General features: G+C 43.6%; 2 protein-coding genes and 1 long non-coding RNA gene across 14 annotated transcripts; 1 reads left to right on the forward strand and 2 right to left on the reverse strand.

Moving 5' to 3' along the window:
* Positions 1-15,155: 15,155 nt before the first annotated feature.
* Positions 15,156-29,996, reverse strand: LOC125286398 (histone-lysine N-methyltransferase KMT5B-like). 11 transcript variants are annotated; one of them, XR_007192168.1, is made up of 11 exons: positions 27,350-27,744; positions 26,497-26,779; positions 25,255-25,402; positions 24,131-24,296; positions 23,543-23,652; positions 22,544-22,710; positions 22,084-22,103; positions 21,836-21,972; positions 21,030-21,229; positions 18,176-19,791; positions 15,156-17,879 (listed from the first exon to the last, which is right to left on the reverse strand). XR_007192168.1 is itself a non-coding variant. In XM_048231460.1 (10 exons), the coding sequence occupies exons 2-10, from the start codon at positions 26,654-26,656 to the stop codon at positions 18,251-18,253; spliced, it is 2,649 nt and encodes an 882-aa protein (XP_048087417.1). In that variant the 5' UTR covers positions 26,657-26,776; positions 29,369-29,996; the 3' UTR covers positions 15,156-18,250. The 11 variants fall into 11 exon arrangements, 8 of the variants coding, with proteins under 8 accessions (XP_048087417.1, XP_048087414.1, XP_048087413.1 ...); XR_007192170.1 differs by having other exon boundaries at positions 15,156-15,210; positions 17,778-19,791; XR_007192169.1 differs by having other exon boundaries at positions 15,156-16,857; positions 17,778-19,791.
* Positions 27,220-31,694, forward strand: LOC125286399. The gene is made up of 5 exons (XR_007192171.1): positions 27,220-27,303; positions 30,592-30,700; positions 30,844-30,931; positions 31,174-31,231; positions 31,340-31,694. It is a non-coding gene; the product is annotated as an uncharacterized LOC125286399 (long non-coding RNA).
* A 2,194-nt stretch (positions 31,695-33,888) lies between these two features.
* LOC125286560 lies at positions 33,889-40,065 on the reverse strand. Of its 2 annotated transcripts, XM_048231741.1 has the most exons (5): positions 39,995-40,065; positions 39,428-39,742; positions 39,016-39,330; positions 35,306-35,413; positions 33,889-34,636 (listed from the first exon to the last, which is right to left on the reverse strand). In XM_048231741.1, exons 1-5 carry the CDS (start codon positions 40,047-40,049, stop codon positions 34,623-34,625), a joined length of 807 nt encoding a protein of 268 aa, XP_048087698.1. In that variant the 5' UTR covers positions 40,050-40,065; the 3' UTR covers positions 33,889-34,622. The 2 variants fall into 2 exon arrangements, with proteins under 2 accessions (XP_048087698.1, XP_048087699.1); XM_048231742.1 differs by lacking the exon at positions 35,306-35,413.
* Positions 40,066-72,089: the final 32,024 nt, after the last annotated feature.

A 72,089-nucleotide genomic window follows, 5' to 3' on the forward strand; every position in this document is an offset into this window, starting at 1 on the left:
TAACCAGAATCACACCATTATTGACTTGACTTGCCTTGCCTTGTTATGGTTTAACCAGACTCACGCCATTGTTGACTTGCCTTGTTATGTTCAGTGAGAGGCAACATTTGGGTTGTATTTCTCATTCTTTGTGTGTGGGTTTGGGTCTTGAATGATGGGCCATGACTTGTCATGGGAAAATGTGTGCACTAGAAGACATGCAGATATGGTTACACCCTATGGGGACCCAGCGGCCGCGAGAGACTCAGAGATGGCTTGGGTGACAGACAGTACCATGCAATGGGAAACCAACTGAAATTTGTTGTTTTGGTTTTGATGTTTGTTTTTGATTATGGGAGGCTGCATCACATGCTCTTTCCTCTTACAGTAAAAATTCACTGGAATACAAGTTTATTGAAAAATAACAGCAGATGCTCTTCAAACCCCATAACACACTCACAATTTGTCACACACACATACTCACACACACTTACACCTACTCACTTGGCCACACACACACACACACACACACACACACACACACACATTCCTGGTCACATCTGAGCACTGATGATACTGGTTAATCAGTGTCTAGTATAATAGCAGTATAGCCAATCATCCACTTGCTATAGATTGAGTCGCGCAGTTACATCTGTGTTGCTTATTTCCCTCAGGAGATGTATTGATCCACTTTAATTAAGTGACTTCTGCTTTTCAACACACACAACAGACACACACAACAACACAGCCACACACATACCATACCACACCACAGTCACACACCATACCACACCCCGGCCACACACACAACAAAGCCACACACACACACACCACACCACGGCCACACATACACAACAACAACACAGCCACACACACACACCACACCACGGCCACACATACACAACAACAACACAGCCACACACACACACACACACACACCATAACACGGCCACACAGGCAACAGGCTCAACAATAAGAAATTGAGGGCCAAATGGCGCATCATGTGAGACTCAAAATGGTGCTAAAACTAGGAGCACAAAATCACCATCTCTCTGCCAAAACTACAGAGTCCACAATTCTGCACGCCTTCAGTCAGGCTCTGTTCACTCAAAGCAGTCTCTTACACTCACACACAGTTTACTTGTTTATTTGTGTCCACAATTCTGCACGCCTTGAGTCAGGCTCTGTTCACTCAAAGCAGTCTCTTACACTCACACACAGTTTACTTGTTTATTTGTGTCCACAATTCAAGTAAATATTACATAACATAAGGGCACACATGTGACAGGTGCAATAATAGCCCAGACTCTGTTGACAATAACAAAGCAGCAGCACAGCAGATGTTAAGGACACACACAACACCTCCTTCTCCAAATGTGGCGACTTCTAATAACACACACACGCACGCATGCACACACACACACACACACACCTGTGATAGTACAATTTACATTAGCTTGATTGGTGTGAAATTACCAGGGTTGCATTTAATCCATACCTCAGATCTGGACATGCAGTTCAGTGTCACATTGAAGAGAAAAGACAGGGTGGTGTTGGCTGATAATAACCCTCAGCTATATCAATGACTCTAAGTGACTCCTGATGATGGTCAAGGTTAATGAGAGGTTGGCCAGGGCAGTGGAAATAGTGTATGAGAGATGAGAAGACATCCATTGTAAACACAAACTTCAGATTTATGGAGAGAGGTGAGGAGAGAATGAGGGAGAGAGGAGAGAGTAACATGGATACTAGGCATCGCCTGGAGCAGCGACCTTGAGTGTCTAGCACAGCGACCTTAAAACTAAAGCCATGTGGAAGAAACACCTGCCCCAGCCCATCCCCACATCCAACCCAACAACACCGCCATCAGAGCCTCTGGCCAGATGTCACCTCAGACATAGAAGCCTGTTGATAATGTGTGTGTGTGTGTGTGTGTGTGTGTGTGTGTGTGTGTGTGTGTGTGTGCGCGTGTGTGTGCGTCCACAGTCACCACAGACATAGAAGCCTGATGATGCAGTCACCTGGCTCGACCTCACACACACCTGAGACTGGGAATGAGAGAATGGAGAATTAAAGCATGAGTGAGTTTCTCACATAAATATGACAAGAAACCATCGAGGGATGGAGAAAGACAAACAGCATTAGTCCATACCCTGTGTATAAGTCATTTTCTGGGCAGACACGCAGACACACACACACACACACACACACACACACACCCTGACCCCCCAACCCCAACATGACGGCCCCTCAAACAAACCCCGCAGCTACATCAAAGCCTCCAGTGGTGTTCTGTGATGTGCTCACCATGACAACCTGGCACTATGATGTCATGGAGTTGGAAGCCCATTACTGGATTGTGCGTGCATACATTAGCATACATTAACTTCAGGGCACCCTCGTGATTACAGACACAGGCAATTAGCATTTAGGCCTACTCTATAATCATCAGGAAATGTTAATACCCAGCCATCGACCATTGACCAAAGCAGTTTGCCATTAATGTATAGCTACAATAAACCACAGCTGGGCATCGATGTTATTGAAGCAAGTCATTAGTTCTGAACCTATTAAACCTAATATGTTGCCCACAGCAACATTCAATAGTCAAGGGAACCGTTAGTATAACATAGCATAGCACAGTATAGTATCAGTCATGGTTAAACAACAAATACAGAGGCATCATCATCTTTGAGATGTTTGGACTGGAACAGCACATCTGGCAGCAGCTGCGATGTGTGCGTCTGTGTGCATGCGCGCGTGTGTGTGTGTGTGTGTGTGTGTGTGTGTGTGATATCACACTGCATACCACATTACTGACATCAGACATCTGTGCTTCTTCTCAGAGCATCACTCATCTCACTGGCCTGATAACACTCCCCGGCTCACTCTGGAAACATACCAGACTACAGAGCACCGTCAGGTGTGTGTGTGTGTGTGTGTGTGTGTGTGTGTGTGTGTGTGTGTGTGTGTGCGTGCACGCGCACCTCTTTGATGTTGAGGACAGACAAATTTTGTCCATGAAACAGCTGATTTTAGGAAGGATCTCACAGTCTGCCCGTGAATGCAAACGCATTATACTGCATATAACAACATGTGATAAAGGATCACAACTACCACATTAACACCCCTTTCCTTGCTGATTTGCAGATAGATAGATAGATAGATAGATAGATAGATAGATAGATAGAGATTCTTTATTGATCCCCAGGGGAAATTCAAGATAGATAGATAGATAGATAGATAGATAGATAGATAGATAGAGATTCTTTATCTGGGAATTAGATAGTTGCCAGTTGTCAGGTAGTTGTTCTGCATGTTCTCACACTAATGACCAATGACACTAATGATATGTGATGTGTGTGTGTTGTAATTAGTACTATAATAACCTGGGAAGGTTTCTAGAGGGCGCTGTTGTGTGTGGCTAACCTCATGATCATCATCAGGCGTGAGGTGGAGACCCATGGCATGGCATGGCTACAGCAATCCCATGATAACCCCATACAGCACGTCAGCTACATACAGTTCTGCAGGAAGACAAATATATGAATAGAAATAAGCCTGAAATGAAATTCTGATCTCGCTAATCTCAAGAGACAAGCGATCAGACACATTTTCCAGAAAGTGTGATGGGATGCTGAGGAAAACTTCACGTTACCTTGGAGACAGAAACTCCCAGGGTGTCACAGATAGCAAGTGGCAGGAGGAGGGCCTGCCTGGCCGAGTGGGGAGTGGAGAGAATGCAAACACATATGCAAACACACACACACACACACACACACACACACACCAAACAACAAAGAAACCAACAGACTAGGAGGAGCAGGACAAGGCCCAGGCGATGCTGTAGCATAAGATAACATTGCAATAACATGTGATGTGGATGAAATCTTCTGGTCAACCTTTTTTTCTTTCAATGACTTTGTTTTCTACTGTGCTATTGTTGTTTGAACCCCCTCAAAGATTCTATAGTTAACTAAGATGAATAATAAGACGATTCACCAATGGAACGATATGGCACTAGTTAGGCGTTAGACTCCTAAATAGGCGTGTCAAAACATAAACTTTTCTCTGAATAAGCAATAATAACATATACATATAATTTTGTATACTATTTTACAGACATTGTTTGTGTCTGATGCAGACATCCCAAGTCTCCCGGAAGTTCCGGGAGTCTCCCGCATATTGATAGCGGCATCCTGACGCCCGCAAATTAGATAAAATCTCCCGGAATCTAGAGTGAGCATCAAGAGCGCGCATGCGAGACCGCGTGTGCATCTGAGTGTAGCGCGTACACGACGGGAGAGAGAGAGGGGTGGTGCGTGTGTGTCTGAGCGCATCCAAGACAGAGAGCATCCTGATTGGCCTGTTTCGCTAAATCAACCAATCAGTTTTCAGTGTAGGCGGGCTTTTATCTCTTTTCTCACGAACTTAATTAATCAGTTCAGGAGCGTCATGGCAGAGCCTCAAAAAAAGGAAAATGTAAGACCCATTTCAAAGTGTAGGCTACCCTTGTCTCATAAGAGTAAAACATAATGATAGGCCTAGTCTTGCACACTGCACTGTTTGTAACAGTGACTTTAGCATTGCCCATGGCGGGTTAAATGATTGCAAAAAAAATGTTGAGGTGAGTTTAACAAGTGTCAATTCATGTGCATATTATTCAGGCCTATAGCCTACTAGTTGCCAAGGCTACATGAAAAGACCAAACTATCTACATATTTTATTTTCACAATTTCTATCTATAGGCCTTCCTTTATATGTTGTACTGAACATATGAATCTGTATTTAAGTAGGCTAAAGTTTTTTTTTTTTTTTTTTGGGGGCTTCGTGATACCTCCCTGAAATGACTTTTGGCAGGTTGGGATGTCTGCTGATGCCAATGAAACACTCTTTCGGACACGGAATGAATAATTTCATTTTGCCCAATTAACCCAGCTAGCTACAGTAAACGGAAAATGAATGGGAATGTTCGCTAGCTAGCTAGCAGCTAAGAACTTTGGTTAAACTTATATATTGTTGCAAACAAACCTGAAGTAACATATGTTCAGCAACTTTGTGGTAGTCTACTAGTTCTAGCAAAAAATATGTTAGGTTAGTTTATCAACCATCTCTGAGTTTAGAGCCTCTGAGAACAAGTGGCTGTGCACCAGAGCTTTGAGGAGACAGTGACAGATCACGAACAAAGCTATTTTTGTCTTTATTTGTTTCGTTGGAAAATACAATTTCAATGTCGGAATGTTAGGGAGACGTGGCTTCTAGAAAATGGGTTCAAAACTTACATAGCTGAATGTAGGGCTAAGGGATTGGTCATATTCCGAGATGATGTTCATTTCTCCCATAGGAATACATAGACACTGGACCTCCCGCTGGACTCCTAAATGGGCGTGACAACTTCGAACCCCACGTCACAACGTGCCAGAATTTACCCTCTTATGAATCGTCTCGCTTTATCAACCGTCTCTGACCCCCTATTGCAATAAGTATCCATAAATGGCATATTTGACCATATGTATACATCTTTGCAAAAGCCATACATGGTTTTCATTTATAGGCCTACTAACAGTGTGTTTGTTCTTTGTGTGCTTATTCAGATTATGGTTGTGTGAACTGTTTTGACACACACAAACACACACACACACACACACACACACACACAACATTTGTAAAAGAGTTTGAACATTTTTGCAATAGTTTTGTGGTTTTGCAAGACATTTATTGTTTTGCCAGTATGGTAGAAGGCTTTTAGCCTGGCGGGCCATCCTATATCATTTAAATGTATAGTCTGGAATCGAACCATTCACCTTGCTTAATCCAAGGGGCGGGCAGAGAATTGTCTTTCAAACTGCCTAGGCATGCAATAGGCCAGCGCCGACCATATCCGTATCCGGGTCGGCAAAACGGCAAATACATCCTTCTTCTAAAAGGAATGACTTAAGTGCATTGTGTTGCTCAACTTTCAAAGAAAAGCACAAGTCCAACTCCTCCAAAGTTGACGCCAACGCTGATTCAAACAACCGCTCTTAGCTCGCCATAGCCACCTTCCTTGTTGTTCACCGTCGCCCAGGACTGTCGTTATCCTGTTAAGCCCGCCTTAAGACTCTCTAACAAAATAGCGCTGTGATTGGATGACGTCCACGGCGTCAGCCAATAGAAAACCCTATGGTTTGATACTAGACGTACAGGCTGAGCAAATTAATTTGCTGCCACTAGGGTGCGTCTAGATTTCTAGGCTAGAAGGCTTTGTGATTAGTGTAGAGTTTTGCAAAACTAGCCAATAGTTCCAAATATAGCACCTAAGCAACCAGGATAAAAACTGCACTTCAACAGGTGATGGAAGTTTAGTTGAGGCTATTTTCTGGTATTGGAACTCCACAGTTAGAGATTGTAGTACTCTGCAGAGAGTTGTGCGCTCAGCTGAACGTACTATAAGAACTCAACTCCCTGCTCTACAAGATATCTATTCCAGAAGAGTACTCCTAAGGGCCCAAAAGATTCTGAAGGACTCTTCTCAACCTAACAATGGATTATTCCTACCGCTGAAATCAAGAAGACGCCTATATGTAGTCACAAAGCCAGAACTGAGAGACTCAGGAGAAGTTTTTTTATCCCCACACTATACTTTCTTTGCACTTATTCACTCCTCAGCACTCATGACCACCCCCCCCCCCACACACACACACACACACACACACACCTACATGACTTTTAGCACTTTTACATCCCTCTTCCTATGCAACAGACCTTTTATTTATTTTCTTATTTCATCACACATCAAAACACACACACACGCACACACACACACACACACACACACACACACATCTGACTTTCTCCAACTTTTGCACATCTCCATAGAACTTTTTATTTATTATTTTTTTATTTCTCCTCCATCTATCTACCCATGTCCTTGATTGCCTAGCCTTTCTCCTTTTTTTTTCCTTGCCCCTGTTGCTCTTGGGTGCTCCTTGTTGGTGCCCCCAATCCAAATCCTCCCCCACCTTTCTTCTACTGCCACTTTTTAGCCCCCCCCCCCCCATAAATGCACAAATAGGCTGACACCAGACATAATTTCACTGCATTTCTTACATCTAGTAACTATATGCATGTGACAATAAACTTTCTTGTATCCTTTCTATGAAAAACGAATTGAAATATATACTTAGCATTGCATAACATGCATACATATTCAGATTAGTAGATTCAGGAGACAGACTTGTATTCACTTCTCTAATGAATAATGTCACTTTTGTCCTGTGGGAAAAGATGCCAAGTAGTATTTGGTCTCCATGACAAGAAATGCTTGTCATGGTACATACAACATGACATCATTCACACAAGCATCCATCATTCTTGGGGCAGTATTTTCTTCTCTCTGCGTCATGGCGGTTTTGATGAGTCATGTTAAGAATGACGCAGCTCGTGTGAACACACCTCTTGAAATAAACTTGTGCGATGGTGTGAATGCAAACCACACAGAGAAATATATTTTTAATTAGGTAAAAGGCGGTGTGAGAGGAACAGATTTTCATCATTTTCATCATCAAAAATATCAATTATGTACTGCATGTATGCAAATGGAAAACTCCTGGATATCCCCAGCGGCATCCTCAGGTAAGATGTGAGACTCGCCTTTCATATTATCTCATGATGTTAATATGACCGACTCTCTACAGGAGGACTGGGATGGTTCAAACTATTGGCAAGGCCATGAGACCAATTCATAACAAGCTCACAGACTATTCACATATTTATTGTAAACTTTGAGGGAGTTTTTAACCTACCTGTGAGTAAGGCAAGACATGTCTCTAATGATGTAATTTCTGAAGAGGATGTGGCAATAAGGGTGTTTGTGATGAGTTTTATATTGAGGATGTGGTGCTGATGGTGTTCGTGATGTTGAGACTGATGACAGTAAGGATGCAGCAAGGGACGAAGGAGCAGAAATGCCACTGCCACATGCCCCTCTGGCCTGATGGAGACGGGTTTAAGGAGTAGACACACACACACACACACACACACACACACACACACACACACACACACACACACTGAGGGACCTGGGCATGTTCAGACTATATCCAGGGAAATGAATCTAATCCCAGTGACACAGACCAACAAGGCTCCCAGCACAGACAGGTGGCATCACCTCGAAATGAGCACATACACATTCACACATTACTTTCACACGCACACAGAGAAAGAGAGAGAGAAAGAGGCTCTGTCACTAAGTTCTTCAGATGAGCCCCACTACAAACCTGGATTAGCCTGAAAGTATATTTAGCTGAATTAGTTGTACCTGTCCTTCTCATTTCAGGTAATTTTGGGCAAATAGAAATGTAATGAGACAAGAGAAACACATAATAAAAGCTTGATCTATAGGCACAGAACATAGCCTATTTATTATCACCATCTGTTATTATTATTGATGTGGATGTAGAAATAATTGAAGGTCTTTTGATTGGTTAAGACATATTTACAATATGTATACACAACCCCAAAACAGAAAAAGTTGGGATGTTGTGTAAAATGTGAATAAAATAAGAATGTAATAATCTGCAATTCTCTTCAACGCATATGTAGTTGCAAAAAGGACAAAGGATTTTGAATTTGATACCAGCAACATATTTTCAAAGAAAGTTGGGACGGCGGTAACACAATGCTGGAAAAGTTGTGTAACGATAAAGAAAACAAAAGGAGGAATATTTCACAACTAATTAGGGTAACTGGCAACACAACTGGGTATGGAAAAAGAGCATCCCAGAGAGGCAGGGGGCAGGGTCTCTTAGAAGTAAAAATGTAGGGGTATTCATCACTCTGTGTAAACCTGTGTGCATAAAAGTTGAAACAATGGGATTTTAATGTGTCTTAAGATGAAATTGTGAAGTATTTGGCGAGTTTATCATCTACAGGACATATTATTATTAAAACATTCAGAGAATCCAGAGAAATCTTTGCAAACAAGGGAAAGAGCTGAAAAACACATTGGATGGTCGTGGTCTTTTGGACCTCAGATGGCACTGCATCAACACCAGACCTGTCATTGTATGGGCTCAGGAAAACCTCTTATAACCATTGTCTATGTGCACAGTTTGATACTCAATTCAAAAACTGCAGCCAAAATTGGAACAGTCAAAACAGCCAACATTGTTTTGAAACATGATAGACATGATGAAAATACCACCGTATGGGCCTAAGCTTGTTTAAAATGGACTGAGGAAAAGGTCCTGTGCTTAGACCAATCAAAATGTGCCATTCTTTTTGGAAATCATAGACTCATCTGGGCTAAAGAGGAGAGGGCCTATCCACGTATCCAACCTATCCAACTTGTTTTAGTGCTCAGTTCAAATCATCCAGGCAATGAAGACCTTGAATATTTCAGGAAAACAATGCCAAATGCTGCACATATTTAAACAGTATTTCTCCATAGATGAAGAGTCCAAGTGCTAATGGCCTGTTTGCAGTCCAGATTTGTCAAATTAGGAGCATAACTGAATGAAAAGCATGACTAAGAATACCCCATACTGTTGAGCAACTGAAATCCTATATCGGGGAGTAATGGGACAATTCTCAACACTAAATGAAGTGTGTTAAATTAAGAGGTGAAGCAGCACAGTGGTAAATATGCTTCCGTCCCAACATTTTTTCAAACATGTTGCTGGCATCAAATTCAAAATTAACATATACTTTCCATGAAATAGTCCAAATTTGATATGTTGTCATTTTTGCTGCTAAATATGGGTTTACGAGCCATTCTATTTATCTAACACACTATTATCACATTCTATTTTTATTTGCATTTTACAACGTCCCAACTTTTTCTGTTTTGAGGTTATATATATATATGTGTGTGTGTGTGTGTGTGTTTCAGTACCATTCAGTGAGTTGTGTGTTTGTGTTCCCTTGACCATCAAAGCTTTTTATACAAAATAATTATGGTGAACACACAATAGCAAAAGCCAATTAAAGAAAAATATGTTTGCCCTCCATGAGCTTCTGAAGGCTTAAAGGAACACACCAAAACCACACAGCAAGAAGGGAGCAAAACAAACTCCGAAAGGACCTCATAAACCTGTGCTGAGGGCAGCAAATGCACTATTTGGTTTTCCTCTCTGGAAACAAGGTCAGGTTGACCCGCTCCTCAGCCATGCAAATGGCCCCTCCTGCTGCTCTAGCGGCCATCTTAGCACCCCTACAAACTCCCCATCTTAGCACCCCTACACACTCCCCATCTCAGCACCCCTACAAACTCCCCATCTTAGCACCCCCTACAAACTCCCCCATCTCAGCCCCTACACACTCCCCATCTCAGCACCCCTACAAACTCCCCATCTTAGCACCCCTACAAACTCCCCATCTTAGCACCCCTACACACTCCCCATCTTTGCACCCCTACAAACTCCCCATCTTAGCACTCCCCATCTTAGCAACCCTACACACTCCCCATCTCAGCACTCCCCATCTTAGCACCCCTACACACTCCCCATCTTAGCACTCCCTATCTTAGCACCCCTACACACTCCCCATCTTAGCATCCCTACAAACTCCCCTACACACTCCCCATCTTAGCACCCCTACAAACTCCCCTACACACTCCCCATCTTAGCACCCCTACACACTCCCCATCTTAGCACCCCTACAAACTCCCCTACACACTCCCCATCTTAGCACTCCTATCTTAGCACCCCTACACACTCCCCATCTTAGCACCCCTACAAACTCCCCTACACACTCCCCATCTTAGCACTCCTATCTTAGCACCCCTACACACTCCCCATCTTAGCACCCCTACACACTCCCCATCTTAGCACCCCTACACACTCCCCATCTAAGCACTCCTACACACTCCCCATCTTAGCACCCCTACACACTCCCCATCTTCAGTCAGCTCTGAAATGGGGGGCTTTTTCTAGTCTCTGGCTCTCTTGTCTCTCTGGCTCTGCTGACAGGTTCTGTAGCAGTAGTCTGCTAAATGTGAAACACACTAGCCACTGGCCCAAAAAATACAAAGTGTTGCAAAGTGTGGAAACGTCTTTTTTTCACCTTTCTATACACCCTTATAAGCTCTGGTGTGCACTCATCTGTGAGTGAAATGTCAGTCTGAGCTCTTTAGGTTTCTATCTTCATATCTCCATAAAGGTCACCTAGGGATCTTTACAGATAATCAAACGCTGCTAAGTGGTGTAAGATCATTGGCCACCATGGCAACATGTCGCTAATGTCACTGACCTAAAACAGCATTTAATGTTTGATTTGAAAAATAGGGTGTGCGGATAGCTGTTCATCCATCCATCTATCTATCCACTCTTTCATTCAGTCATACCTCTGTCAATTGATTCATTCATCCATCCATCCAACCTGAGAGTATTGGACCCTATAGATATCCAATCCTGGTCCAGGTCTTGCGATAGATCCAGTCATTCTGGGCCACAGGGACTGCATGCTCTGCGGTCTCTCCCTGACCGAGAAGGGTCCTCCAACCTCACCCACAATCCCTGTCCTATTTTCCCTCTCTCTCTCTCTCTCACACACACACACACACAAATACATCCACAGGCACACACACACACTGCGGGGGTGGCCAGAGGATGGATGATAGTTGTCAGAGAGAACAGCCACACATCACACTTTTTAAATTTCTTCTTTTTCTGTTTTTTTTCTTTCTCTTTTGTGAAGCACTGTGAAGCTCATTTCTGAACCAATGTGTTTCGTGCAACATACATAAACTTGCCTTGCATTGACAACCACTGCAGTTCTAAAAGCTTGTTGCACAGTAATCACTACCCAACAGTGTGGGTGTATGTCAGTGTGGATTTATCATTATCATCAGGCTGCTAATACATTTCCGCAAGCTCGAATGTGTGTAAAGATACTTTAGGGGATAGGGTGTCTGCCATGAGAAATCCTGAGATTTAAAAAAGCACCTCATTGCTTATGGCAGTAAGATCTCTCTGTTTATGCCATTAAAAGGAATGAGATTTGGCAGAGACAGAGAGAAACAGCTCCCCCTGCTGCAAACCACACCTGTTGTTGGGTAGACCATAGAATCAGCATATATCACAGAAACAAATGGCTGAAATAAACAAGCAGACGTGGTAAAAAAAAAAAAAAACAGCACAACACAGGCACAGCATTGGCTCTGAAGGAACAACTCAATCTAACCCCTTTGCTCCCCTTCCAGACAGAAATCACTAAACACAATTAGTATGCGGTATGTCAGTTCCTATGCTCACTAATCCCTAAAGAGAGTCAACTATTTACCTTTCATTACATAAGGCCTATATTGTTATGACTGACTCCTCAGAGAACCTATGCAGCTACTTTCTGCTCCCTTTCATCTTTAGCAATCACCTCCCAGTCAGGACTGGGAACATTCAGGAGAATTCAACGGAACTTTTCACTGAATACCAAAACGTTTGGTGCTGAAATATTAATCGACTGAGAATCAGAAACGGGGCGAACTAACCGAAATGACGTTCTGACAGAAGACGTCAGCTCGCCTCAGCGTCAGGTAGGGGTGGTTAATTTGTTTTTTACACAGGAGAGAGGGGGATGTGAGGCCAGGTGTGTGCTGATGACAGTTTCCCCATCGGTTTCCCCATCACTGTGACAGCGTGTACTCTGAGTCAGAGACCCCTGCTGCGGATGCTGCTGTTGGGTTTGGGTACCGCAGTGACTCACCGCCACTCATAACACAGCTGCTCATGTAGTGCATCAAGAGAGTAGACCTGCAAAACATACATCCACGGCATATGCCAGACTAGCCTGGTCCTCTCCACACAGAACCTATGGGCATCATGAAAAATCTCAACCTCTATGGGCTAGTACATACATACTGTATGTGTCTGGGTACTTCAGAGACTCTCCATGCTGCTCCAAGTGTATCAGGAGAGTGGGCCTGCAATGTTCAGCATACACAAGGCTAGGCTAGCCTGGTCATCTTCATACCATATCAGAGGTATAGCAAGCACCTGTGGGCTCCATGAAAACTCTCAGCCTTTATACAGGCTATGCCTACAGCATGTAGTGTGAGGTTGGGCACCGCAGACTCACCACATCTGAGGGCACACATCCACCCACAGAGGGCGTGTATTATGGAGTACACAGTGCAGGCACACATGCCTACGGCTTTATCTGGACTTCCCAGATGCCCCAGACACATAGCAAGCAGGTGAGGTCTCCCAGAGAAACCTCAACCCCTATAATCTTTCTGCCAGGGGCCTCATCCGAAGCCGGCCGAACGGCTCACTGGCAATGCATTCACTCTGGACTAGAACTAAATCTGTCTGGATTAAAAAATGGGCTAGGAGCAGGCTTGGAATTTCACCATTCTGGGGGCAAGGCCACTTGGCCTTCAGTTGGGCATATTTGGTGGGGGGCCCCAAGGCCAAAGTTAACTATACAGTAGTAGGCTATAAAAATGATCAAAGTTGTATTTAGCCTATTCACTGCAGAAGACCTGCATCACTGTATGAAACATTACAAAAACATGAAACATGACATAGAACTGTAAATCATCTGATCATCTAATATTTACAGATATGTAGGCTATATATAACATTTATTTTATATTTGGCCTGTTACGAAATCATGTATTGAACAATTTACGCACAGCTCAGCTTTAAGAAACTCAAATAGCCTAGATGCATGCTTAGCATTTTGTGATCATTAAGGCTACTTTCACAAACTCTTAGTCAGCTGTCCTCTGATTTACCAATATCTAGGCGATATTTGTAACATTTATTTTGTATTTGGCCCGTTATGAAATCATGTGGAACAGTGTAAAAGCCAAAATTTGGAGACATCCATGTATGTCGAACTTTACTGCAAATTCAAAACTGGATTACTCTGGAACGGCTAACTGTACAGGGGACTGCTTTACACCTTTGTGTTCGGTAAGGTCTCCTGTTTATTCTGATATATGGTTTGTCATGTGTTAAAAGAAGGGTTCGTAAAGTATTCCACCGAGATGAATGGGTAGGGAGATCATGGGACGCAAAACCTTCAGTAGAATGTATGATTAAATTGAATTATATTATTTACTTTTCTCGCGAACCGTTCAACACAGCAATTATCGGCTAACATCGTTTAAAAGGTGAGAAAAAGCTCTTTCATGTGATACTTGTGATGTCTGTGTGATGAATAGGCTACTTCGCGAGTAGTTCAACTGAAAAAGGGTGAATTTGGACGCACTTTCTTTCTTGCTTGTCACTTTCTCCACTGCGTAAAAGACTAAATTAATTTGCGCTGTGAATGCTAAGATTATTTTGACAGGCCACAGGCTAAATAAAAATCGCTATTAGTAGGACGCAAAGCAGAATATTGAAAGAAGGGGGCACCAAGGCCACCGTGGCCTGTAAACCTCTGATTTTCAAAGGGGCCTCACGGCCAATGCAAGGGGCTACGACGGCCATGGCCGTCGTGGCCGCCGTGAAATTCCTACCCTGGCTAGGAGCGTAGTTAATGAGCATTAATCTGCATTACATTGACAGTGATTGAATTAGGCCTTGTACTTCAGGTGAAGAACATCACTGAGATTACATCAAAGCAAGATGCGTGACAGTAACTGGGGAGGGATGGCCCAATATGTCAAAGAAATATAGTAAACAAGAAACAGAACAGCACTCACTGACTTTTTTACTGACTCGGTGAACACTGGCAATTCCCACGTTGATGATATTCTAATAGCCCCGAAATAATTCCTGGCTGATTGCTCAAGTCATTGTTCTCCTATTAAGGATCCAAAACACTGCATCTAGGATTCTAAGTGCTAATGTCTGTTTTGTGATGTACATCATTACAAGGGCCACAGCCTTACAAAGCAGCAGACGTGAGCTTTGTAGATATCAAACTGCTTTGGCAGTTTCTTCAGCTCTCATGTTGGCAAACTCAACCCTTTCCTCTCTTGTAGTCAGGCTGCTATTGGGGTTTGGTCATTACTTCCTGACCTGCAGAGATCCATGCTGCCTGCCTGCTTGATGTAAACTAGATTGCTGTTCACTTCAAAACTCCCCTGAGATTTAGTGTGTTTAGGGTTCTTTCATGGCAAAAAAAAGGGAAGATTTGTGTTGACACAGCAAATAGGCTAGGCCTACTCTTTAAGTTGTGGTACCTTGTACACAAGAGCAATTTCAAATAGATTTGAAAAAGAAAAAAAAAACACTTTTCAGACAGCCGTGGGTGACCAATTTATGTTTCAATTTCCCTTCCCAATCTTGCTCTTGAAAGAACCTGCTGGACATCAACAGGAGAAAAATGAGGCATGGAAAAGGTCACAAATACACAGTATTTTTTCTCTACACACAGTAATACAGGAGACTGCTTTTTTTTTTTCTCGCAAAGAAACTTTTATCTTGCTTTCAAGTATTCAAAACTGTTAAATAAGTACAATATGTCCGCATGTTGTACACAATAAGACAGTTTTGTCTCTTCAAAACTCTGGGTCAGTGTCACCTGTGTCCTTGTAACACTTGTTTGTCAGCAAACTATTCACACAGTCTTTAAAAGGGATCTTTCCCACAGACGTCTGTACAGGGGTGATGGAGAAGACAGCTGGAGGATCAAGTAAAGCCGGGGGGGGCGGGGCGACCTGGCTGAGATCCGGCTCTGACCTGGCCAAGAGTCAGCGGTAGGTCTGGACACACACACACACTCGCTCGCACACACACACACACACAGACGCACGCACAGGGCCTACTGCTGGTGGCGTGAGCAAAAAAGCAGAGGTCCCAGATAACAGCAGACTCAGAACAGCACAGGGCCAGACCAGCACGGTACCAGGGTCGGCACCAGGCCCACACCATATGAGGACTGGAACTGAGACTAATTGGACCAATAGCGGGTCAGTGCCAGACCCACATCAGATCAGCACCGGGTCAGCAGCAGATCGGACCTGAGCCACAGGCAGCTGCTATGTGGGGAAAGGGGTCCAAACATTCAGCATATACACAAACACACACACACACACACATATACATAAAAATATGCGTGCGCACGCACACATACATAAACAGATAGACACACACACACACACACACACACACACAACATCATGGGGGAGAGGGTTTTGGGTGGCCAGACAGTGAATGAGGATTTCCCCATGCTGGGGGCTTGAGTCCTGTCAGATGGAGATGATGTTCGCATCCTGGAGTCGGAGTCGCTTAAGGCACCAAGTGCTGTGTGGAAATGGCTGTGTGATGCTGTTAAAAACCATATAGATCCAGTTCAGTGGGTTCCGAGCGGAACCGGAACCGTCCGCACTGGACTCAGATGCATATTAAAACCAGTAGTGTTCCAGTCCAACAGGTCTATGATTAGGAACTTGTACACTTTCCAACTGGACTCATGATGAGATATGGTCAGACTGCAGAGAAACAATATAAGCCCATGAATACACCACATCTACAGCAGTGGGTTCCTTTATGTCCAAGCTCACACACATACTGTACTAACTGTGCAGAACCCAACCTTCAGCATTTTGGTGTTCTATGTGCTAGATTCTTCCATTAGAACTGGGTTATTGTACCCTCTAAAGACCTCCATCAAAATGACTCATGGCTGAATTATACACGTTGTGCTATACATGATAGTAAAAGCAGGTGCTACCAGACCCAACAACCACCACCACCACAACTTCCTGTGTGGTGGTTATAGTGTCAACCCTGGGGGATTCACATTTCATCACTTCCTGTGTGGTTATTACTGTAGCTGTACTGGGGGTTCACATTACATCACTTCCTGTGTGGTGATTACTGTAGCTGTACTTGGGGTTCACATTACATCACTTCCTGTGTGGTTGATTACTGTAGCTGTACTGGGGGGTTCACATTGCTGTGGATGCTGACTGACTGGGGGCCGTGAGGTGAGCTGCCAGGACCTCTGTAAAACAGACGAAGGGAGATGCACCAGTCTAAGTTACTTCAGCAGGTAAAACAAACACTTTTCCTGGAATTGGTGGCATAAAAAAAAAAACATCCAAAATGATATACCATATACAGAACAACAACAACAACTCCCAGTACTGTTTGTCTTTCTACATAGGTTTGGGTTCCTTTCAGCTTTCAGACCAGAATGCAGCGTGACAGTTTTCATTTACCAATTCACTCTCGCGCACACACACAGTCTGAGGGGTTCAGTCAGCTGTCACACCCTGAGTGTGTGTGTGTGAGGTGTACATGTCTAACAGCACCACTATGACTCCCGTGTGTGCATGTTCATTATCATATATCCAACAGCACCATTGGAGTCCTGTGTGTGTAGTGTGTTTGGGTGTGCCAGTGGGCTTTGCATTCCCTCAGACATATCCAAGAGCATTACCATTCCAAACGTGTGTGTGTACCAATTTTCTCCTTGATACGAGTCCTTTGAGGGTGAGTTTTTCAACATATCTGACGCATGCGATCAAAAAGGCATGGCTATTATAAATGCATGATGTGATAAGAGGGCTGATCCGGTCATCTGGACCACAGAGAAGACACACAGTGCCCATCAGAAAGTTCTAAATCAATCTGTGATGCTAGCTAAGACTTGTCTGGGCACTGCTACACCGCCCGCTAGAGATGTACTGGCATGTGTCCTCATACACATTATATTTATTGATTTATTTATATTTATTTATTCATTGGTGCGGGTCCTGACCACACAGGAGTCACGTGTGTGCGTGTCTGTGCGTCAGCACGCCTCAACCTGTACCGCGTAGTGTCTGAGCTGACTCTGCCTGTGTGTGTGTGTGTGTGTAAGAATGTGATGGGGAGGGTGGGGAGGGGGATATGTCTTGGGAACACAAAGCTCTCACACACTCCAGCACCGTGGGGGTGGTGATGGGGCATCTCTGGACCCGGTCTTCCTTTGACATCCCATTTCCCTCTTACATCAGCATGTGAAAGGTCATCTTCCACGACCTTTCAAGAAACAAATTCAGTTTCAACGAAAAACAGCACCAAAACAAATGACAATAGAAAAAAAAAAAAAAAAAAAAAAAAAAAAAAATTATATATTTATATAAATCTGCAAGGGCAGCTTTTACCAACACTTATATATTCTACATCTTCCTTTTTATCTTACAAAACAGAAGTGCTTTGACTTATGGTATGATTTCTTTTTTCATTGTATAATTTACAGAATGTCCACTGACTTGAGTGAGAGGTTCATACACAACGGGTCTCAACAGGACTAAAAACCTTTTTTACATCAACACCTGTGGGGCTGATTGTGGGTGGTGCTAAGCACCGAGGGCCCCTGCTGGAGTCATGTGACCCATGAGGGGGCGATGTCAGGTGTGGAGGCGGAGCGCCTGGTCCTGTCTCCTCCTGGAGGAGATGTCAATGTCGATGGAATCCTTCCCCAAGATCAGCCGCAGGCGCTTGGGCGCCGGCAATGGGAAGAAGTCGTCAAAGTCGTCAGCATCCTCCTCATCTTCCTCCTCCTCCTCTTCTTCCTCTGAGGAGGAGGAGGAGAGCGTAGGGGCAGGGGGCGGGTGGGCACGGTGTTTCCTGCTGCCGCGGGAGTCGCGTTGCTGCTGCTGCTGTTGCTGCTGCAACAGCTCTCTGGTGCCTACAGGTGGCGTGCTGCCACTGAGCGCGGGGCGTGTGGTGGGGGCGGGGCCAAGTGCCGTGTGCGACTGCGTCACCTGCTGCTCCTCCTCCTCGCGTTTCAGCTGGATCTTCAGCTTGGTGTGGTTGCCGTGGGCGACGGCGCTGCCGTTGGGGCCGAAGCCGTTGTTGAGGTGTGCCACGTAGGCGCCGCCCCAGCCGGCGTGGCGCTTCTTGCGGAACTTGATGCTGATTTTGGACGAGGAAGAGGAGGGGGAGGCAGGTCGGCGGGGGCTCTTCTGAGAGGTTGACGCGCTCGCTGAGGCCTTCCGACTCTTCCGCCGCCCACTGCCGCTATCGTTGCGGCGACGCAGGGTAAGCTTGGGGATGCCGCTGCTGTCCTCGATGAGCAGCGCGTCGTAGCGAACCAAGCGGTGCTTGCGCTTCTTCTTCCCCTTGCGACTCGACGAAGCACCGTTTCCACGGTGATTCAAGTCTTTCGAAATGACTGATTGGCTGAGCGCCCCAGGGCTCGGGGAAGGGGAGGGGCAAGACTTTGTAGGAGGGCAAAGAGTCCCCTCCTCTTCCTGTTTGACTGTCCTATCAGATCGCAGACGGGTCAGCCGTCGTGGCGCTGCCTGCATGCTGTGATTGGCTGGGAGGTCCTGGCTGGGCGGGGCCACACCTGAGCCGTGCTGGAGGTACTCCTCCATGTCCGCGGGCTCCGTCTTGATGACGATCCCGCCCAGGTGCGTGGTGTCCGGAACGTGGGGCTCGTGTTTGACCCCTGACCCCACGACCTCCCCACCCTCCGCCCTGTCGGCTGCCTCCTGCTGCTCCTTCAGGAGCGTGCGCGTCAGCCTACGAGTCCTGTAGCCGCAGGCGCGCTCGGCCCCCACCCCCACCCCCAGCTCCAGCTCCAGCGCCTCCTGCTTGATGCTGTGGCAGAGCGTCAGTCGGGTGGCCCTCGGGGGCGCCGGGGGGGTCTTGTGCTGGCCCCCGCCTCGCGCGCGGCCTTGGCTGCGCAGCTGGACGCTGGTGGGGGTGGGGGCCGGAGCGGTGGGGTGGGGGGCCCGTTTGGACCGGGAGCGATGGTGCCTCTTGGACAGCCGACGCCCACTGTTGCTGCTGCTGCTGCTGGTGGTTGGGGGTACCGTCGCAGCTTTGGAGGGTGAGGTAGAGCTGGGAGGTTTGGACAGAGAGTTCTGGTTCTGTCGTGTTTGGGTTCTGCTGCGGGTCCGGCTCAGCTTCAGGCCGGGGCTGGGGAAGCGTTTCTGCGCTGCTGAGGGTGCGGAACAACAACAAGGGGTTTTCATTTCACTGCTTCACTGGATACAACACTCAGACTAGAGACTACAGTGCTGCCTACAGGGGACTCTCTCTCTCTCTCTCTCTGTCTCTGTCTCTGTCTCTCTCTTCCGTCATGCAGGGTGGGACACACAGGACTGAAGCTGACTTGTTTGAAGACTCCATGAGTGTGTAAAATGGGGTTAAACACAGACTGCCTTCTCAGGGTGCTTCTCCTTTGGCTAGTCATTTTTTTCTCTCTCCTTTTTGTTTGTTGTATTGTTTTGTAAGACAAGTGTGTTTGTTTGGATTTTAACTCTGACCTTGTGTGCCAAGTGTCAGCAAAACGTTCAGAATTTTCAGGCTTTTCACTCGAATTTCTAATAATAATAATAATAATAATAATAATAATAATAATAATATGCAATGTGTAATAGGTAGAGAGCAAGATATTCTAACCGGCAAACATGTCATGTCATGTCAGTCATGTTGCTCCCATCAGCAGGCTGTGTGTGGCTAAGAGTCAGTGAGTGAGATCATTTGAGATTACATGTTTCAGACATGTGATTTTGAAAACTCATGTGTTCTTGCTCATGCTTCAACAATAACATCATGTGAAGTGTGTGTGTGTGTGTGTGTTTCAGTATGCCTCAACCTGTACAACTTAGTGTCTAAGCTGACTTTGTGTGTGTGTGTGTGTGTGTGTGTGTGTGTGTGTGTGTGTGTGTGTGTGTGTGTGTGTGTGTGTGTGTGTGTGTGTACTGTTGGTTCAGTTATTCATTAGAGTCAGTGTCACCTGAGCAGCTTACATGATGTCAGCTTACAGTGTGTTTAAGAGTGTGTGTGTGTGTGTGTGTGTGTGTGTAAGCTGCTTACATGAGTGTGTCTGTGGTGATTCCTGAGTCTCAGTGTCGGTGTGCGAGCCAACGGAGTGTGTATTTAAGAATGTCGTGTGTGTGTGTGTGTGTGTGTGTGTGTGTGTGTGTGTGTGTGTGTGTGTGTGTGTGTGTGTGTGTGTGTAAGCTGCTTACATGAGTGTGTCTGTGGTGATTCCTGAATCTCAGCGTCGGTGTGCGAGCCAACGGAGTGTGTATTTAAGAATGTTGTGTGTGTGTGTGTAAGCTGCTTACATGAGTGTGTCTGTGGTGATTCCTGAGTCTCAGCGTCGGTGTGCGAGCCAACGGAGTGTGTATTTAAGAATGTTGTGTGTGTGTGTGTGTGTAAGCTGCTTACATGAGTGTGTCTGTGGTGATTCCTGAGTCTCAGCGTCGGTGTGCGAGCCAACGGAGTGTGTGTCTGAGTGCTGGCTGCTCTCGCCCATCTTCTTGAGCCGGTTGAGTCGGCGGTCCGTCTCCCGCAGGGCGTACTTGCTGTTGATGACCGGAGCTGCCACCGGTAGACCAGCCTTCGACTTAAAAGCGCCCGTGCCTCGTCTGGAAACACGCACATACATTTACATTTAATGGCTTTTTAATGCCCATTTCCAAGGCAACTTACAGTAACACATACATAAAAAGTGAGAGTGAGAGCGAGAGAGAGAGAGAGAATCTGTAGGGACCATAACATTCTACAAGATACCACTTTGTTTATATTTCTGTAGTTGTACAGCATCTACCATCTGATACACACAACTTTCCATTCCACTTATGCTTCTGTGGAAGTGATTAATATATAAAACAAAAAACAAGGCCTCCTCAGTAATACCCATAAACATTCCTCACCCACAACTTACATTTGGTTATTTCTTAGCAACTTACATAATTTATTGGTAACACTTTACTTGACAGTATCGACATAAGAGTGACATGAACACATGAACCCCAACCCTAATCCTAACCCTAATTTGTTATGACAAAAACCGAATGTCACTTAATAACAGAAGTGTTAGGTCATAAACGTTTATGACACATTCATGACAGTGTCATGTCACTCATGTCAATACTGTCAAGTAAAGTGTTACCATTTATTTTCTTCCTTACTTATATCGAACATACTGTTTATGTGAAAGTATGACATTTTAGGCTGGTGCTGACTGATACCTTTCACAGGTGTAGCATTCACAATACTCATTGTTGTCCCCAAAGAAGCCGTCTCCATAGTAACAAGAGATTTCTTCGCCTGGCTCGATATCTCGGAGAACTTTGACACACGCTGAGTCTCTGCCTGTGGAGACGAACTGCAGAAGAAAAACGCTCTTAGACAACAAGTAAACAAGCCTGTACACAAACATGCAGCTCAGTGTATGGAAGGCGGAAAACTCAGAGGTAGGATCTCAGAGAAAACTTACCTTACAGTTTGGCCGGCAGTCTGAAATTCAAAGGAAAAAAAAAAACAAAAACAATTCTATGAACAAACCTCAGTCCAAGTCAAAAGCTACGCATCAGCTTTTTCTGATTAAAATCACTGAATAAATTTGGTCAAATACTTTGTTCACAAGCATATCTTTTAAACGGGAAAGAATTGGTGGGTAATAGGTCACATTGTTTTGTATCTGAGTAATATGTGAAGGATGGGGTCTCTGGTTTCACTAACAGGTGTGTGTGTGTGTGTGTGTGTGTGTGTGTGTGTGTGTGTGTGTGTGTGTGTGTGTGTGTGTGTGTGTGTGTGTGTGTGTGTGTGCATACTATGGTTGACTTCACCAAACCGTGTGTATATATGCACATTCACATGATTGATAAAGAATCAGAGAGAATGGGGTTCTCTGGTTTAACAGGTTTGTTTGTGTGTGTGTGTGTGTGTGTCCGCACCATGGTTAATAAATGCAGCGGGCCCCAGCCACAGCTGAGCGCAGTTCTTGCGTGTGGAGTACATGACGCTGAAGTCGTTCTCGCCGTGCCGCAGCAGGTTCTTCTCCTCGCTGGCAGACATCTCGGCGATGCAGCCCACCAGATACTCAATCTTATCATTACGCTTCCTGCAGAGACAACACACCAACAAGCCCACACTGCACATCAAACGCAATCACAAACACAATCGCTCTGACATTAACAGATATTTCCCCTTGAATCTGTATGTATGCATGTCACTATGACGCTAACTCTCCATGTTATAGTTCTGTAAATAATCCCTGCCCTTTTGAAAGGTGTAGTGTAGCTCAGGTAGTTTGCCAGTCAGTACCATGTAAGCCATGTTTAGCCTGCTACATCAGTTGTAAGCTAGTGTTTAGCTAGCTGTTACATCAGTACCATGTAAGCCTAGTGTTTAGCTAGCTGTTACATCAGTACCATGTAAGCCTAGTGTTTAGCTAGCTGTTACATCAGTACCATGTAAGCCTAGTACATCAGTACCATGTAAGCCTAGTGTTTAGCTAGCTGCTACATCAGTACCATGTAAGCCTAGTGTTTAGCTAGCTGCTACATCAGTACCATGTAAGCCTAGTACATCAGTACCATGTAAGCCTAGTGTTTAGCTAGCTGCTACATCAGTACCATGTAAGCCTAGTGTTTAGCTAGCTGCTACATCAGTACCATGTAAGCCTAGTGTTTAGCTAGCTGTTACATCAGTACCATGTAAGCCCAAACATCAGTACCATGTAAGCCTAGTGTTTAGCTAGCTGCTACATCAGTACCATGTAAGCCTAGTGTTTGTCTAGCTGCTACATCAGTACCATGTAAGCCTAGTGTTTAGCTAGTGTTTCAGGCTTGCTGTAAGCCCACATCTGTTACATCATGTGTAAGCCTAGTGTTTAGCTTGCTGCTACATCAGTACCAAGTAAGCCTAGTGTTTAGCTTGCTGTAGGCTCTTACCACTCTTTAGTTGCAACTATTTTGGCTCCGTTCATCTCTGACGAGTAGCGGTTACAGGGTAAAATCTCGAACCCGCTGTTGGTTGCAAACATGCGCAAGTAAACAAATACCTGCAAAAACAAAAAAGAACATTGTATCAGATATCTGATTTAAGTATGACATTTAAATAAATGTAGGGCATGTGTCTCCCAAAACACTTTTTTGGCAGCATATATATATATAACACATTTCCTACACAGCCATCATATTATTAGTCTGTTGAGTACTTCACGTATGCTATATATTATTAATCTGCCGAGTACTTCACGCATGACTGTAAACTGTGCATTTTGAGCATCTCTGTTCTCATTTAGTGTATGGTGACTACGAGGCAGTGAGTCACTGTGTGTGTGTGTGTGTGTGTGTGTGTGTGCGCTCAGAGCACAACAGAGCACATTTATATGCATGGTAAACAGGCTGTCACAATGCAGATAATGCAGCTTAGCATATTATTTATGAGTCGTATGAGCCTCTAACTCAAGTAAATATTCTATTACTGTATGATAAAGACAATAAAGATGTTTGCATCCTTGACTCCTGGTCACCCACGTGCTCTTTGAAGAGTTTCTCCTGGGCTTTGCTCTTGTGCTGGAGGTGGCTGCGGGTCCAGTCTCCTGCCGTCAGGGCCTTGAAGGCTTTCTCCAGGTTGTCGTGCTTCTTGAAGCGCTCAATCACATCCTTCAGTTCCTCCTGTCTGCCTTTGATTGGCCGAAACCTAAAGGACAAAAATATCACCCAATCACGTCACAAGAGATATTACAAATGCATGAACCTGAACATTACAGGATTACCTAATACATTGCACTGTTTTAGGGGGAAAAATGTACTTAGAACTTAACATTTGTAGCTATATTACAAATACAGGCATGCTGCACTAACTGCTGAATATAATGGACAATGCTCCACACACAAGGGGCAGCCGTGGCCTACTGGTTAGCACTTCGGACCTGTAACCGGAGGGTTGCCGGTTCGAACCCCGACCAGTAGGCACGGCTGAAGTGCCCTTGAGCAAGGCACCTAACCCCTCACTGCTCCCCGCCGCTGTTGATGCAGGCAGCTCACTGGCGCCCGGGATTAGTGTGTGCTTCACCTCACTGTGTGTACACTGTGTGCTGTGTGTGTTTCACTAATTCACAGATTGGGATAAATGCAGAGACCAAATTTCCCTCACGGGATCAAAAGAGTATATATACTTACTTATACTTATACACTCCCAGCACAACCTAATGGTAAAAGAGCAGTGCGTGTTCAGTTGGAGGCTTGTCTGACTTCACTGAAACAAGGACCTCTACCAGATGTCATTCGTGCCCACTGCAATAACAGTGTCCAATAACTCCCCACTGGGCTGGGAGAGGAGACTAATCATCTGAGCATCGACGACTTAATTTACACACCAAGACATATCATTTATATGAATGTATTATTTATACTCATATATTTTTTTATTTATATGTTTATATACCATCCATATGTATAGTTTTACACTATTTTGTGTACTACCTGTGAATGTTTTGTGTAAAATGTGTGTTTTTTGGGAAATGTATGTAAATTACTACTACTGCTACTACTTAACACTGCCATTTCCATCTGGAGATGAATAATGTAATTATCTATCTAGCTATCTATCTATCTCTCTACCAATGGCCTGGTGTGTCCAGGTGCTGAGGCCGTACCTTGGGTTCATCTTGTGAGTCTGGAAGCCCAGGTAGGGGTCGACGATGAGGCAGGTGGACAGGTCGTCATTCTCACACAGCTCCCTGGCCTTCATCGCCGAGGACGGAGCATGACGCCGCTCCCCCTCAAGAGCCCCCGCACCCAACCCTACAACACATCAAAGACATACAGAGTCTGAACAGGAACAGGTACACACACACACACACACTATACACACAAACACACACACACACACACACACACACACACACACACACACACACACACACACACACACACACACACACACACACACACAGTTCCCCCTCCATAACTCCCGTATCCAACCATACAACACACCACAGGCACACACAGAGTCAAAACAGGTGCACACACCCACGCCATATTTGTAGTGTAAACTTGTGATAGTGTTGTTATGAAGCTACCAGCACATTCAGACAGTTCAAATACATTATACTGGTTGCAACACAAACTGGTCGAACCAGTATGCGTCCTTATTTATAAAAATGAATTCCATGCCTGATGACACATGGGGACACTTTTGACACTTAAAGCAATAATGCTGTTTATCTTAGATGACAATGAGCGTGTTTTCATGCCGGGAATAAACCGTTTTGAATCAGTTTATTGCCCAAATTCCATTTATGTCAATATTCCTTTTAACCTGTTTACATGCAAGTAGAATGTCACGTTTTGACCTGTTTACATAGCCTGTCCTGTTTACATAGCAATCAACATTATTCCAAATAAGTCAGCGATGCAGCCCACAAATTGGCTCCCAACGTGATGACGTAAATCTCCGTTGTTTCGCCATGATTAGGAAAGTGTGTGTGAGGCAATTTGTTCATTGTATCCTAATTCTGTGGGAATTGAGCATGCGCTGGCCTACACTCTTCCTTCAGGAGCATATTCCGTTTAAAGGTGTTTTCATTACCCAGGCATATGCTAGGGTGTGCAAACGGTTTATTAGTAAACCGAATATGGCCTTTTTTCTGTTTATTTTAATCAGAATAAGGTGTTTACAAGACACACGCAAATTTGGTTTATTCCCAATAAACTGAATCGAAAACGCTTATTGGCTGCATGGAACCACGCTCAATGACAATTTGCATATTGATGACTAAAGTTCTCCTGAAAAATTGGTTGCCTAATATCAACGGGAACATGCCCGAACAACTCAGGAATATTTCCCTGGCTAAACACTGCTCTAAAACATCTGTCTTGTGTGTGACGTTACTCACTGCGGCTGCGGCTGGCCCTCCGTGTGCTGGGGGAGCTCCTGCTGTGGCGTAGCTGGGGGCGCTGGGAGGAGGTGGAGGAGGAGGAGGAGGAGGAGGGAGGGGCGGGCCTGCCCTCCCGCCTGCTGCCCGGAGACGCGGCTGCTCTGCTGCCGCCTGCCATTCAGGACCATGGTCTCGGCTTCGCCCAACCGCGTCACTCCGGCCGCCAGCCTGGGCCTGGGGCATCTAGGCCAGCAGGAGAGGGAGCTGCTGGGGCTGGCCGGGGTCCAGGGGGCACTGCCTGCTGGGACCAGAGGAGGGGGGGGCTACTGTTAGCAACAGTACAGGACAGACAACACCTTTAAGATGAAGTCAGATATGAACTTGTGGGGGATTTATCACTCAATCACAAAAAGACAATGCCCTATAATAAAACCTGATATGACCCAATCTAGATGAGCTATGGTTAGCAACAACAGGGACAACATGGTACAGTCACAAAATCACCACATTGACTTAATAATTAAAACAATGGTGACAAAGGTTCCTGAACAGTTCTTAATGAGATTAAATAATAGTTGTATTTATAAAGCGCCTTTCTCATACTTAAGGTCGCTTTTACAAAGCCAGAGCAAGACAACAGAAAGAAAATGTAATCTGTATTTTAACACCTGTTAAAATGCAAACAGACTGAGCTCAACAGTGCATCAACAGGCACGCATTCCACTTCATAAACTGGACTAGGTCGTAAGCAGAACAGAACGTTAGCTCCCCACAGTGGAGGTCTGGCCAACAACAACGGCATGACCAGCAGTCAGCACGGATTTGGTAATATTGTTTAAGACGAAACAATATAAACATATATTAGAACTACCTGGTTCGAGCTACAATGAACGCAAAGTACGAAGTCCCGTTGTTGATACAGAGTCCCGTTGTTGATACTTAAATAGAGCAAGTTTCCTAATTTCCATAATAAGCAAGTTAATGACACGGTAACGTTAACATTATTGGTTAGGACCATAGACTGCATATAGGACTGACGTTAATTTTCCAGCATCTGCACGTTAAATCGGGTGAAAGTATCGCCATCGCCTTGTAGCTGCCAATTACGTTTTCACGATGTAGCCTGCTAGTACTGTGTTAATTTGCTATTTTTAATAGTAAATAAGCGGCTATTGATAGTGTAGCTATATAGCATAGCTCGATAGCTAAGGGCTTGCTAGCGTTGACTGGCAAGTGAAAATAAACGTTTACACTTTCGCGTCTTCATATCATAACACCCACCGAATCTCTGACATTCCCGAGAAACGCTCGCGAATATCAACTGGAAAGAAAGAGAGAATCGGACTCGGGAGATTCTCAAATCTTGATATACGTTAATGTTAGGAACTTGACTGATATCTGTAGCAACAGAGCCAAGCAGCAAAGTTATCTGCATCCCTGCTTAGCAACCCACCTCAACAGTAGAACTAGTCTAGCAGCTACACCTAGTTTACTTGCAGTGATCTCACATCAACTCCTTGATCTTAACTACTAATCAGGCACCCATAAAGACACTAAATGTATAATCTGACTCTATGGTTATAAGTTACTTCTTAGGATCACCGTGCAAGTAGTTCGAATAGGGTTAATTACGATAGCTAACTTAGCATTAATGGTGCTGGGTTATGTTGATACAGGGTAACGTTAAAGCTGGGTAGCCAGGTCTCACACAGTCAACACTTCAACATGCGATAACAGTTAACGTTTAAAGTTAGCCAGTCTAAGCAAACGCCGCAAGGAAACCTGGTATCGATACTTTTGTAGATCAACTTAATGAGATAACCTGTTAGCACAGCTTCAAATGCACATAGGCTGACCACTGTTAAAGCTTGAAAATGAATCTCCGGTGATGACTAAATCGGCAATTAGCAAGCGATTGTTGGGTTATTTTAGTACAGTCCTGACCATAGACTTACCTAACGAGTTGTCGTTCCATCAAGGGGATTCGGCTCAATCAGCTGGATATCCCTAGCTAATTAAACCCTCTTCCAGCACCACGGCCAGCAGCTAACGAAAAACTTAACCACCGATTAGTTTGGGTTAGGTTATTAACACTGTGGTAATGGAAGCTTAGCTAACTTGTTCCACATAAGAGCCCTTTTGAACTGCTCTTACTTGCCGGTGCTAACGTTAACCTCGTTAGCAAATGTACTGGTTGGTTGATGAAAAGACAATCAATGCCTGTCTTTTTTCCATGCCACGACACAATATATTAACGTTATCGCAAGCTAACGTTATAGATACTAGCATCGTATCATAACGTCAGATGAGAGCTCGACAAACCTTCACATAAAGCCTAATCAACATGCTATCGTTATTCTTAAACGGCTTGTTAAATCAACCGTGTTAACGTTAGAACTAAACCCACATACTATGGGAAGCTAGGCAGGCATGATCTGAACTAACAAACGTTAGCATAGCTAACAGTTACATGGCTACCATGGGTAACGTTAGCTAAGCCAAAAAATAACTAGCAAGCTTTCCTTCTGTAACCTTTCAGTTTACTGTGGAGAGATAATCTTCCTATATCAGTGAATTTGGATGAATTCCCGACTCAAGTTCAAGCTAATATTTCAAAACAAGCCTCTAGTCAAACATATGTACTACTCTAAACAGACTGTTTCACGGCAAACTAAAACAGTACACCACTACCGACGGCCAGCTTGGCTTCCCTGCTAGCTCAGTAGAGTGGGGTTTACTAGCGGCATGCTAAGTGGAAAGTCGTGCCCACGATAGCTAATGTTAGTGTCAGTTGCATTGCTAACAGTTAGCCACTGATAGCTAAAGTTAGCTTGCCGCAATCATATTGACTGTAAACCACTGGACAAATTAACGAGGTGTTGTTACTTACGTTTGTGTTTCTTCTCATAAACGGTATTTAGTACTTAGTCCACAGCTTGTAAAAACAAAAAGTCTCAGAAATAAACATTAAAATTCAAGATGGCGGTGAGACTGTACCCAGAGAAGGACGTAAGTTAACGTTAGCCCACTGTGTAACGTTAGCTAGCTAGAGTTAGATTTAAAAAAAATAGTTTGTGTGGTCTGGAATACACTGACTTCTAAATCTCAGCCATAGTTCCAGGTTATTTGACTAATTTATCCATCAGTTCAATTCACTTCGTAAGAGGCAGGAATTCCTTACAAATGTTAGTTAGCTAGTAATGTATACTTGCACCGAGATGCACAAAAGTGGTTGCCGCAAACCCGAATCTCTTTCCCTTTAAACACCTCAACAACTTCAGATGTAGCTTTGTCTAATCAGGCGACTTGATGGATCTGTGAATGCTCCCCAGTGCCCACAAATATCTAAATATCTATGTTATCTGCTTAGAAGAGAAGAGAAAAGCAAGGAAGTATCATGAGTTTTAAATGGGAAGAAAAACCCATAAATATCTTATGATGAACCTGTAAATGTCCAAGCACTAGACCAGAGTCACCAGACTAGGACTATCGGTCCATGCTCGTAGGCTATGATGGATTGTTGAGGACCAACATCTCTGATGCTCATCGTCAACAACATAGTGTGAGGAGAGGAAATGGAAATATGCAGATAGAGAGTGTAGGCAATAGTGTAGCCAACTGCATATTGCTTGGGGGTAGGCTACACAGCGATGCAGATGGCTCGAGGCCACGCTGTCGATTCATCAGTGAAATAATGATAGTTTATGATATGATTATTAGGCTAAAATCGTGCAGTGCTGTAACGTTAGCTATACTTGCACAATTATGTGATTTTCAAAGAAAATTGTGATCTAATCATTTTAAAAATAGCTTAACAATGAACCAGTATTGCATGACTTAGAATAGGGATTGGTAATTGGGCATCTCATCGTCACCCTATCCAACTTCAGGCACTAGGCAGGCAGGATTGTGTGTGTGTGTGAGTGAGAGAGAGATGGTAGGGTGGGTCCTGTCCTGTCCTGGTCATGTAAAGCTCATCAAAATCAGTAGGCATATTTTAAGGTTGTTCTGTATTTTGTACTGAGGGGTTGTTTGTGATCATGTAATCATTTTGAACACATAATACTTCCATTAACCTAACGTTACTGTGACTTATTTAAATGTACACCTCAGAATCCAGGCAACACTGACCAGAGACCTGCACTAGTTTGGATGAAGAACGCTACATACATTTGTGAACCATTTCTTGTGTTGGAAAAACAGGAGACCTGAAGAGTTCTTGGTAAGTTGTACATTGATTTAATAGAATAAGTAATATGTTTTTGTTTAGATGAGCCAAATAATAGGAATCAGTTTTCATCTAGGCCTGTGTTTTGTGATGTGTAATTTTTAGATGCTTTTGGTTTGCCTCATCCATTATGTCAGCAAAGAACAGGAGTGGGCAGGAAACAGGAATACGCTGTTGAAAACATGGCCAACCAACTGGAGGAGTCCACAAGCCTTTGTGCTTCAGGTCTGTATGTGTTGACAAATATGTCTTGCTCTTGGTGATTGTCATTGGTAATATATTAGCATTTAACAATCACACAATGTCTTATTTGCCCAAAATAACTACCAGTGAGGTGTTACCAAGACAGCTGCAGAGTGGCAAGACTGGGCTTTAGTAATATTTTGTCAGACAGTAAAAGGATAAATAATTTAATGATTTTTCTTTTCTTTTGAAATGACACGCTGTCCATGCATCTCAAATTGAAGGATGGATGTAAAAAACTCTTTGATCAACCCCCAACTGAGAGAGTTGAGGTGGCTATCTGTAAGTATATTTGAGTGGACAAACAGAACTTCTCTGACAGATGACATGTTGAAATCTTGCTTTAGACTTCATAATGATCTTGTGATATTCTTTTATACCTAAATGCAGTGTGGAGACACCCCTGGCTGGTAGTGCTGCTGAAACAGGTGGAGGCAACAGAAAGAGAAGGCAGGTGGCAAAGGTTGCTGCTATTGAGTGTGTGTGCATGTGTGTAGCTGGGTAGGTCATGGGACATGGTAGAAAAATACAGAATTTAAAGCATTAACACAATACTTAACTCACAACCCACAACTACTGACAATGGAATTACTCTTTTAGAGTGAGTGAGGGAGAGAGACAGAATATTTCTGTAAATGTTTAATGTTAATTTAGAATAATTTATTTCTTTGAATCATTATACAGTTTTAAAATGTTTAATTGTTTGTGTTTTTTAATATGAAAGATGTCGATTGTTGTAGATGAAAGTAGCTTGTATATTTTAACTGGTTTCATTTTTAAAGTGTATATATGTAAAAGCTTGTATAATTTTTAAATGTTTGTTTTATTGTTGTGTTTGTTAAACTTGTTATTAAAAGTAGCTTGTGCTTTTAATTACTAGTTCTGGATTTGTGTTTATTTTCTTTTACTTTTACTTTTGGTAGTTAATGGGCCACATGTGGCCCGGGGACCCAGCCGACATTCAGCCAACACTCAGTCAGATCAGTTTTATAGTGTGTGGGCCAGTACAGGCCCAGAGGCCCAGCCGACACTCAGCCAACACTTAGTCAGATCAGTTTTATAGTGTGTGGGCCAGTACAGGCCCAGAGGCCCAGCCGACACTCAGCCAACACTCAGTTATATAGTGGGCCAGACCTGGGCCAACAGAATACATGACAGTCATTTCACAGTGTGTGGGCCACACCAGGGCCAACAGAAACAATAAGAGTCATTTTACAGTGTGTGGGCCACATCTGGGCCAGAGGAAATTGTTTGTGTCAGTTATCAGTGACTGGGCCATTGTTGGGCTGGAGGCCCAGCCAGAACTGGGCCAACACTCACGCAACCCTGAGGCAAGGTAGTGGGCCAGAGGTGGGCCGGTCAAATTTTGCTATCTGGGAATGCTTGTAGGCCAGCAGTTAAGTAGCAAAATCATCAGTGTGTGTTTACAGTGATATCAATAGGCCTAGGCCTATGAATGGGAATTCTCCTCAAATTTTACAGTGTTTAATCAACTCTGTGAGAGTCCATTTTAACACTATGCTGCGTGTTTATTTTGTCCCAATCTTTTCGCTGTTTAATTCACAGCTTTTTCTTAAATATTTTTTCATTTGTTTACTGTTAAATTTATGTATTGCTGTTATTTGTATGTCACTTTGGACAAACGCGCCGGCTAAATAACTATTCCATAAAGTGTAAAAAATGCTAGTTAGATAGACTACAGTGTAAACACTTAAAATTAACATTTATAGTGTTAACTTCTTGTTACACTAGTGTACAGAGTTACATTTCTAATCTGCAAAAGTGTTAGGCCTAGTTTAACTAGTTAGTGTCATAATTTGCACTGAATGGTTTGGTCCAATACAGATTAACACAACAAACATTAATGATTGTTATTTAGCTATAAAAGCACAACACTATACACTGAAGTCTTGCACAGCCAAAGAGCCCTAAACATATTGCAAAAGGGGTTCCAAATACAGCAAAGGCAGTGAGGGACCAAATATATATTTCCATCAGAATTGTAAGATAATTGTGAAAAACTTTATGGTAAATTACATCATCAACACTTACACATGAATGATGGTGGAACACACTGCCAGTTCCTACAAGGGCAGGGACATCCTTTTCCACTTTCAAAAAACTCCTGAAGACCCAGCTCTTTAGAGAACATCTACTCTCATAGCAACACTTACAACAAGTCTTACTGATCCTAGCACTCACCAGCCGTTTTAAACTGACAAGTAACTGTTAAAAACAGCACTCACCGACGCACTTATTCTTACTGTACTCTAATGTTTTTTTAAACTGTCCTAAAATTGTGAGAATTGTTCCAAAACATACTGTTTACCATGTTGTTAGTCGCTTTGGTTAAAAAGCGTCAGCCAAATGTAATGTAATGTAATGTAATGTAATGTAATGTAACATGAAATGGACTACAAAATGCGCTGAAATGGTCAATGTTACAAGTTACAACTTCACAAAGTAGAAAATAAGCACAGCCATCTTTTATCATTTCGATATGTATTGGTCCATACTCGGACCTTTCAATGTTTCCCAGCCAAGGTCATCTGTGCCTTCACCAGTTTTGGTTACATTGTTGAAGTTCTTAACTGAGTGTTTCAAAAAAATATGTTTAGCATCAAACCTACACCAAACATGAAGGAGTGGGCTTATTTTTCTAATATAACGAGGCTAGTGAACTAAAAAACGTTGCTTGGGTGTCATTCGTTTGGCTTGGTTTTAGTTTAGGAACCGCGTAACATTGCTTAGAGTGCACCTTCAAACAAAAAGACTCAGACCAAAACTTGTCAAAACACATTGCCAGGTTGATCTTCAGAAAATATCCCCTGAAAAGCATCCCATTCTGCTAAACAAAAATATCTGTTTCCAGACATTTCAAATGACCACTAGAGGCTTAAGAATATCATTGATCTAAACTTTTTAATGTCATCTGTGTTTAAAATCAAAGGAAGTTGAATGTTCATCAATACAGAGTTAAATTAGTAGTAGGAAGATTTCTCAATAAATAAAATACATGCAACCATGCCTGTGCATCCTTTTTTTTGTACCCCATGGGATTAGCCATTTCAAAATCATCTGAAGCTGTAAGCATTTTTCTCAAAAGCAAATAATCTGTTGCATTTCACATGTTCACTTTTACAGATATCAAGCTGAACAACATTTTATTTCTGTTACTATTGACCACCAATGATTTCTTTAATTTAAAGATGTAGCCTAAAACACATGAAACATTATCATCACCTTCTGAATACAGCATAGGCCTAGGCTATATGGTTTGTTTTGGCTGTTGATTAATTAGCCCAGCCTATATTGAAAAAAAGAAAATCTTAATTTCCCCATTTCGCTGTTGGGATTTTCCAGACAATTTGCATGGACAATTCAAAAACATAGAAGTTTGGTAAAGTGCTTGTGTGCACATCCCACCTTTCTTTAGGTCAGGTGCAGGACAAAGTATGAGCGTAAAACAAAAAGGAGGGAATGTCCGCACATTGGAGTTCAGCTCACACATTTTTTATTAAAACCAGCGACGTTTCAACCCGTCTGGGTCTTCCTCAGGCTTCTTTTCTTTTTGCAGATGTTGTCATGTCCCCATGCTGATGGGATGTGGTAAGCCCCACATCCTAACTGTCTCCACCCCTGTTTCAGTCGATGCTCCTCCTCTCTCTGACCATCAACTTCTGGTTACTGAAGAGTGAATATCAAACATTAAAGGTGCAGTCAGCGATTGTATGATGATATGATTTCAAGCCCATACATTTATTTGTCACATTCAGCAGGAATCTCCTCATGATCCGCTGCCCATGCTGTGAGTACACTGTAAAAAAACCTGGTCTTTGTAGGCAGCCCAGGCTCCAAAAACAAACAAAGTGGGGGAAGCCTGTTCCTCAAACAAAAACGAAACTCTGTGTGGAGTTTCTCTCGGAATGCTGAAGTGAGGGGTGAGCTACTTCTCTGGTGTGTTTCGTTTGGTCGTTGGTAAGAATATAATGTACGTTGTTTTGGACAAAATCGTCTTCTAATAATTCTAAATATAAACATAAACAAATGGGACATCCTGCGCTATCGCTGACAACACCTTTAACAGAGATCTACTGTCCTATTCTGAACGCACAGACCTCCGTTTGTAGAGAGGCTAGACGTCCTTGCGTCCTTTACTACTATTAGCAAAGAGATCTCCATGTGAATAGCACTACAGAACAGCACATAAGGAGTTTATAGAGAGGGATTTCAGTCATTATTAGAAGTTCCTTTCTCATTGTCTATTTTGAAACTGTCGCAGGTCGTCACAAATAGAAAACAAATCATTACCATACCTTGTTAAACATTGTACATTATAAGACATAGTTTCTTTACCTTCCAATTCAGAGGTCATCTTTCTCCGAAACTCAACCACCACAATAGCAGCGACACCCATCACTATCAGGGCCCCGACAACACACACGTGGAAGAGATATGTATCCACTGAAAACACACACATAATGCAGCTCAAAGTGCTTTACATTTGGAACATGTAACACAATAATAGAAAAGAATCAGCCATTCCTCTTTGTTGTTGTGGCCGTTTATGATCCAATCAGCTAACCTGACAAGCCAGACCCACATTAAAATGTAGGGTCTGGGCACTCACCGTTCGCAGTACTCATTCCGAGGGGCGGGATAAGGGGTTGTCTTTTAAATTCCCTCTGCACGCAATAAGACAGCGCTGAGTCCCATGTGTTTTCCCACCAGCGGAGCTAGTTGGCTAGTTCAAACTTTTGCCAACTTAAAACAAAAACAACTTCGTGTCACACTGTTGGCCAACAGCAACATCCATCTTCTTTGTTTTCAAGTAGCAGGGAATTCAAGCCAAACCGTTGCAACTCTGCCATCAATCATTATGTTAAGCCCGCCTAACGACTCTATACATGATTTGATTGGGCTGATAGAAGTTTAATTTTTCGAGCTCACAAGCCAACGGAGAGTTGCTAGACTAGCCCTGGAAGCAAATGTAATTGGCTGCCACTAGGGTGCGTCTAGATTTCTAGGCTACCAATCAGCAACATATCAGAAATTACTGTATATACTGTATAGGCTTTGCTAACAAATGCTATAGGCTAAAAAATGCTATAGGCTAACAAATGCTTAGGCTTAGGCCCCGTTGATGTGGACTCTAAGCGGTTATGTTCTCAGTATGTGATTATATGACTTTATATACAGACGTTTAAGGAACACAACGACCAGAAGACTGGCAGTCTTAACCCTTAACCCCCTACAAGCACACCATATGGCAACAGTGGCAAGGAAAAACACCCATATTTCAGGAAGAAACCTTGAGCAGAACCTGACTTAATAGGGGGAGCCCATCTGCTTCTGGCTGGCTGTAGCTCTAATGGCAGCAGTCAAATGTAGAATAATCTGAAAAGTAGTCTATAAGATAAGATGAGTTAACTAAAGGCTCTCTTATACAGGTGTTTTCAGGTTTTTTTTTAAAGATATTCACTGTACCTGCCTGTTTGATGTACAGAGGCAGGGTGTTCCATATCTTTGGGGCATAATGGATAAAAGCAGCTTCTCCACTTTGTGCACAATTTATATTAGCATTAGGAGAGAAGTTTCCTTTGTGGTTGATAAGATATTAAAAGGTCAGAGATATATAACGGTGCTATGCCATTCAGAGCTTTGTAGGTAATTAACATTACCTTAAAATCAATAGGAAACAGGAAGCCAGTGCAGTTCAGCTAACACAGGGGTGATGTGTTCTCTCTTCATGGTCTTAAAAGTTAAAAGTCTAGCAGCAGAGTGAATAATGCTGACTTATAATGTTTTCTAATGGAAGCATAGGGACAAGAGCAGGGGACAAGGCTCCCCTGGGCCACACCGAAAGGCAAGTTTAGAACGTTATCAGAGAGACCCACCCACTAAGCGGTGATTTAGAATATTATGCGGTGATTTAGAATATTATGATCAATGGTGTCGAATGCCGCACTTAAATCTAGAAGAATAAGGATTGAGACTTTGATTGAGTCGGTAGCCAGTCTGAGATCATTGACTATTTTTACTAGGGCCGTTTCTGTGCTGTGATTTGATCTAAATTTAGCTGATTACCAACAACTTTTTCCAAGTACTTTGCTCATGAAAGGTACTGTACAGTAGGTTTGATATAGGCCAGTTACTCAGGATAGCATAGTCAAGATTTGACTTAAGTAAATGTTTCACAGCGGTAATAAAAGCAGTCGGAAATATACCTGTTTCTAACGAGGTATTTATTATCTTGAGAAAGGGAGCTAAGCTATCCATATACTTTTTTGAGGAATCTAGGGATTGAATCCAAAGCACATGTTGAGGAGCCGGTTTGAGTTAGAATTTTGCTATAAACTCAGATTGAGTAATAGTGCTAAAGAATCTTAATTTTGGGGGGCTGTTTTTGGGTGTACTATCAAACTTATTACCTATGTTACCAATAGCCTCCCTTATAGAAACTACTTTTATACCACTAACAATGCTCAAAATATAATTACACTGTAGTATATTGAGGATTTCTACAGACAAACCAAAGTATTGTAGGCCTAAACTTTGAAAGTCTACAGAGAAGTTATAACAACTAAGAACTATCTGTAGGAAGAAAATGTTGGCTTTCTGGTCTGGTATGAAATCAGCGGGTGCGATCGATCGATTCAGCACTACGTATATCTGGCTAAACGTGAGGTATGTTTGTATTGAAAGATGCAGCCAGATCTGCGCATCGCTATACAAGGTTGAACACCCCCAATAGTGTACACACACACACTAGAAGCAGTGAGCTCACCAGGAGCAAACACACACACTAGCACACTCTGAGCAATGGGCAGCCCTTTATCACCTATAGGGAGCACTTCCTTTTTTTCAGATAAAGTCTATAACTGTAATCACTTGCACAATTTGTCAACATTCATATCAAAATTCAATCATACAGTGTAATTTAAAAACAGGACTTCAAGTACATTTGCCAGAGAACTGTCCTAAAAACTGAATTGAACAAGTTGAATGACATTTTATTCTCACCACCAAAATTTTAAGATGGCATAGAGTGGATGAACACAGTATTTTACCTTATTTTGTGATGTTAACATGGAAGGTATGCAACTTGTTTTTATATGTGCAGCATGTTTTGTCTGTCAAAAACATGCTCAGATGCTATTTCACGAGTCCTTTTACAACCCTATTAGCCTGGAGAATAAAATGGCCCATACGCCCCCTTGTGCTCATCTGGTTGTATTGGTCTCTGCATTTATCCCAATCCGTGAATTAGTGAAACACACTCAGCACACAGTGAGCACACAGTGAGGTGAAGCACACACTAATCCCGGCGCAGTGAGCTGCCTGCAACAACAGCGGCACTCGGGGAGCAGTGAGAGGTTAGGTGCCTTGCTCAAGGGCACTTCAGCCGTTCCTACTGGTTGGGGTTCGAACTGGCAACCCTCCGGTTACAAGTCCGAAACGCTAACCAGTACGGCTGCCCCCACGGCTAGCACCCACATGTTTAATTAAGTCAGCTTTATGGTTGGGTGCCAAAGACCATTCACAACAGGCTACAGCAAGTTCTACCTGAACTCCATGTCAAAGTGGTATCTGGTGGACGGTGATCAGAGGGATGATTTGGATCACAGCCTGTGTTCGGCGTCACATTGTGTATTTGTTCAGTTTCGCCCATTTTTGAATGGTCATTTCCAAGTATGAGATTTGCATTCAAAGGAGGAGACAACTGTGTTTCCGGTTCATGGTAGCTTTGTGGCCATGCACTGAACTCTCCTTATTCAAAAAAGCTAAGGTAAATATGTTTTTCCATATGTCTGCTTTAAACAAGGGGAGTCTTTTTGATCAATACCCTCCCAAAGTAACTGACCTAGTCTGTCCATGGTGACTGCAATTAGTCAATCAATTTCCTTAATTTGCAGATTGCCAAGACAACATGCAAATGAAGGAAACTATTCCTTTATTTGATAGATACACAGAAATTAAAATGAAAGCATTTTCTGTAAACAAATGATGATGTTTTTAGTTAACTTCATTGTGCCTGTTAGGGACAGAACTTTCCCTTGGCTTACCTTCAGCTGATTTGTCTACAGTGACTGTGATGTTGGATATTATTCTCCACACACGGATCTTTTCTGTTTGCACGACACACAGATACTGCCCACTGTCAGCCTGAGAAGCACTGGCGATAGTCAGGTTATGAGTTCCAGGCCTCTGCAGCTGGGTGGAGGAAGCACAAGAGCTGCTCTTGTCCACGCTGGATCGGATCCAAAGCAGAGTGTGTCGCTCAAATAAGAACAGATTTGTTTCCATGACATCACATGTCAGAGTGACTGACTCTCCTTCTGACACTCGTGCAGTGATGTTAGTCATTTGTTTTGAGAACACTATTGGAATAAGGTAAAACATGTCATTAAAAACAACTAGTTGGTCATGTTATGAATAATTTTAATTTAGTAATGCAGATTCACCATTTAAACTTACTCTCTGGCACAACAAGGAAAGAGTCTACATGGTGAGGAGGGGTTTCAAATGGAACTATCGTTCTTGTGTCAAAGGCACTGACACAGGCAAAGAACCCCTTTCTGACAGTAAGTTGGCAGTGATCCGATTTATGCTCCTCTATCTGTTTGCAGAGCTCTTCCCCCATGGAGTAGCACCCTTGTTCACAGGCGTCTGAACTGTTGGACAGGTTGCAGTCCACCGATTGGTCAAAGTCAGTGTCCACTTGCCATTTGCATGTGTCACAAGACAGAGTTAAGGCGTTCTCATCAGTCAGATAGTGAAAATAAGTGTTGCCTAAATTCACACACAAAAAAAAACATAGTTTATAGTAGCCTACTCTTTCTATAAAGGAAGCATTTCATCACTACCACCAAATTAAAATATTATTGACATACTTTGTTTCATATTCCTACAGTATATCCATTACTGTATGTTTAAACATTAGATTAACCAATATCAATATGTTTATGTTAACATTATTATGCATTTTAATTTGTGTATGTATGTCATTTACCTATTGAACTGAGTTCAGGTAGTGTCGCTTACCTTGGCACTGGATAAAGAGCCAGATTAGGCAGACCAAAATACATGTCTCCATCATAGCGTGGAAACTAGACAGTGAGATGGAAAGTAATCAGAGCTCAGACAGTGGAAGCATACTTTCATCTGTGAACCTGTGATGACAATGTTTTTCCTTCTGTTTTTTTTCAATCTGGTTCTTTTGTTTTTTGTCTCTCTGTTGTTGTCCAAAAACACATTCTGAAAGTGTGTGAGAGGCTGTGTGGTTTGGCCATAATATAGGTCAATGTGGTTTGGCTAAAGTCCTCCGACATTTCAGCAATTGTAATAATGTCTAATGTCAGTGGAAAGAACTGTACCCCCCAACTACTGAGAAAAACCACATCCTGTATTTGGTGAGGAGACATTTTAGTCTTTAAGGTTGTTCCTTTGAGCTTTAATGTCTACACAAACTCTTCACCAATGGCATGCATGATTTGCTGGAACACATGATCCATCATCAAAGATAAAAAAAAAAATCATAACACAAATAAAAAAACAAGTTCTTAGTACCATATTTAAATGTTTAATTTTATATTGCTCATTCACATGAGTAACACGTTTTTCGTAGGACACTGACATTTTTAGTCAGCCCATTGTAAAGATACAGATGAGTTTTTTGTTATTACTATCGAAGGTAAGTGTGTAGTTTATATACTGTAGCACTATGTAAAATGAGGTCCACCCCTCTCGGCTAGAGCTCTGCCTTGATCACACCATCAGCACCTGGAGACTAGAGACATAAAACACAAACACACTTGTAGAGATCCCTCACTGACATGAGACATTTCTAGAGAGAGATAGATAGACTTTATTCATCCCCAAAGGGAAATTACTTTTCCACTCGGCCTTCGGCCTGGTACCTATGTCACAATTGCACTTGTGCTAGGTTTCACAATAACCAAATCCTCCCGAGCCACAGACAACACAGAGGCAGTAGCAGTAGTATAACAACAATATTTATTAGTACAAGCAGCATAAAACACTGTTCGGCATAGGGGGAAGTGAAATCTAGAACACCACTAGGGGGCAGGAGCACGCACAGCACGCTAGCACACTGACTGACAGTCCACGAGTTTAACCAGCTTCATATGTATACACACACACCAAGAAACCTGTTACCATAGCAGCACACACATCGCAAGATAACACACCAAAATCTCACTACAAAATGTCCCACAATGGGCAAACACACCAGGGCACAAAATGCACTCAGAAAAAGTCACCCGCCACACAGTAAGGCGAGAGCAGCAGACAATGGCAGGGGATGTATTGTGCTGTCCACCCCTGGTGGCGCCACTCCCCTTCCAACAGTCTTTAAGTGGAGAGAAAAGACAGTACTGGTCGGGCAGGCCTCCCTCCGACCAGTACAAAAGTATTTCTGGAAAGCACAAGTTCAATCGGTTCAGCCACTCACACAGTCCCTATAATGTAGTCCGAGTCCAGTCGGCCGAGGCCACGCCCCCAGGGCTCAAGTTGCAGGAAGATTCCGGGATTCCCTTCGTGGTTGTGATGTCATCAACGCGAGCCGTTCCGCGGGGATTCCCAGCTTCCGGAAACAAACAAACAAACAGTGTCTCAGGAGGCAACTCTCACAAGGCACAACGATAAACACTCTATGGGGTGATGGGCTAATGGTTACTCTGGCTTAATACTACAAGGAGGACTTCCCTTAACAACAAAGTTTGAGAACGTTGACTCTAGCCACCCGACGTCTAATCTGATTAGCTGATCCCCTCGTCGGGGGGAATACTCCGTTGTCGCCTCAGCACCGCTGCAATGGTAGCAAAACCAGGAATCAGGACACCGCGAGACAGCTCAACTCAAAGCACAGGTAAGGGAACCAACAATCAACGTTCCTTTCAAAAATACTTAGCGGGTCTTCAGTGGTCTTCGGTCCTCATAGCCACTTCCGCGTCTACCGATCGCCCGGCCCTCGGTGCGTTCTTGTGTCGGTTCTCCCCCCGTCCCCTTCCTCTCTTTGCAGGCCTGTATTTAAAGGGAGATACAGCCTATCAAGCATCAATTTCGGAGACGGCCAGTCAACCATTAGCCATTGAAACAGAGAGGGATCACCTGAACAGACAACCCCGCATGAAGTCCAATTAGGGTATAATCAAACAAGAGTCCATATCATAAACGTCCATAACCAATTAGTCCATCCATATACATCAATGACACCCCATTCAGCCCACAGATAGTCCTTTTATCAACACATATATAAGCCACTTTACATTTCCCTCCCCCCTTGATCAGTGGTCGTCCCGACCACCAGCTATTCCCCAAATCGCACAGGGGGGACCCCAAGGTTACTCCTAGTGGAGCGTCTTAGTCCTACAGCAGAGTCCACACTTTCAACATCCCCTGTACCTGATTCCAGCCCCCCATCAGTTACATTTGGGGGTCTGGGCTCTGGCAAACCCTCCCCCTTGGGGTCTGGGCTCTGGCAAACCCTCCCCCATTTCAACCTGTGGGACACCTGGGTGCCTTGGGTCACTACCAACACGCATAGGCCAGAACCCCACCTCACTCACCCGGTCGGCCCCTCGGGAGACTCTCCCTGGGTCTTGAGTTGTCCAACTGGCCGGGCATGGACGGATATTGTTCCTGTGGATGGTCCTGATAGGTCCCTCCTTGCCTTCTGGACGCAGCTTATCCACTGGTTGCCCAGGGTTAAGCTGGGAGACCACCACCCAGGGTTCTGGGACCCAGAAAGGCCCCAACTTTCCCCGAGCACGCCGTCTGAAGTTTCTGCAGAGGACCCTCTCCCCAGGCAACAGAGGACAAGCCTTAGCCCGCTGGTTGTACCGCCTCTGGTGCCACTCCTGTCGACGCTGGCTATGTTCCTGCACTCTCTTGTAGGCGCATAGCAGCTGCTGCTGGTGGTGTTGGACCCAGTCATTTCGGGAGCATGGGGTCTCTGGTGAGGAGATTCCAAGGGCGACATCAAGGGGCAACCTAGCATGTTTCCCGAAGACGACGTAGAATGGGGTCAGTCCTGTGGAACTGTGAGGGGTGTTATTATAGGCATGGAGGAGGTAAGGCAGCCGCTCAGCCCAACGCCCCTGACCGTCCTGGTCCAAGGTGTTTAACATTCCCAGGAGAGTCCTGTTGAACAGCTCACAGCCCCATTACCTTGCGGGTGGTAGGGGGTCGTGCGGCTCTTGGTACACCCGTACAACTGGCACAGCTCTCGCATCACTTCGGCTTCAAAGGCCCCGCCTTGATCTGTCAGTATCCGCTCGGGACAACTGAACACCTGGATCACGTTCTTCAACAGGGCCTTCGCTGTCGTCAGGGCGGACTGATCTCTGGTCGGTACGGCTAAAGCATACCGAGAAAACAAATCAGTGATGACAAGAACACAGGGATGGGAATCGTTCACCCGCCCCAGGGACAAATAGTCCATGGCCAAAATCTGAAAGGGATATTGACTCACCACTGAGTGGAGTGGGGCCCTCTCTTCTTGCCCCGCACGCCCTCTTACCACGCACTGGTGGCACTCCCTTTCCCAGCGCTTGGAGTCCCCCGTCAGCCCATTCCAGAAGATGCGGCCCCGGAGTGCCTCTACCATCCTCTGCCCCCGTGCATGGCCCAAAGTCTGATGGTAGGCGGTCCATACCTTACGCCGCTCCTGGACTGGTACTACCACTTGGGACAGTAGTTGGCCGGAGGCTGGGTCTTTACTTTGCGGGTGAGGATCCCATCCTGGAGTAATGAAGGCGGTCCCATTCCCTCATAAGGCGTCACCCCCAGGCGTGAGAAGTGTGAGATCTATCTGCTGTTCCCGTTCCCCTCTTGCTTCCACTGCCGGACCTTCCCCAGGTCTGGGTCCCGCTCCTGGATGCGAGTCCAATCTTACCCCCCGCCTTCAATCTCAGTCACTCCAGTGTTGATTTCATGGGGCAAGCTCTGGGGGAGCTCCACTTCCACCGATTGGCTGTTGGCTTCCGTTGGCAACCCGGGACAATCGCGTCAGCATTTTGATTAAGCGGACCCTGGCCTGTAGCACAACTGGAAGTCAAAACAGGCTAGCTGTGCTTGCCACCGCTGTTCGGTTGCCCCCAGGGTTGCGGTTTGAAGGTGGGTAAGAGGCCGGTTGTCTGTATAGACTGTAAAGGTTGCCCCCCACAGGTAGTCTTTAAATTTTTCCGTTACAGCCCATTTTAGTGCCAAAAGCTCTAATTTGAAGGAACTATAGTTCTTGTCATTCCTCTCCGTGGGGTGGAGGCTACGGCTGGCATAGGCTATAACGCGCTCTTTCCCTTCCTGTACCTGTGCCAGGACCGCACCCAAGCCTTGGAAGCTGGCGTCTGTGTACAGGCGGAAAGGGGCTGTGAAGTCCGCATAGGCTAGGACTGGGGCTTGAGTGAGGGTCCTTTCCAAGGTTTCGAATGCTTCTTGGCAAGCAGGAGTCCACGTTATGCTTGCGGTCTTATTGCCCCCTGTACCTTGTAACAACTTGTTTAGAGGCCCCGCCACTTTGGAAAACCCTGAGACGAAGCGACGGTAGTACCTCACAAATCCAAATCCTCGTCTTCTCTGGGTCAACCGCCACTCCCTCTTGGCTTACTACATGGCCCAAGTACCTAACCTCTCGGTGGAACAGCTTGCACTTTTGAGGGTGGAGTTTTAAGCCATGATGGCCCAGCCTTCCGAAAACCTGGTCGAGGTGGTGCAGGTGGGTGTCAAAATCTTCTGAATAAATTATGATGTCATCCAAATAGATCAGTAAGAAATCATTTACATGCTCCCCTAGACACCGTTGCATCAAGCGCTGGAACGTACCTGGTGCGTTACACAGTCCGGAAGGCATACGCTCCCACTGGTAGAGACCCATGGGCGTTGTAAAAGCGGACTTCTCTTTGTTTTTGGGGTGGACCTCCACCTGCCAGTAACCACTGGCCAGGTCTAATGTGGAATACCACCTCGCCTTCTTCATCCCGGTGAGGGACTCTTCAATGCGTGGGAGGGGGAAGGCGTCTTTATGAGTGACTGCATTGAGTTTTCGATAGTCAACACAAAAACGCCACTTGCCGTCCCGTTTCCTCACCAGAACTACTGGTGCTGCCCACGGACTGGAGCTCTCCGTAACAACCCCACTATTCAGCATCCCTGTCAGTAGCGCGTGCGCAGCTCGAGATATAGGCTAGGGGGGACTGGTCTGTAAGCGCTCCCGACTGGAGGGGCATCGCCGGTTGGGATGGAATGAAGAACAGCACTTGTCCGCCCATAGTCGTCCTCATGGGCTGCGAAGACGTGGGTCCATTTACGGAGCAGGCACTCCAGCTTCCTTTGTTGCTCTTCGGTCAAGTCCTCGCCCTTCAGGGACAATGCCAGGTGTTCTTCTGCTCTTCCAGCTGTGGCCAGAACGAATATCCACCTCCACCTCCTGCTCCCCCACTGCATTGGAGTACCAGATATCTTTGGCCTTGCACATCAGCTGGATCAATCTGCACAACAGTGGCCAGGGGTTTTCGGAAGGCAGTTCTAATGGGTAGGGGTGGGGTTGCAAACCGAGAGGCAGCTTACCAGCTCGCATGTGGACGACAGCCCGACCTACTCTCCACTCTTGCAGGTCTCCACCCATGTCCTCCACCATGACACAGCAGTCCGGTGTGCCCCCAGCTTGGGGGACGCGTGCCCATATCAAGGTCTCGGTCATGGGGCCAATGAGGCGGAACCATGTAAGCTGCAAGCGTGCAGTGCCCTTGAAGACAGCTGGCGACTTGGACGTCTGTACCCGACGACACACCTGGAAGGCTTTTTCCTATGCCTCCCCGGCTCTTTTGGGAATTGCAGATTTGAAGGCCGCCAGGCCCGGGTGCCCATCTTGGAACAGTTCCTGCCAGCAATGGCTGATAACATTCATTCCAAGGATGGCATAGTCAGATTGTAGGCAGTCATCTTCTACTACCACGACTCCCTTAGCAGGAACGTGCACCCCCCCAACCTGGAAGTCCAGTATCGCATAGCCCACATAAGGCAACTTAAGTCCATTGGCGGCCTTCAACGACAGCCAAGGGATTCCCTCTGCCCCCTGAACCTTCTCTTGGCGTAAATGATGGCGGAAAAAAACGTGCGGCTATATAAGGTGACTTGTGATCCTGTATCTAAGATACAGGGAATAACCCTGCCCTGTACTATTACCTCGACTTCTGGGCAGTGTCCAATTAGTGCGGGCTTAAGTGAGGGTTCAGTCGGAGCCTCATCCTCGGCCACCTGCCCAACGGTGGTCGAGGCGGTCAAAAATCCTGGGGTGGGGGCTGGCGCTCGGGGCAGTCCCTCTGCATGTGTCCGGGCCGACCGCAGCGCAGACAGATGGGCCGTCCCTGGTCATCCCACTTTGGGTTTCTCTCCTGCCGACGTCGTTGCCGTTGGTCATTCCCCCATCTGGACGTTCCTCGCTGTTCAGGCTGTTGGGCCGAGGGTCAATTCTCCCGGAATTGTTGCCGTATCTCCCCCAAGATACTGTCCTTTAAGGTGAGCATCTCTTCCTTGACTTCAGCTAGCACTTCAGCCTTCAGGGTCTGTTTGATTTCCTGCCAGTCGTCTGCAGGGTGGCCAGTATTGCAGGCTCTGGTGGGCGCATAGGTCCTCCTAGAAGTGGCTTCCTCCACGTCGTGGCCCTGTTCGTGTTCAACAGCTTTAGCTTCTTTGCTCACCTCTATGAATGTGAGACTAGGTTGTCGTCGTGGCAGCTTCTGAAATTCCTGCTGTATGGGTCCCGGTCGTAGACCTGCCACCAGTTGGGGGCCGGAGCATCTCTCACGCCATCATCCTGCTCTCCTTCAGCCCTTGGCTCTTTCTTACGCCACCTGGCAAGAACATTCCCATAACCCAAGAACACAAATCCACCCACCTCTTCTCTGACCTGCTGTCTGCAGGTAAAAAACTTAAGCCCTGAGTTGCACCACCGTGGCTTGTTCTCCATAGAGGTCCGTCCAGGGCCTTGAAAAAATCTTGTCTGGGGTGTTACGGTCATCTGTGGGGAGTAGTAGAACTTCACGCCTTCGTGCCGCCTTTGGAGAGTGCTTAAAACAAAGTCAACCTGCTGGGTCTGAGTGAGGTTCTGAGCTCGGGATCAAAGTTTCAATTTGCATATGCCAATCATGAAAGCCAATACTTGTTTCTCTATCCCCAAATTTTGGCACCCAGGGTCCCCCCCTAGGAACCATGGCATCATGATCACATTACTTGCACCAGCTGCATTACTGGGTTGTGGTTTTAGTCTGTCATTGTCTGTGCTAAGGGAGGATCCTGCCGACTCGCCAAAAATGTCACAATTGCACTTGTGCTAGGTTTCACAATAACCAAATCCTCCCGAGCCACAGACAACACAGAGGCAGTAGTAGTAGTATAACAACAATATTTATTAGTACAAGAAGCATAAAACACTGTTCGGCATTGGGGGAAGTGAGATCTAGAACACCACTAGGGGGCAGGAGCACACACAGCACGCTAGCACACTGACTGACAGCCCACGAGTTTAACCAGCTTCATATGTATACACACACACCAAGAAACCTGTTACCATAGCAGCACACACATCGCAAGATAACACACCAAAATCTCACTACAAAATGTCCCACAATGGGCAAACACACCAGGGCACAAAATGCACTCAGAAAAAGTCACCCGCCACACAGTAAGGCGAGAGCAGCAGACAATGGCAGGGGATGTATTGTGCTGTCCACCCCTGGTGGCGCCACTCCCCTTCCAACAGTCTTTAAGTGGAGAGAAAAGACAGTACTGGTCGGGCAGGCCTCCCTCCGACCAGTACAAAAGTATTTCTGGAAAACACAAGTTCAATCGGTTCAGCCACTCACACAGTCCCTATAATGTAGTCCGAGTCCAGTCGGCCGAGGCCACGCCCCCAGGGCTCAAGTTGCAGGAAGATTCCGGGATTCCCTTCGTGGTTGTGATGTCATCAACGCGAGCCATTCCGCAGGGATTCCCAGCTTCCGGAAACAAACAAACAAACAGTGTCTCAGGAGGCAGCTCTCACAAGGCACAACGATAAACACTCTATGGGGTGATGGGCTAATGGTTACTCTGGCTTAATACTATAAGGAGGACTTCCCTTAACAAAGAAGTTTGAGAACGTTGACTCTAGCCACCCGACGTCTAATCCGATCAGCTGATCCCCTCGTTGGGGGGAATACTCCGTTGTCGCCTCAGCACCGCTGCAATGGTAGCAAAACCAGGAATCAGGACACCGCGAGACAGCACTAAGACAGTTCAACTCAAAGCACAGGTAAGGGAACCAACAATCAACGTTCCTTTCAAAAATACTTAGTGGGCGTAGTATCAGTGGTCTTCGGTCCTCATAGCCACTTCCGCGTCTACCGATCGCCCGGCCCTCGGTGCGTTCTTGTGTTGGTTCTCCCCCCATCCCCTTCCTCTCTTTGCAGGCCTGTATTTAAAGGGAGATACAGCCTATCCGCAAGCATTAATTTCGGAGACGGCCAGTCAACCATTAGCCATTGAAACAGAGAGGGATCACCTGAACAGACAACCCTGTATGAAGTCCAATTAGGGTATAATCAAACAAGAGTCCATATCATAAACGTCCATAACCAATTAGTCCATCCATATACATCAATGACACCCCATTCAGCCCACAGATAGTCCTTTTATCAACACATATATAAGCCACTTTACACCTACGGCCGAATTACAGCCGTGGCGATATCCTTTACTTGGATACTCCCACTCCCACTCGTGCCGTATTGCTTAATTAACTAGATGTACCGCAGAGCGGTACAAAATATTACCACCACCCAGTCCGGCACATTTTTTCCACAAAAATAACTCACACTTGGCAAATTGTGTTCATTTCCTCCTTTGTTCCTGCTTAGCTTCAGTAATTCAGCAAAGTCAGTCTGCTGGTCTGGCTGCTGGCTAAAAACAATGTGTCATAATGATCCTACACTTCCAATTTCGTGCAGTTTTGACCATGTTAGGTCACAGATACCTGCGATTACAACACCTCATTTTTACTTTTTTGTTTTCAACTAGGTGGCGCTATACATGAAATGAGTGGTTATGTAATGGGTTGACATGGCCCCTTAAGATCAACATACAAAAAAAGGTGGTCCTCCTAAACCCTACGGTTCTCGAGATATTCACAGAAAACTGTGTCTGCCCTACCCTCCTTTCGGGGGGTCCAGTCCAGCGGGGGGGCTACAGATGAAAACGAAAAACGATGGTTCCATGCTATCCATATGGGGCTACATGCCCACCAAGCAATAAGCCAGCTTTTGTCATATCAGCATGTGCATGTCTCTTAAGGATTGTAGTCCTCAAGGAATTTAATTTCTTGAGGACTACAATGCAACATAGAACGAGAATGACTGGAGGATTGAATGACCTTGAACACACAAATGCAAGGTCCGGTTTTACCACCTCAACAAGAGATGGGTGTGTGTGTGTGGTGGGTAGATCCAGCTAATAGAACCTTCTCAAGAAAAAAGGTTTTCTTGGAAATTACATTTAATTTCCGCAGAAATGTACAGATGGTGTTTATATATCATGATTGTGTAAAGAAGTAAATAGATAAATATTAAAAATTTAAGACCAAAACCTATACAATTTTTCAGAGTTTGTATACATTGTAATGAATATCAGATGGGAGTTCATAAAAAGTTAAGACAAACTGTGAACCCTATAGAAAAAATATTTGGAGAACAATCTTGCTCAATGAAAAAGTCTGTTTTAATCATTTAAATTACCAATTAATGATTGAGCCTTTGTTATCGATATCCTCCTAGCGTTATCGATATCCTCCTAGCGTTATCGATATCCTCCTAGCGTTATCGATATCCTCCTAGCGTTATCGATATCCTCCTAGCGTTATCGATATCCTCCTAAGCGTTATCGATATCCTCCTAGCGTTATCGATATCCTCCTAAGCGTTATCGATATCCTCCTAAGCGTTATCGATATCCTCCTAAGCGTTATCGATATCCTCCTAAGCGTTATCGATATCCTCCTAGCGTTATCGATATCCTCCTAAGCGTTATCGATATCCTCCTAGCGTTATCGATATCCTCCTAGCGTTATCGATATCCTCCTAAGCGTTATCGATATCCTCCTAAGCGTTATCGATATCCTCCTAAGCGTTATCGATATCCTCCTAGCGTTATCGATATCCTCCTAAGCGTTATCGATATCCTCCTAGCGTTATCGATATCCTCCTAGCGTTATCGATATCCTCCTAGCGTTATCGATATCCTCCTAAGCGTTATCGATATCCTCCTAAGCGTTATCGATATCCTCCTAGCGTTATCGATATCCTCCTAGCGTTATCGATATCCTCCTAAGCGTTATCGATATCCTCCTAGCGTTATCGATATCCTCCTAAGCGTTATCGATATCCTCCTAGCGTTATCGATATCCTCCTAGCGTTATCGATATCCTCCTAAGCGTTATCGATATCCTCCTAAGCGTTATCGATATCCTCCTAGCGTTATCGATATCCTCCTAGCGTTATCGATATCCTCCTAGCGTTATCGATATCCTCCTAGCGTTATCGATATCCTCCTAAGCGTTATCGATATCCTCCTAGCGTTATCGATATCCTCCTAAGCGTTATCGATATCCTCCTAGCGTTATCGATATCCTCCTAAGCGTTATCGATATCCTCCTAGCGTTATCGATATCCTCCTAGCGTTATCGATATCCTCCTAAGCGTTATCGATATCCTCCTAAGCGTTATCGATATCCTCCTAGCGTTATCGATATCCTCCTAGCGTTATCGATATCCTCCTAAGCGTTATCGATATCCTCCTAGCGTTATCGATATCCTCCTAAGCGTTATCGATATCCTCCTAAGCGTTATCGATATCCTCCTAAGCGTTATCGATATCCTCCTAGCGTTATCGATATCCTCCTAGCGTTATCGATATCCTCCTAGCGTTATCGATATCCTCCTAGCGTTATCGATATCCTCCTAAGCGTTATCGATATCCTCCTAAGCGTTATCGATATCCTCCTAGCGTTATCGATATCCTCCTAAGCGTTATCGATATCCTCCTAGCGTTATCGATATCCTCCTAAGCGTTATCGATATCCTCCTAGCGTTATCGATATCCTCCTAAGCGTTATCGATATCCTCCTAGCGTTATCGATATCCTCCTAAGCGTTATCGATATCCTCCTAAGCGTTATCGATATCCTCCTAGCGTTATCGATATCCTCCTAGCGTTATCGATATCCTCCTAAGCGTTATCGATATCCTCCTAAGCGTTATCGATATCCTCCTAGCGTTATCGATATCCTCCTAGCGTTATCGATATCCTCCTAGCGTTATCGATATCCTCCTAAGCGTTATCGATATCCTCCTAGCGTTATCGATATCCTCCTAAGCGTTATCGATATCCTCCTAGCGTTATCGATATCCTCCTAAGCGTTATCGATATCCTCCTAGCGTTATCGATATCCTCCTAGCGTTATCGATATCCTCCTAGCGTTATCGATATCCTCCTAAGCGTTATCGATATCCTCCTAGCGTTATCGATATCCTCCTAAGCGTTATCGATATCCTCCTAAGCGTTATCGATATCCTCCTAGCGTTATCGATATCCTCCTAGCGTTATCGATATCCTCCTAGCGTTATCGATATCCTCCTAGCGTTATCGATATCCTCCTAAGCGTTATCGATATCCTCCTAGCGTTATCGATATCCTCCTAAGCGTTATCGATATCCTCCTAGCGTTATCGATATCCTCCTAAGCGTCGATATCCTCCCTAGCGTTATCCCGATATCCTCCCTAGCGTTATCCCGATATCCTCCCTAGCGTTGTCGTGACCGGTAGTGTGGCCGGATCCTTCAGTCTGTTCTCCTTCAGAACTCAACCAGGGGGAGACGGCATTAAGTAAACTACAAACTGAAGGATAAATTGGCCCTGACAGTGTGCTACAAGTATATAACTACTATCTTCACTAGTTTACTTACAGTATATTTCTTAGTACTTACAAGTTTACTATTATAAACTGAAAGTGGGCCAATTTAGTCCAAAGAAGTATAAACATAGTACATGTACAAGTGTACCGTAAGTACATTTATACTAATACAATTACTAAAGTAAACTTGGGAACTATACTTCAACTGCACTTCAGTTTACTTATAGTATATCTTAAAGTATATCTTTTTTTTGGTAAGGGTTACCCTATTTTGGAAGGCCTTTAGTTAAATATTGGGCGGATGGCGCAACAAGGCGTTCCCTAGGTTTCTTAATCAGTTATGGGTGTGTTTTGGGCCTAAAATCATTTAAACTACAAATGAGCTCTGTCATTCCGTTTAGCAGTGAGCAGCGTAAGTTTAAACAGTGCATCGCATTACTTTTATATATAATGTATAAATATATATAGTAGTTAAAGTAATTAACTATGTAATTAAATTACGGGAGTTTTCCGGGAGAAATAACAAAACGGGAGGGCGCTGGGAGATGACCTTGAAATACGGGAGAGTTGGCAGGTATGCCTACAGATGTCATTCTCATTGGTTTAAAGGATGTTACGCCCAAAACACACCCATGACTGATTAAGAAACATTTTTGCGCCTGACGCCCAGCGTTTGATCAGAAAATCACACCATTAAATTAGTGAATGTGAACTGGCCAGGCATTTAAAGGTTGTATCAGAATTTAAGGCCCAAAAAAGGCCCAAACATAAATTATCACATTCATCTAATCTTTCCTAACGATCCGCTAGCTGCCTGCCCCATAAGCAGGCCGTCAAAAAAACGTGTGTCTCTGTAGCAGCCTAGGCTCTGAGATCTGTTCACAAAAACAATTGCTACCAACTGTTGGCAACCAATAACTGACGAGATGCGCGTTTATGGGGAGTTTCAATTGCACGGGAGGGAGGGGGAGGGAGTAGCGAGCTAGCTAACTGTTTTGTTTGGACATCAACAGAAGTGACGTTACCCCGCAATCGCTGATACAACCTTTAATGTCTATAAACTTAGCGCCTCTGACCATCCGTTTCTGATCGCCAAGGGCCGTATACTTATCAGTATAAGCCAAGTATAATTCAATTTAGTGTATCTCTGACCAGTACACAAAAAGTAAGCTATACGTACAGTATGCTTAGTTCAAAATAAGAAGACCTACAGTACACTTCCATGAACTTATTTTTGCTAAGGTAAGTTAACACAATCCATGGTACTCAAAATGGTTTCATGTCATGTCTTGTCAACTGCTGCTGAATTTTCTTATACCACTGCCTCTCATGTTGTGTTCATTTAACAGGTTGCTGACATCTTATTTAAAATGAAAGGTGCATCAACAACACACATTTCCACTTAACTTAGTGAGTTTTATGCGTTTTCCTACCAACAGGTGGAGCTGTAGGGGCACATTCTGACCTTTAGAACTGTTATTATGACCGCCGCGCAGCGCATATAGGTTTAGTCAGATTATTTATTTTTTCTTTTTTTTTCTTTCTTTTTCGCATGCCCAAATTTCCGTCAATGATTCCCGGGACACTGAAAGACCTGGGTACACGAAACTTGGTGGGCATGTAACCCCACATGGATAGCATGGAACCATCGTTTTTCGTTTTGATCTGTAGCCCCCTGCTGGACTGGACCCCCAAAGGAGGGGGTAGGGCAGACACAGTTTTCTGTGAATATCTCTGAAAACCGTAGGGGTTTAGGAGGACCATTTTTTTTTTGTATGTTGATCTCAAGGCCATGTCAACCCATTCCATAACCACTCATTTCATGTATAGCCACCTAGTTAAACACAAAAAAGTAAAAATGAGGTGTTGTAATTGAAGGTATCTGTGACCTAACATAGTCAAAACTGCACGAAATTGGAAGTGTAGGATCATTATGACACCCTCTGTATGCACGCCAAGTTTTGTGGAATTCCGTTCATGGGGGGCCACACAATAAATTAATTTATGTTACTATACACCAACTGGCCTGTAGGTGGCCGGAGACAGTTTTCTGTGAATATCTCGAGAACCGTAGGGCCTAGGGAGGTCCACCTTTTATGTATGTTGGTCTTAAGGGGCATGTCAACCCATCCCATTACCACTTATTTCATGTATAGCCCACCTAGTTAAAAAATTAAAAAAGCAAAAAAATTAGGTGTTTTCATCACAATATCTCTGGCTGACAAGGTCAAAACTGCACGAAATTAAAAGTGTAGGATCATTATGACACCCTCCGAATGCATGCCAAGTTTTGTGTACTTTCGTTCATGGGGGGGCCTTACAATAAAATAATTTATGTGTACATTTAGTGACGTACACCAACAAGGATTCCCCGACACTGAAAGACCGGGGTACACAAAACTTGGTGGGCATGTACCCCACATGGATAGCATGGAACCGTCGCTTTGATCTGTAGCCCCCCTGTTGGACTGGACCCCCAAAGGAGGGTAGGACAGACACAGTTCTCTGTGAATATCTTGAGAACTGTAGGGCATAGGATGACCATTTTTTTCCGTATGTTTGCCTCCAGGGGTCATGTTAACCCATACATTCACAGTAATCATATACTTAATATGTATGACACATACTCACACAGTAGACATATGTACGCTTGCATGCACAGGCACATAAGCAGGCACACACAAGCACGCACACACACACACACACACACACACACACACTCACACACACACACACACACCCACACACATAACATAAACATAATACAAACAATCAAGAATTTCTCAGAATTATGAACAGGCAAGATGGAGGTGGGGTTGTATAAAATGAATTTTACATGTGAAATCTATGAACTAATCATGTTTTGGTACTTGTTGTCTAGCAGATACCAGTGAGAATTGAGTGTGGATAATGCAATTTAGTGAGACAGTTAGAATCATATAGGCCTTTCACCGTGATTTCTTTTTGTGGAAAAAATGTGCTGGACTGGGCAGCGGTCATATTTTGTACCGCTCTGCGGTACATCTAGTTTGGTTATAAGCTTATACACCACCAGAGCCATACCAACACTCACACCCAAAGCCGCACCCACACCCAAAATCACACCCACAACCACACTCACACCCACACCTGTACCTAGCAAAGTGACCAACGTTATCCAACTATTTTTCAGTGAATAATTTTCGGCAAACACTTTAACTTTGTCAGTCTCCTGGACCAGTTCAGCTATCTTCCTCATGAGCTCTTTCTGCTGCTTTGCTGCAGTCTTGTCCTTGTTATTGAACACCTGATATCTGTTACCACAGTCCCTGATGAGTGTCTGGAGGTGTGGGTTGGTATTTTTTACATACTCAGCAATATCATGAGATCCCAGATCATCCCCACGTGTGAAGAGGATGATGGCTCTGTCCCTTAATCTGGTCTGCAGGATGCTCTCTAACCTCTCTAACATGTCTCTCTCTCCCTCAGTGAAGCGGCCAATCTGAATGACCAGCAGGTACACACACAGAGCACCCTCACACAGCTTTCTGCAGTCATTAGTATGTTCTGGCTGCTGAAGTCTGGAGTGTCAATGATCTCTGTTCCACAGATAAACTTTTTCCCCATCTGACACTCAGTGGTGATCCGAGTGGAGCTGGGCTTTGATATGAAAGATTTCTTTCCCAGGATGGTGTTCCCACTGGCACTCTTCCCAGAGCCAAACTCTCCCAGGGGCACCAACTTCAGCTGTGGGGTCTTCAGGTGGTCATCTACACAGAGAAACCTCACTTTGAAAACATTTTGTCATGTTATAGAAGACAGACAGCTGATAGCTCTGCTGAAACCTCAGAAGTCATGTGTAGCATGACACCACTGTGTTGTTATACACACATGAGATTACAGGCTCCAAGAGGTTGTAGAGTAGTTTGCATGTAGCAGCAGCACCCCCTTGTGATGTATTTGAGAAAGCAAATGTTAAACACAAACCATCGAAACCCAACACAAAACCCTGGCAAGTTTTTTCCTGCATATAATGTCAATATTTCTTAAAATAACTACAAACAAGATCTGGATTTTGTATAAAAAAGGGATTACAGAGAAAAGCTATTAATACATTTAAATCATATCCAAGAACATAACAAACATTTTATTTATGTAGCTAAAAAAACAAAACAAAAAAACATAATGTGTTGATCACACAATAATAAAAGCAGAAATAAATCACACAATCAGTGATTCAAAACAGGGAAGGTCAGACAAAAAGGACACAGAATAGTGGAACAATTTACAACACCTGGTAACACTCCAAAATAAGGTACCATAATAAATAGCAAACTAGTAATTACCTAACCCTTTGTTAATATGTGTTAATTGTTACTAAAATATCTATTTGGCACAAGTTAATAGTTTTTTCATCATTAATTAAATATTAGTTGTTTGCATAAAATCTGTATGTTAATGTTTTAACAAATCTATTAACTAATATTGTATTAATATATGTTAATAGTTATCTAAATATATTTTTGGCACTAATTAACAGTTATTTCTTACATCATTTAAATGTTAAATGTTTATGTTTAGTTTGCTATTTATTATGGCACCTTATTATGGAGTGTTACCAATAAATCATAATAAATATAAAACTGAAAAGGGAACATGCAACCACTCACACAGTAGGGTTGCCAACTTTCTGATATGAAAATAAGGAATGGAGGGGGGCTATAGACTTCAGAACACTGGCATCCAGTTCAGTTACTGGGGGCTATAGACTTCAGAACACTGGCATCCAGTTCAGTTACTGGGGGCTATAGACTTCAGAACAGTGGCATCCAGTTCAGTTACTGGGGTCTGAGCGGCATTCCAGTGATCTGTCATGGATTTGCACAAGTTGATTCTCAATAATACGGAACAAAATGCGGTCCGTATCACTTCAATATGGAACACATCTTTTCCCTTTCAAATACGGGACGATTCCATTCCATTGCAATGTTTCTTGGGTTATGAGTTGTCAACACGGGTCAGCAACTTGTGAATTTAATGTGAAAGTTGGCTTTATTGTAGCCTATTGCATTTGCACATGAGCATATTCTTCATTTATCATTTGAGTATCCAGTTAATAATTGCATAAAACTATGCACCTTATTTGTATTTTTATTGACTTGCTCTTGTGTGTATCATACTTTAGTTTCACGGTGCTGGAAGAGCGGCAATAAATGTCATTGCACCCGTTTTCGAGACTCCTCTTCATTTCGGTTCCGAGGGCTGCTACAGTGTTGCTGGGGTGGACAGGGGTGTAGTCATGTGTACAGGGTGTAGAGTAGAGGGCTCAGCATATACAGCCCAGTGGAGAGCCGGTGCAGAGGCTGGGGAGATGTGGGGGCCTAATCTAACCCTCTGTGGGCGCTCATACAGGAAGTCTGATACAGCAGCAGATGGAGTGAGATAGTTCCAGGTCTGTCAGTTTGGTCATCAGTCTATGGGGGAGGATGGTGTTAAAGGCAGACATGGTGTTAAAGTCCACAAAAAGCAGCCTAGTGTGGCTCCCTGACTACCTGACTAAACCTATATACCTAAACGTTGCTTCACTGCGGTCATAATAAATAAATCATAATAAATATAAAACTGAAAAGGGAACATGCAACCACTCACACAGTAGGGTTGCCAACTTTCTGATATGAAAATAAGGAAATGGAGGGGGGGCTATAGACTTCAGAACACTGGCATCCAGTTCAGTTACTGGGGGGGCCTATAGACTTCAGAACACTGGCATCCAGTTCAGTTACTGGGGGCTATAGACTTCAGAACACTGGCATCCAGTTCAGTTACTGGGGGATGAGGGAAGAATGAGACATAAAGCAGGGGAGTTAAATAATTCTGTGGAAATGCATGGATTCCAGTTTCTTCCAGTAGCAGCAAAGTTCTCAATGTCTCGTTTTAAATGTCAGGGCCCTCGGAAGTCTACCAATGAAGTGTGGAGATACATTGAGCCTCGTAAATGGGTGTAAAACAGTGATTTATTTGCATGGCTAGCCCAATGCCGAAGCACCACTATTGAAAAAGCTGTTGGTAGCATCGGCTAACTAGCGCCAGATTTTGGAGTGCAGGGGACAAGCCGAGATGGACTATGAGACGTACGTTCACACTCGGTATGTCATGTTTCAACACACTTTAGGTCAATATCACACCGGAATTTGCAGGGGAGTTAAAAACAGGCTACATGTTAGAGCAGGGGAGTTAAAAACAGGCTACATGTTAGAGCAGGGAGCAGGGGAGTTAAAAACAGACTACATGTTAGAGCAGGGGAGTTAAAAACAGACTACATGTTAGAGCAGGGGAGTTAAAAACAGGCTACATGTTAGAGCAGGGGAGAGCAGGGGAGTTAAAAACAGGCTACATGTTAGAGCAGGGGAGAGCAGGGGAGTTAAAAACAGGCTACATGTTAGAGCAGGGGAGTTAAAAACAGACTACATGTTAGAGCAGGGGAGTTAAAAACAGGCTACATGTTAGAGCAGGGGAGAGCAGGGGAGTTAAAAACAGACTACATGTTAGAGCAGGGGAGTTAAAGGTGTGAATCAACAGGAAGTGTAAAGGAAAAGGAAAGGGTAAAGCACCGACCCTTCAGACCAGACATGACCTATGAAGGAGCCATTCCACCAGACATGACCTATGAAGGAGCCATTCCACCAGACATGACCTATGAAGGAGCCATTCCACCAGACATGACCTATTCCACCAGACATGACCTATTCCATTCCACCAGACATGACCTATGAAGGAGCCATTCCACCAGACATGACCTATTCCACCAGACATGACCTATGAAGGAGCCATTCCACCAGACATGACCTATGAAGGAGCCATTCCACCAGACATGACCTATGAAGGAGCCATTCCACCAGACATGACCTATTCCACCAGACATGACCTATGAAGGAGCCATTCCACCAGACATGATCAGCATGTCATTAAGAACAAAGTCTCACATTACATCAGATTGGAAAGTACCGTATACTGTATATACAAAATATGACCGCCGCCCAGTCCAGCACATTTTTTCCAGAAAAATACTTTGTTCCTTTTTTGTGTGTTTGTAATTGAGTGTGTGGTTGTTTTTGTGTATTTGTGTGTGTTTTTTTGTGTGTGAGTATGCGTGTGTTTGTGTATGTAGGTGTGTTTGTATGTGTGGGTGCATGTGTGTGTGTGTGTGTATGTGTGTTTATGTGTTTGTGTCTGTGCGTGTGCATATGTGTGTGTGCATGTGTAGTGTGTGTGTTTTTGTGTGTGTGTCTTTATGTATGTGTACATAAATAAAGCAAATCAGGGAACCACCTACTCTTTGCAATAAGTGCCATGGGATCTTTAACAACCATGGTGAGTCAGGACCTCAATTTAACATTCATGCAAAGGGAAACATCTCCTGCAGTACAGTGTCCCTGTCACTGCAATAGGACATTGGGATTGATATTTGTTTGGTGGCTTTTGGACACAGGAAAGAGTGCCACCTACTGGCCAGCCACCAACACTGCTTCCAGCAGGAACCTACTCTTCCCAGGAGGTTTCTTATCCAAGTACTAACTAAGCCTGCTTAGCTTCAGTAATCCAGCAAAGTTAGGGTATCTGCTGGATTGGCTGCTGGCTAAAAACAAAAGGTGAAAGGCATATAGGATTCTAACTCTCTCACTGAATTGCATTATGCACACTCAATTCTCACTGGTATCTGCTAGACAACAAGTACCAAAACATGATATACAACCCCACCCCCATCTTGCCTGTTTATAATTCTGAGAAATTCTTGAATTGTGTGCACGTGTGTGTACGTGTCTGAGGATACCCTGGAAATCCAGAGTTCTCACGAGAGCACAATGGAATTGTCTCTGCGAGACACTCTGGCAAAGAGCAATGATGCACGTTACTTTTTCCCCTTGCATTCCGGGGAACCAGCTAAACCGATGAAGACAGCGCTGCAACGTTGGAGGACAGTACACATTGGTTGTAATGTTATCCCATTGCGTCGAAGTCCGAAATCATTCAGAGTAAACATGGTCTAGTATTATCCCATTGCGTGCAGTGAGATTTCTAAATGCATGCTTGTTGCCACCCCTCGAGTTGGGCCATTACATTGCTCTTTGCCAGACCCTTAATCTTAGATTATCAGAGTCTGGATTTTCCAGGCTAAATTAAGGAAGCATTGCTGGTCTAAAAATGTATAAATTTAAAAAACTGAATGGCGAGGACAGATAGCATAAAAAGACCTTTATCAACTCATCAACCTGTTGCGCCACATGCAACTTGATCGCTTGATAAGAAATAAATTATTAAAATAGGCTATATAAATCCAATACACCTCAAACCTATGTTAACATGTCAATAACACAAACGTAAATAGCCTAGGCCTACGTGTATCTTTTGTGATATTTGATATTGCATTTCTTTTGTGATATGTAAAATGTTTTGTAAAATGGACACATAGACTTTTCCTGCACATTGCAGTGTGCGTTTCAATGCGTGGTTCACGTTCATTGTGATATGCATCAGGTAAATATGCAGATTATAGGCCTAGTTCTAGTTTTGTCATTCGAGTTCGAATGTCATAGTTGAACTTTCTTATTTTATTTATTTGCTGGCGTTCATAATCCTGTGTTAAAGACACTTAAAGTATAGGCAGCCACAGCCTGGCAGCAATCAGTGAAATGCTTGTAAACTTAACGGCTTGGGCAACATTGCAATATAACACAGTAGCCAGTAACCATAATCCGCTGTGTTAACCTGCTAAACACAATAACATACTAGGTGACCTCATTTACTAGTAGGCCTTGTACATATCACAGATTTCGCTGTGAAGTGTCAGCTGGTTAGTGGCGCAAGCAGGTTGGTGTCAGATAATCATGCAAGCAGTTTCATTTAGTAGAGGTTTGAGACCCACGTGGAGTTTATTTAGTTTTATTTATTTGGTGGCATATTCATGGTCCAGCCGTTTGTAGTCCATGTGGCCTTTCATGTCCAACAGTTTTAATGTGAACTTGGGAATTTGCCGTTTCCGTCACTTGAAAGCTGCATATCTTTCTTTCACGAGCGTCTCACACTATATTTTAAGCAAATACAGTTGTTTGTTTAGGATTAGTGAGTGTATGTTCTAACCTTTGTTGTGGCATCCGTGTTTGTCACACATTCCGACGGCAAAACACATGAACACTTGCTGTCGGAAAAACAAAGAAGACATGGGGGCGGTCCTTGTCATTCCGAAGTGTCCTGAATGCACCATTTTAGCGTGTCTTTTCACGCCCATAGAGTGGCGAAGTCCCGCCCCTTCCGTTTGCCTCCATGGGACCTATCTTTCAAAAAAATTTGAATGGCAGTCTATGACGAAAATAAATGATTTTCTGGTCCCGGTTGACTTGTGCCTTGAATTACCCATATGATGTTTGTCAATTTTAAAGACAATTTTTCATGTAAAGACATTTGCAGTTTGTTTCGTAACTATTGAATTACAACATTGTGAAAGATCGTAATTCCAACGACTACAAACCCATCAGTCGCGCTAGTGACGTTAGCTCATTCACAGCCACACTAGATTGTACAAGCATACCAGCAACAGGTCTTAATTGGGCTTTCCTTGCCGAAGAAAATACCATGAGTCAGAGGATTAAACACATCAGGTAAGTTGTATTCGTCCATAGACTGTACCAGGGTAGGAATTTCACGGCGGCCACGACAGCCATGGCCGTCGTTGCCTCTTGCGTTGGTAGTGAGGCCCCTTCAGAGGTTTACAGGCCACGGTGGCCTTGGTGCCCCCTTCTTTCAATATTCTGCTTTGCGTCCTACTAATAGCGATTTTTATTTAGCCTGTGGCCTGTCAAAATAATCTTTTGCATTCACAGCACAAATTAATTTAGTCTTTTACGCAGTGGAGAAAGTGACAGTGCAAGAAAGAAAGTGCGTCCAAATTCACCTTTTCATCTCCGTTGAACTACTCGCAAGTAGCCTATTCATCACACAGACATCACAAGTATCACATGAAAGAGCTTTTTCTCAGCTTTTAAACGATGTTACCCGGTAATTGCTGAGTTGAACGGTTCGCGAGAAAAGTAATATAATTCAATTTAATCATACATTCTACTGAAGGTTTTGCGTCCCATGATCTCCCAACCCATTCATCTCGGTGGAATACTTCACGAACCCTTCTTTTAACACACGACAAACCATAAATATCAGAATAAACAGCAGAACTTACCGAACACAAATGTGTAAAGCAGTCCCCTGTACAGTTAGCCGTTCCAGAGTAATCCAGTTTTGAATTTGCAGTAAATTTCGATGCATCTCCAAATTTGGGCTTTAAGTTTTACAATGTGTTTAAATTGTTCCTCAAGATTTAATAACGGGCCAAATACAAAATAAATGTTACACATATCGCCTAGATATTGGTAAATCAGAGGACAGCTGACTGAGTTTGTGAAAGTAGCCTTAGCCTAATGATCACAAAATGCTAAGCATGCATCTCTAGGCTATTTGAGTTTCTTAAAGCTGAGCTGTGGTTAAATTGTTCAATACATGATTTTACAACAGGCCAAATATAAAATAAATATATATAGCCTAGATATCTGTAAATATTAGATGATCAGATGATTTACAGTTCTATGTAATATGTCATGTTTTTGTTCTATGTAATATGTTTCATGTTTTTGTAATGTTTCATACAGTGATGCAGGTCTACTGCAGTGAATAGGCTAAATAAAACTTTGATCATTTTTATAGCCTACTACTGTATACAGTAGTTAACTTTGGCCTTGGTGCCCTGGCATGTGGCCTTTGTGCCCCCCACCAAATATGCCCAACTGAAGGCCAAGTGGCCTTGCCCCCAGAATGGTGAAATTCCAACAAAGATTGTTAAGGCGGAGCAAGATACTTCGTCGTAGATAATGTCTATGGGCGCGAAATGGGGATCGAATCCTGTCTGCATAAAGAGGCGTATCGATGACGTATTGATGAGCGTACGTTGCAACCGGCCAACAGCAGCGGCATAAATAACCGGCGCACACCTGATATAAAGTCGATTTTCTCCAGACTGGAATGCTCAAAAATGCTAAAAATGTACCTGAAATGTTCAGAAGGGTTTGAGGATCATGAACGTGCATGAACGTGCTTGAGGATCAACGTGCCTGAAATTCACATTCCTAACTCTATAGAACCAAGACCTTAGCATATGTGGTAAAATTCTGAGCTATGCCCATAGACTTCAATGGAGCAGTCGCTGCCTCTACTCTGCATAAAGGGGATTTTGACCCCTCGTATGATCCGGTTCCCGGAAGTGGCTCCTGATGAAATATCTTGCTCCGCCTTAACAATCTTTGATTCCAAGCCTGGACTGTACCAGAGCCCGTCTACGGAGAGCCTTGCCACTCCGTATTAAGTCCCATTGTACCGAATTTTGGATGCAGTTCCACCAGAGTTCCACTGGGGGCGATCGCCATGAGTGCAGAATGAATGGGAGTCAATGGAGCTAGACGGCTAAATTTGTCTCTTTCACCTGATTGTCGTTGACAAATCTCAGATTTCATTGTAGTTTGTATAACTTCAACATGGGTTATAGGTCAAAAGTTGAATGAACGAGTACTTATGCCCTTTTGATTTCTTACAGGTTGGGTCGTTGTTGCACATAACACACTAGCATTGTGCTAATGAATGATGTCATTGACATTTATTTTAAGAACAATTAAGTGACTTTAAAAATATAATACCACCACCACCCCAATACTGAACACTAACTCTGCAAGAACACTGAACACTAACCTCCATAACCAAGCTACTGGAACACCTGCAACTCCACCACCACCTCTGACTGAACACATACCGTTACTCTGCAGGCAGAACACTGAACACTAACTCTAACCAAGCTACTAACACCCCCCCACCACCACCCTACTGAACACTAACTCTGCAAGAACACTGAACACTAACTCTAACCAAGCTACTAACACCACCCTACTGAACACTAACTCTGCTGAAGAACACTGAACACAGCTAACTCTAACCAAGCTACTAACACCCCCACCACCAATAGTAACCAATACCCATGGTAAGGCTATTAGATAGCATGCTTTTAGCATGCTTGTCCAAAAAACAGGCATATGCAATCATCACCGCCAGATGAATGAAACTCTGCAAGAACACTTTTGAACACTTTAAATCTGTTACAGAGTTAACAACTAAATGTAATTACTAACAGTAATAACCCTGATGCCCCCCCCCCCATTCTCCAATAAATGATGAACACATTAAAGATGAGAGGAGTGTTAGGTGTGTTAATGCTTAATGTGAATTCACCCTGCAAGCCAACCAAACGACTCTCAAAATTTAGAACACTAACCTGGACCGGAGGCCAAGCTACTAACAACGTTTCCTGTGGTCAACACCACCACCCTACTGAATGTACTAACTCTGCAAGAACACTGAACACTAAATCTAACCAAAGAACTAACACTAACACCCCCTCCACCACCACCCTACTGAACACTAACTCTGCAAGAACACTGAACACTAACTCTAACCAAGCTACTAACACCCCTCCACCACCACCGACGCATCCTTGCCTGTTGAGCTGCACCTCAACCATGGACCTCTTGACAGGGACAACAAGGAGGTGGCACTACCCTCTCCTACTCATAGCATCCTGTTTATATTACAAAATGTACACACTGTAACTACACTTATACATATCAGTACCAATATTCCTACTGCTCTTATAATGTTAATGCCATCACACTGTAGACTATACTCCATAGTCAATTGTACCTATCTATACTGTTATTACTGCATAGACACTTATGTTACTACTGCTATAATATTACTGTTAATATACTGCACATACAAATGCATCCCCCCACACACACACACACACACACCCTCGCCTGTTGAACCACATTCTATTTATATTACAAATGTACATACTGCACATACACTCATACATACCAATATTCTACTTCTTATGTTAATGCCATCATACTGTAGACCAGTGGTTCTTAAACTTTTATACCTGTTCATACTGTACATATCTGTCTATATTCTTACTGCATATCTATATTTATTCTGCTCTTATCTAATTCCCTAATCTAATAAACATTTTATGAGCATAAAGCACACCAGGAGCACACACACATGATGGGTTGTTGGCAGCCATTGGGGCTATGTGCCTTGCTCAAAGGCATCTCAGCTGTGGTGCAGTGAAAGTGCTTTTCAGTCACTTCCCCCACATTTTTTACACCAGGAATTGACTGAACCCCCACCCTCTAATTTCAATGGTTTACTTATCTGGGTGGTTCTAAAAATGGCAAGCCCTGTAAAAAGTTATATTAATATAAAGAGAATGAACCATATTGTGGTGTGGTGGTGAATTAGCCAATGTACTATATTATGGTGTTTTATGATTATGGCCACGTAAAGCAAACACTTTGACCTGCATTCAACTGGTACGTGCCCATGGTTTACAGCTAAGTTGCAGAGCAGGAAGAAAACCATGCTGGTTATTCCTTTCACACAGACACTCTCATGACAACTGTCATGTTTTCAACTTGCTGAAAATCACACATCACATTATTTCTGACCCTCCTAATCATTTGTTATTGTGCTTTATGAAACAACTGTTTGTCTTGCAACTCCTTCAGGTGGAAAAACTGAAGGCCCTGGGGATGAGACCCCTACTTCTCACCGGGGCCTATTCCAATACTAGCCAGGTCTGGGGGACAGAATGTGTGTTCCCCTATGACCTCCCAGACCTGGCTAAGAACATCATTAAACAGATTCAGTTTCTGTATAGAAACCTGTTAGAGGGTATGTTTTTTTTTTATCTGTCACTTGTCCAACATAATTTATCAGCACACCCTAGCTTTACATATTGTTTTTTTTCTTGGGGATCTATCTATCTATCTTCTTTAAATAGGATTTATCTTCTTTAAAAGGATGGACTCCACCAGGAGAGGAACCAGCAAAAAAACAAAAAAAACAGAACAGACGTAAGAAAATTTATTTTGTTTTTAATGTATACATTTTGTGTAATGATTAACTGTTAATTAGGTGCTCAAATACATTCTGTGTATTTTAACACAAGAAACAATGTTTAAGAGATACTGTGGCAAACAAACCTTAACATCATTGTAATTTATTTCAATAAGAGATGGGAGAGAGAGGGGCTGTGGCAGGTGAGGAGGCAGCCGTGTAGGCAGAGGAGGAGAGTGCCGTGTAGGCAGAGGAGGAGAGTGCCGTGGAGGAGAGTGCCGTGTAGGCAGAGGAGGAGAGTGCCGTGTAGGAGAGTGCCGTGTAGGCAGAGGAGGAGAGTGCCGTGGAGGAGAGTGCCGTGTAGGCAGAGGAGGAGAGTGCCGTGTAGGAGAGTGCCGTGTAGGCAGAGGAGGAGAGTGCCGTGTAGGAGAGTGCCGTGTAGGCAGAGGAGGAGAGTGCCGTGTAGGCAGAGGAGGAGAGTGTCGTGTAGGCAGAGGAGGAGAGTGCTGTGGAGGCAGAGGAAGTAGCCATGGATGCAGGGGAGCCAGAGGGGGCAGAGGAGTGTGAGGAGGTAGAGGAGAGAGAGGCAGCCGTGGAGGCAGGAGAGCGAGAGGAGAGTGCCGTGGAGGCAGCGATGGAGGCAGGAGAGGAAGGGGCTGCAACTGCCATGGTAGTAATCATCACTATGACATCATATGATGTGAAAGACCTTATGCAGTGATGTAGTACTCGAGTCCGGTCTCGAGGCCGATTTCTGCTTTCTCGGACTCGACTCGGACTTGTTCCTTCAAAGACTCAGTCTTGGACCACAGTGGGAGGAGAAGGACTCCAACGCATTTTTTTAAGTTCATATAAAATTACATATTATTGTATGTAACCAACCCCATTTCTACCATACCAGAAGTTCTTAATGTCCTGGCGGATTTTGGTGATATATCAGGATATGCACTCAACTAAAAAGTGAATATTTTCCTATCACCACCAATGCCAGGACAATTCCTAATCTACCATTTAAACTTTCACTAGATTCAATCACATACTTAAGAGTAAAGGTCACCAAATCATACTTTGACTTATTTAAAAACAACTTCACTCCTTTGTTAGAACAATCTAAAAAAGATGTTAAGCGGTGGTCAAACTTACCTTTATCCCTCATTGGGAGGGTAAATTCTATTAAGATGAATATGGTGCCTAAATATCTATATTTGTTTCAAGCCATACCTGTATTCATACCACAGTCATTTTTTAGATCATTTAACCAGATGATTTCTTCCTTTATTTGGAATAATAAATCTGCCCGCATCAGGAAAGAATTCATGGAACGACCTAAAGTGGAAGGTGGGGTCTCCCTCCCAAACCTTCGCTCAAACTATTGGGCCGCAAATCTTAATAGCATCTCTCTATGGCTAAGGGATTGGAATGATTCTGTAATAGCATCTCTCTATGGCTAAGGGATTGGAATGATTCTGCACCAACGTGGCTCTTGATTGAAAGGTCAACAAGTTCACAGCCATATTCACTTCCCGCCCTACTTTGTGCATCTTTGCCACAACTTGTGAAAAATATCAAAGGGAACATAGTTGTTACACAATCTCTACGTATTCTGAAACACAAGCTTAGGTATTCAGCGGATCTCCATTCATTCACCTGTAATCAATAATCATCTTTTTCAACCATCTTTACTTGATAAGGGCTTTCAAACTTGGTATGAAAGGGGTATATCTTGCATTGGGGACCTGTACATTGATAACACATTTGCCAGCTTTGAACAACTGTCCCAGAAATTTAATCTGAACAATACTCATTTCTTCCGCTATTTACAAATTAGGGATTTTGTACGCAAAAAAAACACAGTCTTTCCTGATAGTCCCCCCCTCTCATGCCTAGATTCTTTATTGAAAGGTAATTTTCTTAACAAGGGTAGGGTCTCTATGTTCTATGCACACATAATGGCTGCACATAGTCCTTCTATCTCACATATTCGAGAACAATGGGAAAACGATATGGGGGTCTCACTTTCTGATGAGGAATGGGAAATGGCCCTCACAAGGGTTCATTCTTCATCGATATGTTCCAGACATGCCCTGATACAGTTTAAAGTTTTACATCGATCAATACATTTTACATGCATTTCTCTAAAGCTAAGCTAGCAAGAATATTCCCTAATAAAAGCCCCATATGTGATGAATGCAAACAAACGACAGCAACATTATACCATATGTTCTGCTCTTGTTCAAAACTTGCCAATTTTTGGTCATCCTTTTTTGATACCATGTCTCAAATATATGGTTTTGATATTCAGCCTTCTCCTTTAATTGCAATTCTTGGCATAATTCCGGAATCAGACCAAGGTCGTTTCCCAGCCAACCTACAGAGGGCATTTGCCTTCTCCTCTTTATTGGCTAGAAGGCTCATTCTTTTCAAGTGGAAAGACACAACTCCTCCAACACACGACCACTGGATAAGGGACATGATGCAGAGCCTTAAACTGTACAAAATAAGGTGTACGCTAAATGGCTCCCTTCAGTCATTTCAGAAAACATGGGACCCTTTCACAAGATACGTGGACTGGCCTGGACATTTGAAATAGCCTTGATCTATCCTTTCCTATTTATGTACAGTGAATGCACTTTTACCTGTTTTTTCATGTTTGTTTGTTTGTGTTTGTTTGTTTGTCTTTTGTTTTTGTCTTCTTGTCTCCAATTTCTGTTCTGTTACTGAGAAAATCTCAATAAATAAACAATAAATATATATATATATTATTAACACATATTCAAATATATTCGAATTTTAATATTAATAAACAAACAAACTTCAAATATGATTTTTGGGCAAAAGTCAAAGCCCTAATAGACACATAATTAAACAATATTGTGTAAATAGAAACATGGGAACACAAGAAAGGGTTCAAAATGATAAACAAAGGTGACTGGAATATTCCATGATATCCCCATATCAGCACATCATTTAGGCCCAGCCTAAATGTCATTAACCTAAATATGTCAAAACTTACCTGTGCTTGCAAACTTACTCATGCCTGCATTTTGAAAACATGTTGAAGACAAAAATGTTCCCACAGCATAGTATTGGTTGGGTTTGTTCATATTATGACGATAATAATGGGGGGGGGGCTTTCTTTCTACAATCAATTAATTGATTATACCACAGGCATGCTGAATTTCCCCAACGCACACCGGTTTGTCACGTATTTAGATTGGAACAGGTGTTCTATGTTAGGCTGTTACTCTAAGACCTTTGTATATGGCCAAAAAGCTGCCACCCACTACTGTCACAAGATGGAAACACTGCAGATTCAGGACAGAGACACTTAAGGTGTCTAAAGAACTCGCCGGAAGGCTCAAGACTGGTGCGTGAACAGTACAATTGTTTTAAGGGGAAAAAATGTACGCAAACATTCATGACAACTTATTCTTGGGATTGATTATCTTTAGACAAAGAATTCCTGACTTCAATGCTTAGCAGGGAGTCCGCAACCATACAAGGTTTCCAAGTTACACCATTTCAAGTGACTTATATTATTCTTTATAAAGCCTAACTTATAACTCAATCATACTCACTGTGAGAAAGTGAACCTCACTTCTCACTGTTACGTACTCCCCCAAAGTACCCAATAAGATAGGAATTTTATTTTTGGACCGATAGGATCCTTTGGACGGATCCGCATAAAAGCCTCTAGATCCAGGCGTAGCTTACACACTGTTTCTGGCTATGGACCAGATCTGTGCCAGTTAGACTTTTCAGCTTAGCATTCCAATCCAAGCAGTGCTGTTTTTCTAACAGTCAGCAGATTTGGCCCAGATCCACTTACCACATCAGAACCAAAGCTTCCACAAAGACAGTTCACTGATGTGGCCCACATCTGTAATACAGACCCAGACCACCTCTAAACTTGGACTTGTTGCTAACGTTCTATGCATTTATTTCTCACGCTGGTTTACTGAACAGAGCCGAACGCGCCAAGTGAGTGAGGTCCGTCCGTTTGAGAAACATGATGCTGATTTGGCCCTCATCAGTACCACGGATTACAGCCACAGACACCAGAAACCGTTGGAAAAGAGCAAATAAAACTTTTGTGGGGGTGCCCATTGCCAATTTCCTTATTAAATCCTGATTTGTTAAATCTTACAATTGAACACTCCCACGTAGCCTACACAAAAATGGTTAATTCACTAACAAAGTATAGGCTTGTCTTAAAATGGAAGATTCACCACATAACTAAAAAAAAAATACATTAGCAACTGTCCACTATCCAGGAGCAATGGTATTGCCATTGTGGGAAAAAAATGTCGTGGGGGGTAAAAAACCGGCACTGGCGCACATAAGAAGATGGATGCCAACATGGGTATGTATATTGCTTTTTAATATTATATTTCGTTGTCAATGGTGTGATTATAGTGAATATAGTGTGAAATATGGGACTATGAAAGTTTCTGCTTTAAGTTTTTGTTTGCCCCATGCCACTATTTGCTGCTAGCAGCTATTGTAAACATGCTAATTACCAATCATTTCGTTCGAAAATTCTTAAAACAACGATATTTTTAATACTTCAAAAGAACATTTGCTAAATGAATCTTACATTTTTCAGTAGCCATAGGTGTGTAGATTTGAACAAAATCTAGTTTGGTTCTTACCGGGACTTTTTACTGCCTGAAATATCCGATTTTGAAATCACAAAATCAGTTTTGTGACCTGCTAAAATACATTTCGTGAGTCACCAGTTTGCGGAATGAATTAGCCAGTGGGTCCATTTAGAAGTGACACTTCATTCGCGCCTCCCGTTATTCACAGAGCTGCGTGAAATATATTGCAATTTTTCGCCACGAGGTGGCAGCTTAAGTCCGCTGTAGCATTGCCGGTAAACAGGGCAGCTGACTGCATTCAGAGGCTTTGCAACGGCAGTGATTGACAATGAGTGCGCATTCAAAGTCTATGCGCGTCTGTGCAAGTGAAACTGACAAACTCGTGTGTAGGCTAAGCAACGATATTTAAAACAATGAATGAAGGGGATTCCTGTTATGCTCATGAAAACAGTATAGCGATTGGATAGCCTAATAAATCGCGTTGTTGTAGGCCTAACAGTAGCTCATATCGTAGCAAATAGCCTATGCCGATATTGAAAATACATGTTTTAAGTTTCAGTATAGCTTGGATAGCCTAATAAATCACGACTTGTAGGCTGGAGTGCCTATGGCGATAGGCCTATGCCTACTTGTCCGTCCGAATAGAAGGCTTTCCTTTGTTTCATGGAGCTCTGTGATTAACGGGAGGCGCGAATGAAGTGGCCACTTCTAAATGCTACCCACTGGCCAGTTCATTCCGCAAACTGCTGACTCACGAAATGTATTTTACACGTGACAAATAATTCATTAAGCCTATGCTAGGTTACGAACAATCAATCAATGATGCAACTATATAGCTACAGAGAGAAACTAAGATGATAATAAATCAAACAGGCAAGATAACATACCACTTTTTCCCGCTTGTAGACCAGAGGCACAGCTTATGGTTTATTTCGTGGGTAAACTCAAAGAAAAGATACCTTTTATCTTTCAAGATGAAGAAAACATTTTTTGAGACGCTCAAGTCACGTAACTCATTCATTCATTTACAAATCCCAACGACTAACAAGTGAGGCTATGACGTGCGTGATTGAATTGAAATACAAAAAACATTTTGAATCAATACATTCAAATAATTAAAACTAGTTTCCTAATCTATGTGTCGAGCGGGATCAATCAGTCAAAAGATTATCATTTAAACGTGATACTTTTCTATCCGGCTATAAAACGATCTCTGAATCTCGAGCAGGGAGTTTCTTGTAAATATCTTCTTTAATGTGCACTTGTGAATTAAGTATTACCATGGGAACCGCTCTATTAACACTTATGTTGTATGTTAGAATATTCCAGCCGAAAATTACCTGCGCCCGAGCTGTTGGATGATCTTCATTTTTTTTTTTTCCGTTTACCTGTGGTTTTTATACGATGTGACTGCTTCACGATAGGGGTGTCATGTTTCATGGTCTAACAATACAATTAGCCTAGTTTAAGCTCACATTCGGTTATTTTTTACCGATCAACATTTCATCACTGATTGAAAATAAAGAAAGGGTAGCTTTCTGTAGCTATAATTATATTTAGCATAATGTAAACCGATATTGCCTGCCCATAGGATGCCCTACAGTACAG

This window comes from Alosa alosa, chromosome 21, assembly GCF_017589495.1.
Source record: "Alosa alosa isolate M-15738 ecotype Scorff River chromosome 21, AALO_Geno_1.1, whole genome shotgun sequence".
NCBI classification, from domain to species: domain Eukaryota; kingdom Metazoa; phylum Chordata; class Actinopteri; order Clupeiformes; family Clupeidae; genus Alosa; species Alosa alosa.

What these genes read in the sequence shown, in the direction of transcription:
- LOC125286398 (XM_048231460.1), bottom strand. Translation starts at nt 26,656, where the DNA reads ATGGCAGGCGGCAGCAGAGCAGCCGCGTCTCCGGGCAGCAGGCGGGAG. An exon ending in ACTCACAAGATGAACCCAAG is followed by an intron (nt 24,297 to 25,254) that starts GTACGGCCTCAG and finishes TTTGTCCTTTAG; the next exon opens with GTTTCGGCCAATCAAAGGCA. An exon ending in ATAGTTGCAACTAAAGAGTG is followed by an intron (nt 22,711 to 23,542) that starts GTAAGAGCCTAC and finishes TTGTCTCTGCAG; the next exon opens with GAAGCGTAATGATAAGATTG.
- LOC125286560 (XM_048231741.1), bottom strand. Translation starts at nt 40,049, where the DNA reads ATGATGGAGACATGTATTTTGGTCTGCCTAATCTGGCTCTTTATCCAG. An exon ending in GCTCTTTATCCAGTGCCAAG is followed by an intron (nt 39,743 to 39,994) that starts GTAAGCGACACT and finishes GTGTGAATTTAG; the next exon opens with GCAACACTTATTTTCACTAT. An exon ending in TTTCCTTGTTGTGCCAGAGA is followed by an intron (nt 39,331 to 39,427) that starts GTAAGTTTAAAT and finishes TTATTCCAATAG; the next exon opens with TGTTCTCAAAACAAATGACT.